The 72,089-nt window shown below is 28.8% G+C and overlaps 1 protein-coding gene across 1 annotated transcript; it reads right to left on the reverse strand.

Moving 5' to 3' along the window:
• Positions 1 to 33,737: 33,737 nt before the first annotated feature.
• Positions 33,738 to 53,433, reverse strand: LOC129907509 (metabotropic glutamate receptor-like protein P). The gene is made up of 3 exons (XM_055983787.1): positions 52,662 to 53,433; positions 37,049 to 37,190; positions 33,738 to 35,267 (listed from the first exon to the last, which is right to left on the reverse strand). The coding sequence occupies exons 1-3, from the start codon at positions 52,700 to 52,702 to the stop codon at positions 34,623 to 34,625; spliced, it is 828 nt and encodes a 275-aa protein (XP_055839762.1). The 5' UTR covers positions 52,703 to 53,433; the 3' UTR covers positions 33,738 to 34,622.
• Positions 53,434 to 72,089: the final 18,656 nt, after the last annotated feature.

The following is a 72,089-nucleotide window of genomic DNA, read 5'->3' on the forward strand; positions in this document are numbered from 1 at the left end:
AAACAATAGATTTTTAAAATCACATTAATATCAAAGCTAAGACTTCACAAAGTTTGTTAAATCTTGCCTGGAGAAACATATTTTCATCAAAATATGAATCATGCTAAAGAGGTTTTATACAGAATCATACAAAGCTATGAACATTTGGAACGCGATGCTTTTGTGGAGGAAGCTCGAATATCACAAAGCCGGATTCTTTACTCGCAACTGACCCTGAATCTTATGGAATCAAACTACTTCAATGATTCACTGAATTACAGTCAAATATCCTTAATATTTAAAACAAGATGTGAAAAAAAAGCCTAAACGGATCACCATATAACGGCAGCTTTAACCAGTTTTGCACGTGATTTGAAGGCAAAAGAAGATTGCTTCCACTTCGTCAGTATAGGTCCCGTTTTTTGTGAGTACAGAAATGCAACCTTTGGCAAGAAAACTCTGACGCTATAAGAAACAGTAGAAGTGTAAAACAATTTTAAATGGAAAGAACTCTATTCCTTTTTGAAAATCATTTATACATATAGGAATTTGTTTAAATTAATTAGACTTTTATGGGATGCTTTTGTCTGTTAAATGCTCACCATTTACGAGCAAAAAATTAAAAGTGTTTATTTTTATCTATTGACCAATTTTTAAAAAGTATGATATTTTTGAAATAAAAGTTCTTAGAAAAAAAATATTGTTGACGAGCTCAGAACGTCTGATAACGTCTTATAAATCGATGAACCATGGCATTGTTTATAACTCATTTGAAAGATAATAATTTAAAGTTGAATACAAATGAAGGATTTTTAAAAATTCCGTCATTTAATAGGGTAAATAGGGGTAAAACAAAATTGCAAAAAATTGGCTATTTTCTAAACGCGACAATGTAATGAGTTGAATTTTGTTTTAAAATTGATCGAGTTCAAAAAATCCTAACTCTTTTTGTAGATGTCTAATTTCTAGCTGAAGCAATAACCTTTCAGGTGGTATACAATTTATTATAGGTTGTTATATAAAAAAAAATGGATTTTTGGGTGATGGAAGTGATTTTTTCACTTTTTTCATTAGAAATTATTGTTTTTAATAAATTATTTTAAAATTTTTTTCGCATTGTAAAAATTTAAAAATGGTTTTATTCCTTAGAAGAAATTTTTGGCTTTTTTTTTGTAAGCTTTTAAAATAAAAAATTAATATAATGAGAAAAGAAAAAAAGGTAATTTTTTGTAGCTTCTTCTTGTAAATTATATGATTGTTTGAAATAAATAAACGCTTCAATTGATTCATTTCAAACAAAAGCACACAACCTGTTTTCTTACGACACGTTATCACGTAAAATCATCGTCCGTAAACCGGCTTTACAGGCAAACCTCTTTTTTTTCAAAATTTCGAGTTGAAAAATCAATTTTTGTAAAAAACATTTCCTTTGGCCTTAAAATAGTTCAATGACAAAATACATATTTAAAAAAAAAAACGGTATTTGGAGTTTTTAGAGCCACTGGCCTTAAATGTTTTATTTTAATGTTTTCTAAACTTTTTCTTTTAAATTTATGATCTGTTTTTATTTAAAATGCTTAAAAATTCTATGATTTGTGAATTAAGTTAGCTCATTGATTTCTGTTTAATTTTTCTATGAAAAGAATATCATAACTTTCAAAACGAGACAAACAAAAATCATAGAGATCGTGCAAAGCAAGAGTCAGTAATATAATAATTCTTCTTCAGGATAAAATTTGCCTCCAAAATAGCTTCGGTCTTATGATTTTTTTATTCAAATTTACTGGTTTCTGAATTTCTGAACTGTAGGTATGAATAACAAGAAAAATATTTATAAAATAACAAACAAAAAAAATGATTGAACGAAATTCAAGGTCATTCGCATATGTTTCAAAATCGATAAACTTTATTTTTTTTATTTTTTTTTTTTCAAATAAAGCGCGAAGGTTCACACATTCATTTACACTTTAGCTTTAATAGTTGCGTCATTGTTGTCTGTTAACAAAAAAGTTACAGGTGATTTTCAAAATCCCAATCGACTGACTCAAATCATATAGACACAATATTAATTCCTTAGGTCCTATTATACCTTTACGAGACTTGAAATCCCTTCTCATAATAAATTATAACTTACAGACTTACCATTTCTGGATGATGGTAATTGAACGGTCATTCATCTCGACGTGTCGGTTAGTGGAGTTAAAAAATAAAATTACTGCCTTTAAAGCCAGGCCACAAATTACAGTTTATTTACAAACGCGATGTGTGTGCTTTGTTTGTGTGTGATGACTTAGGTAGTATTTAATGCAAAAGCACGTCTTTGACAAACAAGACTCGTTAGTTTGTGACTTCAAGGTCGTTGAATTAGTTTAAACTCACAAAAAAAATACAAAAACAACAAAATATTCCAACCTAACAAGTTAGAGTGAAAATAGATTTGTTTGCAAAGATTACATCGTGGGTAATAGCATATTGGCCAACAACAATGTCAACCTAAGATGACAGTTTCGGCGATGTCTTTTGTCGTGAAAACAAAACTTTTATTGTTTGGTTACACAATATTTCGAAACTCGCACCTAATTATAAGAGAACGAACCAACTTTTGCAAACAAAAAAAAGTAACATAAATACCCTTTGAGCTAATGACAATTATGACAGAAAACAATTAACCTCCAAAGATCGACAAAAATGTCAAACAAACAGAACTTATAATTTGACGTTTGTGATTTTATTGTTTGACTTACCTATTTCTTGTGACGTATGATAGTTTCTATATTTTCTAATGCAAATTTAAAAAAAAAAATAAAAATAATATTAATAAAACTATATAATCTACGCAGTTTCTAATTTAATCTTTCAACATACATACTCTTTAAATGGCAGCGAACTCATTTAGCATTTTTTTTGTTTGTATCTTAATTTGGCAATGAGGAAGTTCCCCAATATAATGACTAGGCTGTTATTTTTTTAGTGACAACTTCAACAACTGACGTCACAAATCTGGTGATTGTTAAACTAGAAATCTTTTAAAATGGGACTAGATTGTTTGTGATTTGAATTAGTTTGCGAAATAAATTAGTTGATAATACTCTTATAATGGAAACACAAAGGAAATTTACTTGCAATTTGTTGATTGTGAATGACCTAAATTTATTTAAATTTAATTCACAATAGATTCAATTGAAAGCATTTTAAAAATGATTAAAGCCACCGTTAAATGAAGAAGTTTGGATAAACAAATTTGTTTAAAAAATGAAACCAGAATAGATTTTAAGAAAGTAATAGATTTTAATTTATAAACTTAAGTTTAGAGGATTATTAACATACTAGACATAAATATGTAACTTTTTTAATTATCTATTTTAACGAGTTTTTAAACTTAGCAATTAATATTTTTTTTTATAATTAATTAAGAAGTTCAATTAAAAGTTATAACTTGATTAACTATACAAACAATGTGGTACCTAATAAAGTGACAAAAAAATAAATAATATTGTTTTAACAGGTTGATATATTAATCATTTTATGTCCATGTGATAGCAATTAGAATTTTCTTTGCTATCGGAACTTGGAACGAAGAGTGAACGCAGTAATTAGTACAATGAAAACTGACTCCATAGAATATTTTTTTAATAATACAAATTATGCTTATTTTAAGTATGCTTAAAACATAAAATTCGAATTGATTCTCTCATAAAATTTGGCATTGCCAAGCTAAGCCGAATTTTGAAAGACAGTAGGAGATTGGACTTTCCATTAAAATTAATTACCTACTTAGAAAAAAAAAGGAATACACATTTTTATAACAACGAATTAAAAAAAAAATCGAAAGCTTGATGGATTTTAAATTTTTTTACTAATTTCGCTTATTTTTTTATTATCAAAGCTAATCGAAAAAAAAAAAAAATATTTAAATGCTAAAAACCCAAAGTACCGAAAATAAAAAAAAGAGGTTGTCTGTAAAGCCGGTTTACGGACGATGATTTTACGTGATAACGTCATCAGAAAACAGTTTGTGTACTTTTGTCTAAAATGAGTCAATTGAAGCATTTACTTTTTTCAAGGAATCATAATTTACAAGAAAAAGCTAAAAAAAATACCTTTTTTATTTTCTCATTATATTAATTTTTTTATTTTAAAAGCTTACAAAAAAAAAATAATGCAATTTAAAAGCCAAGTATTTCTTCCTAAGAATAAAACCATTTTTAAATTTTTACAATGCGCAAAAAGTATACAAATAATTTATTGAAAACAATCATTTTCATCAAAAAAAGCAAAAAAAAACATGAATTTTTATCTTCTCATGTCATTAATTCCATTTTTTTAACTAACAATCTATAAAAAATTGTATACCATCTGAAAGCTTATTGTCTTAGCTCAAAATATATATATGGATCAGGTCTATGAGACATCTACGAAAAGAGCTAAAATTTTTTGAACTCGATCAAATTTCATTAAAAAAAGCAAAAAAAAAACATTTATTTTTTTTATGTTCTCAGGCCATGGAATCAATTTTTTCGTTTAAAAACCTATAAAAAATATATACTATGTTAAAGCTTATTATTTCACCTTTCATATGAAGTTTCAATCTCATTTCAACGTTGCCTACAGGAGAAGTTAGAATTTTTTAAAGTCAACCAAGTCGAATTTCCAGACTGAGATTACGGTACTTCCCACACTGGTGGCTGTTCGGGGGGCAACAGATCTCCACTGGTGTTTTGAGGTTTTTCGCAAGTTTCTTATTTTAACATTGTGCATGTTAACATGTTATGTGTGATATATCAAATGAAAGGTAATTGTATCAGGATGCTCATAAAAGTTTAATAAAATTTCTATCTGCTCTTGGTCAAAAGTTATAATCTGTTGAATTCTAAAATTTTATTTTACCGTTATCTCAAAATTGTGTTTACGAAAATGATTGAAACTTCACACACATATAGTCGTACTCATGGTCTATCATTACCCCATATACTTTATTCCTGTATCTATTAAAGAAAAAAAGATAAAAATAAAAAATGATGATAATCGGTTAAAAACGGTAAAAAAACGTGTTTTTTTTAAAACTTGTTTATTCCGTTATTCAGTCAAAACTAACTAAACGATTCCAATTTTTTATGTACTTTTCATGTATGCATAAGGTCAAAACCTATATGTCCTATAAGTGTGAACTATAAGAAGTCCTATAAGAAGTTGAACGCTCCAAAAAAAAGCTAAAAATCAAAAATTGCCCAAAAATACCCCTAAAAAACAAGGTGTTTTTCAAAAATTCATATTTCGAAACGCAGAGTGTTGGAACAAAATCCGTAGCAGACCTGGCATCTTTAGAATTGTCAAAAAAAATTTCCTTTACCCAAAATCATCATTTTTTCATAACCATAACACGTGTACAACTTTCAAACAAAACGTTATAGCTTAGTTTCAAAATTTTTTAGAATTTTTTCTTAAATGCAGTTATTCTTAAATTAATCTCATCTATCTATAGCAAAAAAAAAAATCAATTCTCTACTGCTTCGCGTTTAGATTTTAGCCCAAATTTCATCTTTCCGTTTTACCCCAGTTGACCCTATTAAATGACGGAATTTTTAAAAATCCTTCATTTGGATTAAGCTTTTATTATCTTGTAAATAAGCTATAGAAGATTTTTGTATCTCTAATAGTTTATTTTTAATTTTGAATTGAAATTTATAAAAGTCAATTACGAAAAAGAATTGAATTACCTGTTACATACCTACACAAATCTTAATATAAGCTTCAAAAAAACATAAGAAGAATCTAGATTTCAATTTTATTCAGGATTGCATAACTTTGTCATACACAAATTGGTAGATATACAGGTTTCGATACACATTTAAATTACATAAATACTTGAACTTGTGATTCACCAAAACTAGAAAACCTGTCCCAGTTAGAAGAATATGAAAAATTGAATGAATCTAAATAATCCTTGAAGACAAAAAAACTTCTCAGACAAAAGAATATTAAAAAAAGAAAGAATTTTATGTAAATTAATTCAATCATAATCAGTCCGCCAAAAATTTACCTTTCTTCGAGTTCTATTGGCGCGTGTGACCTGTACAAAAAAAAAATTCTTGCTGCTTGCATAATCGATAGAAATTCTTTTTATAAAATAAAATTTTATTTAAAATTTTTATTAGGTACATTTAAATTTATCTTTCTTATAGAAACCGCTTTTTGTCTATATTTTTGGATCTCCACGTGATTTTTATTCTACCAACCATGTGTGTTAAGCGTGTCTTGCGGCTATGCTATGACTTTTTATTTAATTAATATATTTAAACATCCGTGTTGGCTTATGGTCATAATAATAGAAAACTGATTTCGTTAACTTAAATTAATTGAAATTGATTTAAACGGGTTCGGTTAAAATTTTATTCTATTTTTATATTCTCTTTATTTTTTTTTTTTTTGTTAATTTTAAGTTGAATATTCTGATATATCAGGATGATTATAATCGTCATTTTATACATAATTTTTGTTTAAATATATTTTTTTTTAACCACGTGTAAATGATTTTATTGATTAAATTAGAATTTCTGCATAGTAACAGTTCTAATAGGTTTATTGACTCTTAAAAAAGCATGCACATGTGTTATTTTTCTTTTATTACTTAAATAATTCAATGAAGCACAGGATAAGGTGACTATAATCCATATTTAATTGATAGTGACTGGTGAATGTTGTTTCAGTAAAAATATAGTTCCCTCTAAATATTTGGACTCTGCTTGAGAGCTATCATCTATTCAATTTTATTTCTAAAATACCTTAACGTCTTCATCAGATAAAATGCTATGAATGACATTCCAAAAACACAATCATGCGATTAATTTAGGTACAATGAATTATGCATTTTAATCACGAAAAATTGACACCTATCATTGAAGGTACGTTACAGGGTAGGTAAAGCTCTTTGTACCTTTTACAATATCCCGCTAATTTTTTTGCAGTCAATCATTGATCTTAGCGCTTTAGGCCGACAAAAAATTAAAAAAAACCTGAATAAAAATAATTCAAATCACGTCTTGAAGTGTCATTGGGTATTGTCTTCACTTTTATGTTTTTATAATTAGATAAATAGCAAATCAAGAGTCCTTGTTGTATAGTAAAAATAGATAGAAATTCCGAGGTACAGTACATCGGTAAATTTAATATTCGTACTTTCTTTGTTATTGTTTCGTCCTGTTTACGAAAATTCGTTGTAGCCTTTTTTTGAGAAAATTAAACTTTTAATACAGTAAAATAAGAAGAAAAAAGGGGTAAATCTCGGAATGAATGTTAGTAGAAATTTTTTTTGCTCAATATCTTCCTTTTGCCATTCTATAACATATCTCAAAAGTCTAGAAAAATCTCATGTCCGCTTGTCGATAATGATAATGGATATGAAAACCCTCATGCAAAAAATGATTCCGCTACCATTACTTTTAAGGGTTTTTCGGTAGTAAGTTAGCAACTGTTATAATAATATGGGTTGAAAGATGAAAAACAGGTATAACTTTTTTCAGAGACGTCATATTGCCTTGATTTTAGATTTTTTGGAATCAGCATTAAAAAATACCTTGAAATCATGTATCATATGTGTATATAATACCATAGCCTATTTTTGCTAATTTTGAAAATCTCCATTTCGCGATTTGACCTTGAAATCGTGACAAGCGGACATGAGATTTTTCTAGACTTTTGAGATATGTTATAGAATGGCAAAAGGAAGATATTGAGCAAAAAAAATGTCTACTGACATTCATTCCGAGGTTAAACCCTTATTTGACTGGATTATTTTCCGAAATTGGTATATTGAACAGTTATTTTTGGTTCAAGAAAAAAAAATCATGTGTGCAATTAACACGTGGTAGAAGTGAAATCTTAAAAAATCATTTTTCTTGCAAAAAAATAAAAAAAATCTACCTTGAAATCCATGTTTTTTATATGACAACCTATATAAATTTTAAATCATCTGAAAGCTTGTTATCTTAGCTCAAAATATATATATCGATCAAGTCTATGAGATATCTACAAAAAGAGCTAGAATTTTTTGAACTCGATCAACTTCCATCAAAAAAAAGCGAAAAAACACGTATTTTTATCTTCTCACGCTATTAAATGCAATTTTTACCTAACAACCTATACAAATTTTTACACCATCTGAAAGCTTATTGTCTTAGCTCAATATATATATATCGATCAAGTCTATGAGACATCTACAAAAAGTGCTAGAATTTTTTAAACTCGATGAAATTTCATCCAAAAAGCAAAAAAAAAAAACATTTATTTTTATGTTCTCATGCTATTAAATCAATTTTTTTGTTTGATAACCTATAACAAATTTTATACCATGTGAAAGCTTATTGTTTCACCTTGTATAATGATGTATAAATCTTATTTCACAGATGTCTACAAGAGAAGTTAGAATTTTTTAAAGTCAACCATGTCGATATTTCAAACTGAGATAACGGTACTTCCTACACTGGTTACTGGTCATCGCCAACAGATCTCCACAGGTGTTTTGAGGTATTTTTCAATTTTTTTCAATTTAAGATTGTGTAACTTGTAGAGCACGTAACGTTATGTGTGATATATCAAATAAAAGGTTATGTTATCAGCATGCGTATTAAAGTTAAATCAAATTTGTATGTGCACTAGATCAAAAGATATAACGTGTGTTGGAAAAGAACATCTTTTTACCGTTATCTCCGAATTTTGAATATGAAATGAATAGAAATTTTGTTTAATTATAATTTATTTAACTTCTCATCTATTAAAACAAAAATGTTATAACAAGTTAAAGTCGTGGCGCGTTTTCGTTTCATCTTGTTTCAAATCACTACGATACTAAAGAGGTTTTCAAAAATTCTACTTCAAAGGAAAGCCTTATAGTATAACCATTTTGTTGGCGATAAAACCTTATTTGACTGCACTCTTACATTTGTTATTGCGCTCCTGAAGAACTTTGGGATTTTCGAAATTCTGTTTGAAGAGTAAAAACATTAAATATAAACACATTTTGATTTTTTCCAATTTTGAAACTATTCAAATTCACTGTAAAAGTACCTCAAGTTAAAAAAAAAAAAAAAACTGCATTGTGCAAAATGTCATCCGATTGCATCATCACTTTTATTTTCTATTTCCCTAAGCATGAAAGAAATTAATTTTTTTATCTGTCCATAACCAAGCCAATTAAACATTACACGCAGAATAATTCATACAATGATCGTATAGAAAAATGCTTACAAATACGTCACGTGTGACGCGTCGCGTCCGCATATAACGCGTTCCGAATGAATAAATTATGCTTACCCAGACGAATCGCAATTAAAAGAGTGCGAATGCACTAAGAAATATGTTTTTGTATATCCAAAGTCTTACTCACAAATACTATCAAAATAATACATTCAAGCTTGATCAACGTTAAAGGTCGTTATGAATTAAAATTTCAAGTCGAAAGTCGTCTATTATCATTCCCAATGCCTTTAAGCTTTGCCTGTCAATCGCAGTAATGACCATTAACTCGTTTATTGTACATATTTCCCACTTTTATTCACTTTTGTGGTGGGTGTGTCAAATTTGGTTAATTTTATGGTGGGGAATAAACTACGACTTTATTGAACCTTTTAAACCAACTCTATTTATGGCTTCAACGATTACCCTGCATATCTAGCTCAAAGACACAATCAAAGGACGCAGATTCAATGCCGGCCGCCAAGTCTGATAAAAAAAATAAAATTATTGGCTAACGCTCATCATTGTGCGGTTCCCTTCAAGTATATAGTCAGTCAGTAGTAGCAAGCGTATGGTCATTGGCCTTCCTTGCCAATGTGGGTGAATATTTGCGCAAGAATACTGTTAAACTTCAAAAAAAAATAAAAATAAAATGATAAAAATGGTGCTGGCTGTGAGCTATGCCAGCTTATTGACATGCATATCGCATAAGGAAGTCGCAAATCGAGGCTTGCATCTTTAAGTGCCAAACACAATAAAAAGTACCGCCATCGCCGACAGAGTTTAGGGTAGGTAGGTACCTTGACTGTGGATTTTGGACTAAAGCTGCAGTTGGAAAAAGAGATGCATGGACGAACTTTTCATTAACATGGTTGAAGGTCTTTTTCTCGTGGTGAGTTTCCAAGAAGAGGCTCCAGTTATCTGATCTTCTTTGTGAAGCTTTTAATGATTCATTGAACAAATATTTCTCTTAAAATGAATGAATGTGATGGGTTTGATCTTTTAAGTCCAAACTTTCAACGTGCGAATATGAAAACAAAATTCACCTCGAGGTATTCGATATCTAAACTCGTATGACACGGTGTCACTTTGCGATGGCATTGACTGACTTTCTTGTAAAAAAAAAAAATAAAAAAAAAAACATACAAACATTCAAAATATGTTTCAAAGCAGAGCCAACAAAAAAAAATTTACAAAAAAAAAATACAAAGTCCAAATCGGTGTAAGTTTTTTTTTTTTTAATCGTGCTTGTGGATCTATACCTACCTACCTTATTGAAGACGGTGGCAATTTTTTTTTTAATTTTAATTAAAATTCCACTCAACGCACGGAATGCAGGTTTTATTAAATTCTTTGTTTTTTTTTTTTAAGTTTTTGGTTTAAGTATCTTGTTTGACGACGCATTTTCTTGGCTTTGAGGTTGTCAATTTTTTTTTATTATAAATTGGTTTATTGTTGTTTTTGGATAACAAAAACAAACAAAAAAAATACATAAAGTAAACCGATGTTATGTGTCTTGTTATTGTTAATAAAATTGGCCTGTGGTCAAGATCAGAAGTGGGATAGAGGTTGTACCTAATTACACAGAAAAGCAATTGCAGATACATGTGTCATTATTTTTCTTTTTCAGCAAAAATATTTTATTGGTTAAGGTACCAGAAAGTTCTTCGTCATGGCTGGATCTTCAGAATATCGGCGCCGTAGTTGTAGTTAGGCTTAAAAATTAAGCTTTAACATCTATGAATTTTTTTTAACTCTAAACCTCCTCATAAATTCAGTTGATCTCTGATAACTTTTGTCATCATCTTTGTCTTCATCTCGCCGCCTACTCAATTTTTTGTCACAAATACTTGTATTGTTCAAATCGGACAGACAATAACGTTTAGTGATGGAAAATTACACCTTCTACGTTTTGAGCTTAAAGAACCGGAACAATAAAAATAAATTAAACCGTTTGCCAAACATTTAAAAGTTGTTGTGCAAAATTTTAAAATTCTATTTCATTAGATTAGTCAGTTTTCCAGACTCTTCTCAAGTTTGTTATGGTATGAAAAAATACAAGTTCTTTGTTATCATTTGACGTAAGAATAAAAATAATGTTAGTAATTTTCCATCTAACAAATTTGAAAATAACTAACAAGTATTAATTAATTTTAAATATTTTATTTTGGTCATTTGAATTGTGTTTATGGAATATGGATTTGGATATGGAGGTGGGGCTTCATTATAAATTTTGTTTTTATTATTTTGGTTATTTTATCAAAACAAAAATATGGTTTTTCCATGACAAGAAATCTAAATTTAATATAGTGTAGGGGAGATATGGATAGAATCACATAATGGAGAAATAATGGCTTTTTGATTATGTTATTGGGTTTCAGTTATAATTTTTATAAATTAATTTTAAAACTTTAAGAGCCAGATAAACCCCAGTTAAGACTTATTACTACGAATAAAAGTTTTTTGAATATTGACATTTACTCTTCTGATGTCTTACTGACGATCGAAAAATCAGGGCTAAATTTCGTTTTTGTTACGTATACGCCATAGTGAACACATTATATTAGATATTTGAAAACAAATCTTCTTTAAAGTGAAATTAATTCGTAATTCATGATCTTCATTGATATAAATTTAATATTCGGACTAAATTATCTTTCAGAAACGAATGCAATCAATAAAAAAAATTAATTCATAATTTTCCCGACGTTCATTTAAGTTAAATTAGCCACTGGTTCCCCTACATTTTTGATTCTTTAATTATTTTGTAATTTTTGGAAATTTAATCTGCCAGTTTGTAGAAAAATATCCAAATCTTACAAATTTGTACGTAGGCAGTACAATAAATTTGACAACACCATTGTTGTGTCAGTTTTTGCAGATTAACTAATTGTGTCAGTCCATATAATATTTTGTTCTTTTCTAGAATTTTCTATTTAAGTTTGCGTAATAGAACGTACCTTAAATGGACACAATAAACAATATTTTTGCTAAGCAAAAATAGCCAAGCTGTTTTGTCTCAAGGTTAATACAAACTCATTAATATGTATTTGTTTATTATTTTTTTTTTTTATTTTGTACCAATATAAAGTAAAAGTTTTTTGATCCCTTTTTTGTTATTGTTTTTTTTTTTTATTTTTGTTAAAGTAAATTAAATCATTTTCATTTTTTTTTTGGGACAAAAGTCCAAACATTAATCAATTAGAGAATAAACTTAACCAAATTATAAGTTAATTGATTGCTGAGAAAATGTAGTTAATGAAATGTACAAAGAATATAAGGATGTAAGAAATCAAATAATTTATTTACATTTTATTGTATAAAACAATTAATTTGTATCTAAGCTTAAAGTAGAAGTACTTTGAACTTATTTATTTCGTTATTTCCTTAATACGACAGTTATTTGAATAAATCAAATACCTCATTGCATATGCTTATTAAGGTAAAAACTAGGTTTTTAGTTTAATTTATTCAGGAATTTTTCGGAAATCTAGAACAATTCCCTGTTCCATAAACATTTCTGTTATGTAGGTATATTAAAAAAAAAAAGCTTTAGTTTAATTTTTTTAAGTTCGATTTAATTCTCTTAATACTATTCATAAAGTAAAAAATCATGTGTGCAATTCACACGTGGTAGAAGTGAAACCTTAAAAATCATTTTTCTTGCAAAAAAAAAAAATAGAAAAAATCTACCTATTTTTATTCTATCACCTTCAAATCCATGTTTTTTATATGACAACCTATATTTTATATCATCTGAAAGCTTATTGTCTAAGCTCAAAATATGTATATATATCGATCAGGTCTATGAGACATCTACAAAAAGAGATAGAATTTTTTAAACTCGATGAAATTTCGTCCAAAAAGCATAAAAAAAAACATTTATTTTTATGTTCTCATGCAATTAAATCCATTTCTTTGTTTGACAACCAACACAAAATTTTATACCATGTGAAAGCTTATTGTTTCACCTTGTATAATGATGCATAAATCTTATTTCAAAGACGTCTACAAGAGAAGTTAGAATTTTTTAAAGTCAACCATGTCGAATTTCCAGACTGAGATTACGGTACTTCCTACACTGGTAGCTGGTCATCGCCAACAGATTTCCACAGGTGTTTTGAGGTATTTTTAATTTTTTTTTTTCAATTTAAGATTGTGTAACTTGTAGAGCACGTAACGTTATGTGTGATATATCAAATAAAAGGTTATGTTATCAGCATGCGTATTAAAGTTAAATGAAATGTGTATGTGCACTAGATCAAAAGATATAACGTGTGCTGGAAAAGATAATCTTTTTACCGTTATCTCCGAATTTTGAATATGAAATTAATTGAAATTTTGTACAATTATAATTTATTTAATTACCTATCTACAGTACAAATTTCATTTATCTACCTATTAAAACAAAAAAGTTATAACAAGTTGAAGTCGTGTCGCGTTTTCGTTTCATCTTGTTTCAAATCACTACGATACTAAAGAAGTTTTCACTTCAAAAAAATATCTACCTAATTTAATTTATGTATTTAAAGAAACCGTAGACATAAACAAACCATAGTCTTCCAAACTGTTTTATTTTTGAAGAAACAAAACTCAAAATATTAGTGGATCTTCATACTTTTTTGAAGGAATATTACAGTTTAGAGTTTGTGTATACAAAATTTCAAAATACAAATTGTCTTAGAAAATAATGTGACCAGAAATTTGATGATCTTAAAATAGTTTAAATTACCCATCCTTAAAATCATACAGGTTAAAAAAGAATTATTAAGAACTTTGTAAGTAAAATAAGTATACAGTGGAAATGAGTAAATAAATAAAAAAAAAAGTCAGAAAAAGGTTAATATTTTGTTGTTTTTTATGAAACTATCAAAACAAAATATTTTGTATTTTAAAGTTGTTTTATAAGACACTATAAACACTATTTAAGTTTTAAAGGTTTAAAAAAATTTTCAATGGAAACTAAAGAATTTCAGAAATAAATTGCACGACTGGGGTCGCACGTACTTGCTCTTATGCTTAAAGTAACTCTAATTTTAAAGCTTTTTGTTTTTATTCAAGAAATTTAAAATTTGATATTTTGAAAAAATTTCAAAAATAGTATAAAAAAAATAAAACTGTTTTTATAATTAATTAAACACCGTTTTAAATGATCTTTTACAAAAAAAAAAAAACAAGTATGCCATTTTATTTCTTGTATAAAAAGGTATTATTAGAAAAAAAATTTCGAAAATCGTAGGAGCCGTTTTTTTAAAAAAATAATTTTTTATAAATAAAAATTTTCTAACATTTTTCAACAAAATAGTTGGTATGCCATTTTGAAGAAATAATTAATTTACACATAAAAAAAAATCCAAAAGTGTGTTTTTTGAAAATTTTCTAAAATTTTAATATTACCGTTACTTAAACTATCTTGTATAAAAATTTTCGTTGAAAGCGGATTAGTCTTGTACCGTTAAAAACGGTACAAAAAATATTTTTTTTATTCAAAAAGTTGGCTCTTATGTGTAATACTTCACACAAAAATTTTAATCAATATCGTTAGAGCCGTTTTTGAAAAAAATTAACTTTTCTATTTCCGTTATATGGCAGGTACCGTTATTTTTGGTCATAAAAATAAAATTACAATTTCCCCTCTAGGGAATCACCCAATCACATCACTCGTTTAGGCTGCAGCTCCAGATAGAGACATACACACAGACAGACAGACAGACAGACAGACAGACAGACAGACAGACAGACAGACAGACAGACAGACAGACAGACGGACAGACAGAATTGCCGGACCCACTTTTTTGGCATTCTCCATCATCGTAATGTCACGTAAAATTGTTATCTCGAGTTCGATTTTTTTTTACGAATCCTAAACTTGCCCTATAGTACCTATATCGCAAGTAAAAATTTTACCAAATAAAATAAAAAGTGACCAAATGACCAAGTGAATATAAAATAACCAATTTAGGTAATAAATGATCATTGAAACAATCGTGTTTATAATTTAAAATAATTGATTTTAAGCTCATAAAATTAGAGGTTGAAATTGAAGTCAAATGAAAGATAAGTTAACGAAAAAATAAGATTGCCACTTTTAAAATGGAAACGTCTATGTGAAAACCTGATTTTAAAAGAAAAAAAAATTCACCTTACTAAATGTGTATGTCATATCTTTGCAGTTTGGTCAAATAAAACAAAAAAGTATATGAGCAAGTATTCGGCAACCCTGCATAAACACTAAAAAGTATTTCGTTTTAGTTGACATACATATATCGAAGTCTTAGTTTCCTTCTCCTGGTCCGATTTTAAACTATGAGCTACGATGCAACTCAAATCAAACTAATTCGGGGATATTTCCAATATTTTGCTGGCGTTAAATCGAAAAAAAGCCAAATGGGTCTTATTTCGTTTTGAGAAACTAAATAAGGCCAAATAGAAAAATAATAATAATAATAAAGTTGATTATTTTAGTTCGTTGAACTTTTTAACAAATACAATTTTCAAATTGTCAACAATTTTTCTGTTACGTATTTTAACGTTATTGCAAATTAGCAACATTTTTTAATCTATATTCGACAGCATTTTTAAATCTAAATTTGTGAAATTTAATATTAATTTTAATTAGTTTTTAACTTTAAGTAGTTCTTGCTTCGTTTTGAAGGCTTCTTGAGGAGATTCTTACAGATATGCAAATCTTTTTTAATTAGGAAAATTAGCTTTTATCTCTCGGCAGTACTAAAGTTTTCACTAAGAACTACAAATTTGTTATAAATATCATTTCTATTATTGAAATAACTTTATATTTGAATCCCATGTCCCATGTGGCAACTCTCACATTGATATTTTTCGCAAGTTACTTGCTATTGGTTAACTTTGATCGTATGATTTCGTTTGGTGTATTACACATTCGTGAGAAATGATTATTATGAATGAAGTAATCTTCACAAAAGAAAAAGAAGAAAGAAAAGAAAAAACTTAATACTCATTCTCATTTCTCTTCATTCATTAAATTTTCTAAAAATATATTTCAAAAGATGCTCAGAGGTCTCTATACTCTATCTCCAACGATAAGATCTTTCATTTAGTTACTCACATCGTCATAATTTATATAGAAACTACCAGAGTAACTGGCATTCCAAAGAAATCACGCCATTTCTCTTTTCAAGTACAAATAATTGAAGCAGTGGTTTTTTAATGGATCGTTCATTAAGACTAATTCGGATATGCTAAGTGGTGTGCGGGTTGTCGGTTGCTGACTGACGACGGACATACACGAAAGGGACTTTGAAACGTTTTACAAAATTGAATAGAGTATATCAAGTCAGAGTTCCCCATAGGTTCAATTGGGAACAAACAATGGAAAAAACGAAATGATGATAAAGGGGATTGGGGGATCGCATGACGCGAGATCAAGTTGCAAATTGAATAAGTGATGATGAATGTAGGTAGATTGTGATGGGTACCTCTCAGCTCTCAGTTTAGAGGTAGACAATTGGTGGAAGGAGGCCTGACCGACATGGATTAAGTGACAGACATTCTGAATGATAAATTTTTATATTTCCATCGAAGTTTCTAGATAGTCACGTTTTAATTTTTTTTTGTTCAGAGACTACTGATGGGAATATAATTTTGCGCTTTGGATTTTATTATTAGAAATTGACGAACTAGATGAGTGATAGAGAAATGTAACATGCAACAAGCAAATGAGTGTTTGTTTTTATAATTAGCAAATACTTGTGGCGAATTAGCCATTACCACATCAAGATGAAATGGCATAATTTTTTTTTGTGTTGCGGGTGATAAGGCAAATTAGATTGAATCTATAATAAGAGGGAGTAGCCACTCAGTTCAAGAAATACAGATCAGAGTTATGAAATTGTAAACTGTAATCGATTGTTCCATAGAAATGGATCAGGTGCTTAAAGAAATTTGTCATGAAATTATTTGAAAATTTGTGAAGAAAGGTTAAAAACCCAAGAAACTAGTTAGGAAAATTTTTGATAACACGTTTTGAAACTGAAAAGACTAAAATTTGTTAGAACAGAGAAACACGTAGGTACCTATCCAAATTCTCCAACCCTCTACAAGTTACCAATTTTTTAATAATAAAGTTAATATCTATTGTGAATTGTTATATTGAGGTAGTAACCCTTAAATAAATCAAATATTATTTATTTCGTTGTTCAGTGAACAATTTCAGTCAAAAATTGCATTTTATGTATATCCGAAATATAGGCAATTTTTATTTAAGTTTTTTGGTAATTTTTTTATAAAAGTTTATATTACAGCCATACTTGGATAGGAATTTGAATAAAAATACCAAAAAAAAAAAAAGCCCAAGTTTGTCGATCCAACATTATCTATTAACCCTTTCGAACCCAAGCTATGAAAATCAATATTAAAAAATGTTTTTTAGGTATTATCGGGTCAAAAACATCACAACTAAGAAATATGAATAGCAAAAAGTTATTTTCCAAAATAATAAATAGCAAAACTAATGTTACATGTAAATAACATGCGCTGCCTATGACCACCAAAAATAATCGGAGAACTGAGAAAATAACTTTTTATGAAACTATGATGTATGCTACTTCTTCTAAGCAAAAAAACAAAACACTTTCTGCATTAACATTTTTTATATCTTTTTTTCAAAATTTTGTAGGATTTATTCAAAATTTTTGCTCTTTTGCTGTTCTTTTAAATGTCTCTCCTAAAACTACAATATTCTTATTATTCTTGTTATTCAGTTTTCTTAGAAAAAATAACTTTTTGTGAAGTGATCCAATCGTTTATGGTTTTTTTGTAATTTTACTGCCGAAACCCGCTATCGTAATTTGTGTTTTGTGGAAACAATTTTCGAGCTAATGCTATGAAATGTTGTTTTTCTTATTAAATATATATTATTCTTCAAATAAAATTGGTTTGAAACAGGAAAAAGATGCGAATTTTTGTAATTTTAAGGGGGGCCGGAGATAGAACACAAAAAAAAAGCTTTGAAATTAAAGAGTTTCCTGTATTCGGCCCCTTTTATTGATAAAAGTTTAAAAAATGGGAAAAATAGATACATTTTTTAATCATTTAATGTTATAACTTATTAACAATCAAAATTGTTTCTACATTCTTAAAACACAAAGATTTAAATAGAAAACATTCAATTTATTTAAGCTTGACCTAAGAAAGTCAGTGGCGGAAATAGGAAACAAAGGCCGGATTTAGGAGAATCGGACTTTTTTTTAGATAAAAACTTAAATAAAATATTTTTGGGAAATATTATTAACTTTTTTTTTAACCATACCGAAAAATTAATAAATAAAGTACATTTTATTTCAAGAATTATTCGAAAATGTTGATATTTGACGTTTCTGTGCTTTATTTTTTGAGACAAAATCCTTAAGGGGCCGGCTACAAGCAACTCTACCCTATTTACCATAAAAATAGGTTTCAACTTTTAAAGTGGAATAAATATGGAGGTGCTCATCAATAGCACTGCTCAACTTTTTTTGATCCAAATGCAACCCAATTGAAATAGGTAAGGTTCAAGAATGTTGCGTTGAGTACGAATTTGTTTTCAAGTTTTTACAGCAAAATGGCAGTTGAGTTCAAAAATGACATTAAACGAGAACAACAAGTCTACACTTAACTGAGAGTGTGGACGATCAACATAATGTGGACGCAGCTTGGAAGTTCTCACCATCTAGCAACCATATTAGCTTTTCGTTGTAATCATGAAAAACAATCAAAAAGTGATCATCTGTTTGACGGTACATCATTTATTAACATTGTTGGCTAATTTTATTACACTTGCGTTATACTTTATCTACCATATGGTAAGTTTTGTATTCGCAAAAAAAAATATTTGCAAACACAACTAAAGTATACCTACCTATTTTTTCTTTCAAACAGCGAAAATTCTTAAAGCGTGATTCTATTCCAGTAATGACAAAAGATTAGAAACCTTATCTTGAACGATAACTTTAAAAGCAGAAACACAATCACGCTTTGCCGTCGATTTTGACAACTGCCAAAAGTTCAACCATACGAAATCTGTGTAACCTCACACCAACATCAACACCAACATCAACAGCAACATCAACACCAACATCCACACCAACACCAACACCGACATCAACACCAACACCAACACCAACACCAACATCAACACCAACACCAACACAACACCAACACCCACACCAACATCAACACCTACACCTACACCAACATCAACAACAACACCAACACCAACACCGACATCAACACCAACACCAACACCAACACCGATATCAACACCAACACCAACATCAACACCAACATCAACACCAACATCCACACCAACACCAACACCGACATCAACACCAACACCAACACCAACATCAACACCAACACCAACACAACACCAACACCCACACCAACATCAACACCTACACCTACACCAACATCAACAACAACACCAACACCAACACCGATATCAACACCAACACCAACATCAACACCAACATCAACACCAACATCAACACCAACATCCACACCAACACCAACACCGACATCCACACCAACTCCAACACCAACACCCACACCAACATCAACACCTACAACATCAACACCAACACCAACATCCACACCAACCCCAACACAACACCCACACCAACATCAACACCTACACCTACACCAACATCAACAACAACACCAACACCGACATCAACACCAACACCAACACCGATATCAACACCAACACCAACATCAACACCAACATCAACACCAAAACCAACATCCACACCAACCCCAACACCCACATCAACACCTACACCTACACCAACATCAACATCAACATCAACATCAACATCAACATCAACATCAACATCAACATCAACATCAACATCAACATCAACATCAACATCAACAACAACATCAACATCAACATCAACATCAACATCAACATCAACATCAACATCAACATCAACATCAACATCAACATCAACATCAACATCAACAACAACACCAACACCAACACCAACAACAACATCAACATCAACACCAACACCAACACCAACACCAACACCAACACCAACACCAACACCAACACCGACATCAACACCAACACCAACACCCACACCAACATCAACACCTACACCTACACCTACACCAACATCAACATCAACATCAACATCAACATCAACATCAACATCAACATCAACATCAACATCAACATCAACATCAACATCAACATCAACATCAACATCAACATCAACAACAACATCAACATCAACATCAACATCAACATCAACAACAACACCAACACCAACACCAACAACAACATCAACATCAACATCAACACCAACACCAACACCAACACCAACACCGACATCAACACCAACACCCACACCAACATCAACACCTACACCTACACCTACACCAACATCAACAACACCAACATCAACAACAACATCAACACCAACACCAACAACAACACCAACATCACCACTAAAACTAACACCAACTTCAACAATAACAACACCAACAGTAATACAAAAAAACAACAACAACACCTGCAAAAACAACATCAGCAGCAGCAATCATACCCCCTAACATAAAGAACTATCTAATGGATATTTAATCGCAACAGACGACTCAACCGAGTCATTGATGCAAAATAAATGTTTTATGTTAAACTACTTTAATTAATTAATATATATATATTTTCAAATAAGATAAGATAACCTTATATTCAAATATTTTTAATCAAAAATTGTTACTCATGAATTTCAATAAAACAATTACTTACTTACTTACTTACTTACTTACTTACTTACTTACACACAATGACGCTGTTTCTACGTACGCTTTTTTTGACAAACGTAAGGAAACGTAAGAAAGCGAGTAAAAGTTCAACCAGAACTTTTGCTCGCTTTCCGACATTTATCAGACATAGTTACAGTCACCCACATATAATTATTGGGCCAAATGTGAATAAAAAAAAATAAATTATTACAAAACGGGGTGTGTTTTTTTGTTTCTCTATATAGATTTTGCACAAAAAAACGACATCGAGATATTTTAAATCAAAACAATTTACGTATTAAAAGCAACAATAATTTAATGATGTTGTAGACTGAGTTTTATTGTTTGTTCTGTTTAAAAAACAATTTATTTTGATTGGTTTTGTTTTTATAATTATAGGATTAAAGAATTAACAAATTTCTATGCATTTTCGGACGCATTAATATCCCTCTTCATTTTCCCACATTTTAAATCAAAATAAAAACTTGGACCAATATTTTTGTGGGTGACTGTGTTTTTTTTTTTATTTGATTTTATGATTTTATGTTAAAATCAGCTGTTCAAAGTCAAAGTGACAGAAGCGCGCTTTGAGGATTTCTCAACGTAACGCAACGACGCGTCTGGCAAAGAGTGATTGTGTTTCTGCTTTAACTGCTTTATGAATTATGATTTATCTATGATACTTTCTTTCACCAAGTTGATATCTACATTTGATTACTCTGTTCTGTTTTTTATTTGTCTACAAGTTTAACAAACCCCTAAGTCCACTTTAATAAAATCATACATTTTTACTTTTATGGACTGAGATTATACCAGTTTAAATAAGTAAGCAAAGCAATCTCGCAGCCACACAACGTTCCATATTCATGATTCAACAGTCTGATTTTTCTCTCAGTATCCCCACACTGTCATCAAATCAAACTTATTCGAAGAATCGAGACAAAAATTAAGCTCGTTTATGTATTTATAAAGAGTTATGCAAATTATAAAACACATCAGACTCGAAGCTAAAGTCCAATTGTAGAAATGCACTCTTGAATGCCATTTTGAGTTATAAGCTCTGTGGGATTGGGATGTCAATAAAAATTGTGGATCGTATTTAAATCAGTCAAATCATATTATAAGCATGTGCTGTGCATGTGCATCATGCCTAATTGGCTTCCTAAGATTTTTGTATTTGTCTTCCTTTTGCAAATAAAAACGCTGATTGACTTTAGAAAAGCAGGAAATGCGATGCATCCCCATAATATTTTACGTTGCAATTCTGTCGCCAATTTGTCTATATGAACATAACGAGAGGTAAGAGAACATGTTATCGCGCTAAGCTGCACTGAGCTGAACGGAATATGGAAACCCTGTTTTGTTTTTTAATAATAAATTGGCTCGTGCAACAATGATAGCGGATTTTATTTGTCACGCGCAACAACGATGCGTCTACAGCAGCTAGCTAGCTAGCGAAATTAAAAGTGATCAAGTTCAACTGAACAAAAAAAAGGATCGTGGTTTGATTTAAATCTAATCAATAAATGAGAACTCTCACCTTTTGACGATTTAATAAATTTTATTGATCTATCTACACGAACAAGTTTGAATCTTGTGCAATCAAAATTAAAAATTTCAACATTTTTTTTGTGATTTTTGTCGCTCTTTTTTGAATTAGTATTTGATTATACTTAATTAGAATTATTATTAGTGGGATTATATAAATTTGTTTGTATTCTATAATGCTTGCTCGTGTCTATTACTGATAAGCGTGTAATATTCATGACTTTATGTCGAACGATGTTTAAGTGCGATTGATCTATTCGAACGACGACACTTGAATGGCGATTTTTAATTCTTGGACTTATTAATGTGGATTTCTATAAATGGGGCTTTCCATAAGAATGTCTCGACACCATAAATTGATTATAAAATTTTAATGATTCATATTTCGTGTTATATATCGATCGCGTGATTTAACAATAATAATAATTACTATTTTTTTTTATTCTTATAAAAAATATCAGATCATATAAAATCAAAATTCTGTGTAATTATTGGTTGGCATAATGTTTTTTTTTGCATAAGAAATGAAAATCCTCACAGCGAAATTAATTGAAGAAGTCTCTACCTATTTTTCACACAAAAATAAAAATTGCTGGGAATAAGTGTGTGGAAAAATGACATTTGATCCTCTTAACCGAAATCTCAAATAGTTTGGTATAGCATAAATAACAAATGTTTCTTAGAACAATATATATGTACATAAAACCGCATAATTGCACTAAATATCTTTTTGGTTACGTATACGCCATAGTGAACCTATTTTGTTTTTAGTTATTTGAAGTAAAACAAAACTTCTTTAATAAGGTAAAAAATGAGAAACGTTTAAGTGTAACTGCAAATGAAAGAATTTGTTTGCAGAAACAACTGTTTTTTTAAATTTTTTTTATACACATATATAGAATTCTGACTTTAATTAAGACAAATGATGAATTTTACAAATTGCTTGGAAATGTCAATATAAAATTTCGATGTTTTTTGGACAGTGAATATACACAACAAACATAGGATCAACAAAATGGACTTTGTGCAGACATGATTGTGATGAACATTTTTAACTGAAATAATAAGGTTTCAGATAATATAAAATAAATAGTAGACTGTTATGTAAAAATATTTACAAAATGTTAAGCGAAGCAAAAAAGTTATTTTTTTATTGCTTTTTCCAAGAAAAATTAGTGATTGCAAGAAACCAGTATTATACTTCTTGCGCAATCTATAGACTTGAAAAAGTTTTTAACTTAAGAATAAAAACCTACTAGGCTTTAATATGTATAATTTTTCTTGAATTTTTGTTCACCATTTACCGTGCGCTTAGAAGACTGATACAAAATGTGCTGTTCGAAACAAAAATGTGATTTTTTATCTGGAACAACAGGGCTGAAATTCTTGAATAAATTTTAGCACAGCTAAATTTTGGAGAGAATTTTTTAAGGGACCAAAAATTTAGCTCAATTTGCAAACTAGTCTTAAAAGCAAAATCATTTTTGATGAAAAACACGCTCTCTTTAAATACTAAATTTAAAGCATGATCGTTTCTATCTCCAAAGTTAACCTTAATAAAAAGAAGCTCGCATCTTAATGTACTAATTTGCTATTCTACATATTTCTAAAGCCTTTTGTGTGCTATAGAAGAATTTTTATCAACATTTAATGTTATAATCCCATCTTTATTAGCTCCAATCAACCCAACAAAGTTTTTACTAGATTCAACCAGAAAGTTGTTAAGCAAGTCCCAATAAAATTCGATGACATTTTTCATTATATTAAATTGAAAAGAATTGAATTGAATCTCTAATGGGGCGTTCCTCTCATTAAAAACACACCCACCACAAACGTGCCATCACATTTATAATTAATAACTTTTGGTATAACACGAGTTTTACTGTATATAGGAACATCAGAACAGAACATCACTGCAATTATTCTAAATTGAACTTGATGAACTTCGCTAGCAGTATTTTTTATATTTTTATATTTGGACATTTTTATTCTAATATTAACTTTCAAATTTTTTTAAAACAACAAGTTTGTTTTTGGTTTTCCGACTTTAGAGTGAATCAGATGATGCATTATTTATCTAAAAGAACAAGTCAGATTCAATGCCATTTGCGGTCGGTCTCCCAGCCACAGAATTCATTAATTTTAACTTAATTTATTTCCTCAATAAAATCGTTTATCAGACTGGTAGAAGTTTAGAGATATTAAAAAAATAAAAACGACTTATAAGCTTTTTTTAATTTTTTCATATTCAAAAACCTGTAACAAAATGCTCTTGATTTTCATCATTTTAACTCGATTTAAATTTCCTTTACAGATGCATTTAATAAAAACATTCTTGAGAGTTCAATGATATTTTAATATAAAATAATTGTCTCTCCTCAAACAAAAGTACCGGTTGCACCGGTTAGAAAAAAAGAGTAATTTTTGAATCTTAAGACGAGACAAAAGATTCAAAACACAAGTTGTTCTTAATTAGACTCGATTAAATATAAATCAAGTAACGTCTAAATTAAGAATGTCCTTAGAAATTAGCAATATTTCGCCAAGCTAATTTGTCTTCAATAATAAACCACTAAAAACAAAAAAAAAAAACCAGACCTAAAAATAAAAAGTTGAAAAAAAAAAACATAAATTGCCAAATCATAATTTAGTTTCAAGGTTGACATTTGAATTAATTTGCTATTTTTTTCTCTTCAAGCTCATCGTGCATTGAATACCACAAAGTGATAATCAGATAATGATGACCAAGCTGAATCAGAAGAAAAAGAGATAAAATAAAGAAACCTTATGAATAAGAAAAAACAAATCTAAAAACGAAATATTTACACCAGCAGCGCCATTATTACAGAAGTGACCAACACGCTTTTGACAGATAAGTGGCATCTGTCAAAGATACGCACATGGAGTTTCTCTAATTCGAATTCATTTATACAATACATTTTTTGTAAATAAATTAAGATAAATCTAACTGACCAAAAAAAAAAAAAAAATTCTCAAAAAGTATTTCCCCCATTTATATTTGCGGTTTGGAAAGTCGATCTAAGCTTGATCAGAATTTTAATAGAGAACAACAAGACCGACGCTCAACTGGTTATCAAAAAGGCGCGAATGAGGTTTAATATGACAACTAGATATAATAGATTTTTGGTGGTACGAGTAGGTAAGTAGTTTTGTTTTTTTTGGATTCGATTAGACGTGATTGGGATTTCCCATCAATGTCATGACGCAAATAGACAAAGAAGTTTCCATCCCTAAATAGCAAGTATTTCAATAATGTCACTATCAGAAGTCTAGATTTGGAACTTTTTCATTTATTAACAACAGTTTAAATGCGAATTAACTGTTTAAGCTTTGTATATGTAGGTATAGATATGTATTTATGAAGTGTCAATGTGACAATAGGTTATATTTTATTAATTTGGACGGTGTTCATACATATTAGACTACTCCAAGACTCAAACCCATTTTGACGTCTCTATGTTGCTTTCTCACTCGCACTTTATTGTGAGAATAAGATAATTTGCTTCTCAGAGTCGCAGGACTGAGTCTAATTTGAACAACATCTTTAGATTTAAAATTGTATGTTAAAACGTGTCATTCTGACACGAGTGGCGATTTCATACATCAAAATTTAGTTTGTAAAAGATCAAGTGGATCTGCTTGTTCATAATAACGGGCTATTCCGGGATGTTTCGAAAAAACGAAAAGTAACTTCACAAAGAACGATTTATCTGAATCCCTCCCTTACCATTTTGAAAATATAGATTTGTTGAAATATAAATGTTGTACTTTAGGCTCGTTCAAAGCATTAAAGACTTTTGATAACACTGGTCTGCAAGGAATTCCTCCTTTAAATAAAACTATACTTTTCTATGCTGTATGCTGATTCCGAATTGACCTAGCACGTCACGTTTTTTAAATATTCCCGTTAGAAAATCTCAAAAACCCATTTTTTTGTTGTTTTAGAAGAAATATTTTGGCATAATGTAATCTTTTTTAATTAAAATTGATACGGTTTATGAAAGAACTTATTTTTTTTTTTTTTTTCAAATTCAATTTCAATCTTCTCAATATCTCTTTTCTTCTCCGAGATATCTTAATTTAAGTAAGTTTAGTAGGTTTGGCATATCTTACCATAAAGAAACTGATCTCTAAAAATTAATATATCTTTCTCCTTAGAACAAAAGTATACTTTTCTAATGGACTTTAGTGTGCTGATTTTGAATCCGAACTCAAAAAATTTCGGTCAGCTCTGGTTTTTGAGATATAGTAGTTTTTTTGAGTTTTCTTAAATAAAACTTGATTTTGTGATACTTTAATGCGAATATCTTGAAATCCTGACATGATAGAATTTTTTTGACTTCGGATTCTAACTCAGCACATCAAAAACTATAAGAAAAGTGTACTATTATTTCTAGAAGAAACAAATCTGAAGCTTTACAAGGCAGTTTATCGAATGGTGGTTAATTACAAATAAGATATTTCTTAATAGAAAAAAGTATATAAAATTACAAAATACGTAAAAATTTTGTTTAATGTATTTAATTTTGGTTTTCTTTACATATTTATATAATGGGCATTGATATTTTACATTTTCCTTAATTAAGGTGCTTTTGTTTATGTAGGATTTAATAAAAAGTGAAGGATTTCGAAATGTCTGCTTTTTTTTGTCAATCAGTATTTTAAAAAATGAGTAAACATGAATGTAAAAGAACATAATTGGTCAATCGATAGGTCATATTATGAAGAATAAGTCCTCAAAATTTGAGCGCAATGCGACAAATAGTTTTAATTATATACAAGTTCAAATGAATCTAAAAGGGTGATTTTTTAGAAACTACTCACATTTTTCAAAAATCATTTTTACAAAAATGGTACCTGATAGAATTTTTCTGAAACCAGATTTAGATCCAAGAAAGTATAATCCAGGGATGGCGAACCTTTTTAGAGGCCCGTGCCATGTTCATCAAATTATTTATTTCTAGTACCTTTGCCGTGCCATACAGTTTCGATCTAGTTTTTTAGTGACTACTAGAAAAAAAAATAAATAATTTTAAACTACGCAGCATTTTATTGGTAAACGTAAAAATTCATTTATTTGAAATGCAAGCTGAACTGGATTTATTTGACAACATGTTTCTAAGAGGATCCTTAATGTTATTAATTTCGAAAAATAAGGACTCACACGCTCACACTGTAGGAAAAAAAAATATTGTCAAGATAGCAAACGCCAACACTTTCAAGCAGCTATATGTATGTATCGGGAAATGATTTTCATGTTTCCATAGAAGTGATTGCATTCTTCGTCGTTTTGAAGAATTTTTGAGTCCATATCGAGCTAGATTGCAATTCGTTCAGCTGCATTTCAATGTCTTCAATTTTCACCAATCAAATTTTGACAAGCTAAATTTATCAAAGGATTTCATATAAGACGTGCGGTTTACTATGGTCGTTCCTTTTATACAAAATAGTTACAATTTGTAACTATTTGAGAGCTGAACATCGTTCCTAAACTCTTTTTGAATATAGGAACTATGAGTTGATCCCTCATGAGATCGTTGATGTGTCAAAATGGACATTTTGTTTACAAAACAAACGAAAATTCTTCGATTGCTGATCTAATTACCGATACAAACTCTTTAGTTAATTTTATTTCTTTTGATTGGTAAATTCAATCCGTTGTTAAATTTTTTCAAGTTTCAAAATTACTAACAGTTTTCAACATGATAAATTTGAAGCATTTTCATTCACCTATTTTTCTAGTAACGATTTTTTTTATTGTTGTAATTAAAGCCTGGTACGCTGTTCGAGCTAAATTTTAGCCGAGATAAAATTCGCATACAAGTTATCGATAATTTGTATGGGACTCATTTTATCTCGGCTAAAAATTTTCGATAATTTGTATGGGAGCTAAAATTTAGCGCGAGCAGCGTACCAGTGGAACAATCTCAAGAAAAATCTTCACTGGAAAAATGGTGGAATGTCGTTGGTGGCGTGCCGGAAATATTTCATGGCGTGCCACCCGCCATCCCTGGTCTAATCTTTCATAATATCAAAAAATTATTTGAATTAGAAAAAAAAAAATAATAACCAGCCAAATTCACTACAAAGCAAATGAAAATGCGAAGTAAGTATAAAAAGGTACACTATGCCATTTTACCCGAATGCTAAGTATGCCATTTTACCCGTTTAGCGTTCTTTTATTTTAGTTTTAATACCGAAAAAACTTAAGTAATGTAGTGCCAAATTATTTCAATAAATAAATAAGAAATACTTCATACTTAAACATTAATTGTTTTTCAATGATTTTTATAGATTTTTTATCAATGGTTTTTGAGATTTTTAGAGTTAGTTTAATCTGCGAAATTTCAGATAATGGCTTGAAGCTGCTAAAATTTCATTTATGTCGGTGCTGCCACATAAACTAAGGACTTGTATTCACACAACCTTCTAATTCTGTTCGATTCTACGATTTCTAGCAAGGGGGGGGGGAGCATTTTGGGTCACTTTCCTACGTTGCGTTTTGATTGTTAAATACCTGTCTTAAATGTTGGTACTAGTACAGGAAGATACTTTTTATTATTTTTTGACCAAGGCTTCCGACTTTTATCTAGAATAATGCGGAATTTTCATGATTTGCAAATGATAACGGCAAGTAGGTACATAGTGATCTACAATTTTTTAATTATAACATGAAATTGAATTACTTCAGCAGTAAACTTTTATCATTAAGTCGATTTTTTTTTTAAGATTTCATTCATTTGTTAAAACAACGAAAATAAATCTTATCTTTTAAAGCCAGTTGCGTTTTGTATTTTTCTTTATGTTTTCATTTTCTTTTGTGCTAAAATCAGACGCCTAAACTCAAACGTCATTGTGACATGACTTGCATACAAATTTCCATCACAAAGGCAGAACACCTATACAAAAATAAGTGCGTGTCTTCCATTTGTCTGTGTCATTTGGCTTTAAAAAACGACCTACGACGACGGCGATGACAGCGACGTCACGCAGTCTCCACTGTGTAACAGGTGCGTGCACCAATGGAAAATTGATTGTGAATGCGTCTTAAACTATGTGACATACCAAACCTATCCAATCGTTTGCTTAAAATCACGTTATTCACGTCTAACGAAAGTAAAAAGAAATTAATAAAGAAAAACCTGCTTTAAAAAAGACAAACAAAAAAATAAAGAAAACAGAAACATGAAAAATCGTCGCTCAAAATTTGTTCCATGAAGACACATTAATGCGTCATTTTATATATTTTCCATTGGCTCTAAGAGAGGTGGAAAAAAGCTTAGATACCTACTATTTGGTTGTATTTGCTGTTAAAAAATCCTCTTTCCCCCTCTTTAACTATTAGGAAGAGGGGAGCCAGCGGCCAATTCGTGCCATTCAGAGACAAGAAAACTGCTGACTAAGTTTGTTTTCTGTTGCTGATGACCTACTTATGGCGGCCCCACTGTACTTGGATGGATGAAGGTAGTAGTAGAACAACACAGGGTGGGGTGCAGAAGGACGCAGCTGTGATTGCATTTTTTTTTTCTTCATAATAAATACAAAAGCTATGTATTTTGTGTGGCTGCTTTTATGCTATATATGACTGCTCTAAGTCCAAAGGTGAAATTCGATGGATTTGTAGGTAAGTTGTTGTTGTTGTTGGTGATGTTTGGTTCAGTGAACAAGACAAGCAGGTGAGTTTTGTAGAAAAAAATAGAAAAAAAATGTTTCGTTAGATTGGGTCTTGCATCAAGTATCTATCTAAGCCTATCTCAATAGAGTTTAAATTGGTTGGGTTATGTTGTTATTGATACAGAGTAACTATTTGATTAGCAAACAAAAAAAAAAATATCAGGCAGTGGAACCAGGAAGAGCAAATAGATTTTTTGTTTAATGGTTTTGTTTTAAATGTTGCCAGTAAAAAATATTGAGGTAGGTCTTAAGAAAACTATCTCTTTAGGTGAAGTTTAATTTGCGATTAAGCAATTTACATTACTTGTAGTTTTAATTGGCTGCTGAAACCAAAAAAAACTCGATTATGTACATGGGTACTGAAATGGAATTCTGAATGAAAAGATTACCAAAAAATAGTTGTACATAACGAAGAGTTTTGGAGAAATGTAAAAGAAAGCTTTTTGGAATATATGAGCATATAGAAAGTCATAAATAATAAACCTAAACTTGAACCCGTTTCCAAGAAAACAGAAATTTTTTCGCTTTGAGTTTGGACAAAAATCTGGCAAATGTTGTTGAAACTTCATTACCAATATAATTTCTTTCGTATAAGGTATTTGAGAAATTGGAGTGTGATCCAATTTCTATTTGGTTTAGTTCTGGCTCCATCCATCCATCCATGAGGAAGAAGTCTGTTTTTTTGTTAAAATTATGTAGGTACTTATATTTATGGAAATAATCATTCATGGTGCCATAACCTACGTGAATGAAACAATGGCTTTTTGAGACCAATTACAGATTTACTGTCTCTTCGAAAAAAACACCCTTTCACCTAATTTTTTTTATACTTGCTTTCTATGTCCATTTCAAAGTTTTTACCAAATTTCATTAGAGTGACCCATTATTTTTGTTTTCACTCAAATAACACCCTTTTAACCATGATATTCGTATAGAAACTTTAGATTTTTGTTCTTTATCTCAAAAGTAACATACTTAATTGCTGAATTTCAATAGGGTACCATCCACTAGTATTACTCTTACACACTTTTTTAAATATACCTACTCATATTTTATCTAGACCTAAAAAAACACCCTTTCACATGAAAAAAATTTATAGATTTATTTAATTCTTAATTCCCTAAAAAAAACAACATTTTTAATACATTTCGTGAGGGTAACTTTTATACCATTGATTTTATCGGACTTATCGCGGATTTTCCTTGTTTCCAAAAAAAAAAACACCCTTTCACCTAAAATACTTATAAAAACTGCTTACATTCTTGGTGTCTCTTATAAATGAACCATACATAAGTACCTATGTACCGATTTTCTTTTGTGTAACACTCTTGTCCCAGTTTTTGTGGTAGGTACTAATTCCTAATTTCATCACATCTTAAATAAAATACACAATTTCACTCAAGATAATTTTGTAGACTTTTTAGATTCTCAACTCTTATAGGAGACGAAATTTTTTCACCAAGTTTAAAAAATTAATAAAATGTATGTCAGAAGTTACGATACCTCTCTCAAACATTACTCAACATAGCAAAAAAAACACCCTTTCACCAAAAATATTTTTAGAAATTTTATGAATCCTTTGTGCCTACTTAATCTTAAACTATCATCCCGAATTTCATCAATGTATCTTGTTTTTCATATAGGTTTTGCTATTATTTACCTGTTGAAATCAGAAAACAAGCACTCTTGTTTTTAATCGACAATAACTTTTCTTAGAGCAATCGTATTGACTTTATTTTTATGTCATAAGAATCAGCATCAAAAAACATCTTAAAAACATGTGTCATATGACGATATTCCACAAACAATATTTGACCTTCACCCCCTCCCTCTTGTCCTCGGAAAAACACCCTTCCATCCAATTTTTTCTTATAGACTTTTTTTCATCCTTGTTTCTTATCCCAAAATCAAACTTTTTGCCAAGTTTCATTAGTGTAACAATCTTTTTTTTAATGCCTATTTTACCTGTACTATAAATCTTAGCATGCTGCTGAAGCGAAATCAAAATTATCATATATGAACATGTTCATGCTTTCGTTTCACAGCACGCACTTTTGACAAACGAAATTCTTATCTGTACTCATTTATTTGTAGAGTTTTCAATCATTTCCTCGTATTGGTCACATTTTATTGTCGTAGTAGTTTTTAGTTATTGTAATTTTTTTTTTATAGAAAATTATTTTCTTTTTTATTATTTCATTTGAGTTTGACTAAATGAAGATGATTTATTTTGTAAGCATTTTCGCTTTATTTGTTTTTCTTTTCGCTTCAGCTTTGAAAAAGAAATATATAAAAAAAAAAATTTCCACAAAAATCAAGTTTGTCATTTTTATTTTTAGTTCGGCATCATTCGCAATCGCAATTTCTGACCTTAAAAGTCCAAATTAACTGAGCTCAAGATAGTTTGTTGTCTTTTGATGTTATTTAATAAAAAAAAAAAATGAATTTTTGCGCTTATAAGAAGTTTATAGATCTCATGTAAAACAGTATCTGATACTTTGTTCCTTGTCGGCACCACTGTGAATCCAAAAATTTTCCAAAGAAAAAGAAAAGACATTTTTATGTATTTTTTTAATTAATTTTTCTTAATATTTATTATATCGATTTTCTTTTTTAATATACTCGTAACCTATGTTTTTTTTTTACAATGTTTTTTTGATTTTAACAATTTGTGTGTTTCTTTTTTCAGTGTTAATTTGTTCATTTCTAAATTTCTTGTTTAACTATTTTTAACTGTTTTGGTTGGTTTTAATTTAATGTTTTCTTTTTGCTATTAACTTACATATTATGTAAGTTTTAAAAATTATATTTTTTACTTGTTTTACTATACATAAAAGTTTTGTTGGTTTGGTGTACAAAATATATCTTTTATTTTCATATTTATTTGTATTTAACTGTTTTAATTAAATCAAAAATATACAATTTTTATTTTTTTTTATCTCTAAGAGAGAAAAGATGTCTTTTTTTAAATTGGTGTTTAAATGTATATCTTTCTCTCTTACCCGGCTTGATTCCAAACAAAAATATTTATACAAAATGTTGAAAAGTAGTAATAGGTACATTTTAGTTTTGATTTGATGTGATACAAGATGAATTTCCATATATTAATTTTGAATTTGAATTATTTATGAGAAAACTTTACAAGAAGAGAAAGAAATTTGATTTCTCTCTCTTCTTGTTTAAAATTTAAATCAAATAAACAAGTAATGCACAATATTTGTAAAAAAAAAAATCACCATCACACGCCTTTTTCCAAGAAATAATTAAACATTTTTTTTTTTAATTTTTTTGTTTTTTAAACTAAATATAAAACTAAAAACTATCGATTAAACATTTAAACAAAATGTTAAAGTGTGTGTGTGTTTAATTTTTAATTAATTTTAATTTATATTTTAAATTAACAGCAATCACAATATTTGTTTTTACATTTTAATTTTATGTTTTTTGTTATTTTACTTCGCCATATTTAATATAACCACCCCCTTTATCAACCCTTAAGAGAATTTCTTTTCTTCTTTTAGATTTTTTTGGTAAGAATTTTGCCGATTTAATTAATTTTTTTTTTATTTATTAAATCATAATCTCACAATGTGAGATAGGAATGCTATGTTTATATATAATTTCCCAGAGCCACCCTTTACCCAAATATAAAAAAATAAAATATAAATCAATAAAAATTATCCGCACACAGAATTAATTATTCGGTTTAAACAAATAAAAAACTATTTAATTTATTAAAATTAAAATATTTTTTTATTTATTTATTTTCTATTCTAAGCATTAAAATTATAAACAAACGCATTCAGTCTTTTTCTTCACTCACGATTGAAAGAGAAAATCACCCAAAAAATAATATTTCACTTAAAACATTCCCCAACCATAAGTTTACTATAAGATTCTTTTATTCTTTTTTTTTTTTAATTATTTTGTTTAATCTTTTTTTGTGCAAAGAATCTAAACAATTTTTTTTTACTTTTTAGAGATTTATCTTTATCTGTCATAGCTGTGTAGGTAAATGTGGCTCTAGTATTTGTTTTTTTTTTTTTACAAAAAAAAATTTGTATCGGTTAGAAAGAGAAAGAAAATCTCAAAAGAGAACGAGAGAGAGGACAATAGCGAATAAGAGAAACAGAAGAATAATATTTGGCAGAAGAGCGAGAGAGAGAAAGAGAGATAGTATTGGTCTCTCACTCTTAATTCATATTTATATATTTTTTTAATGTTTTTGAAATATGAAATATTTCAAAACACAGCGTTTTTAACCTGTGTTTTCATATTATTTTCCAATTTTTTTGTTTCTTTCTTTAATTTTGTTGTCTTTTTTTTTGTAATTAGACAAAAATATTTATGCTAGTTGACTCCATTTTGGTTATTTTTAAAATATTTTTATTTATATATTTTTAAACGGGTCCAATATCATTTTGGTATCTAGCCGTCAGGTAGTTTGAAGCTTCTGTCATTTGTTCCAGACAATGGTATAGCCCAGCCAAATGTCTTCTACATTGCCTTGCCAATTCGGTAGCTTTATCAGTACTGGCAGTTTTTGATGAAACACCCTTCTGACTATTTCCACAATTACCCTCCGATTCAACACCGGAATCATTTTCATTTGAGATTTCACTTTCTGAATCACTCAAATTGCTCACAGATGTCGTTGAGGTCATTGAAGCTGTTGACGGCCGACGTACATGCCCTTTAATTGTTGTTGATGTATTACTTGATGACGATGTTGATGAAGCTGGTGATGATAATGAATTTGTTGATCCAGAATTACTACTCAATTCATTATTGATGGAATTTTCTTCTGATCGATTGATACCTTCATCTTCTTCATTATCATCGGTACGATTCCAGAGTAAATCATTTTTCAGTGAATTTAAGGTAGTGTACAAGTTAAATAATTCAGCTGAATTGAGGAACTCATGGATATTCTTGGAACGTTTTTTGTGCGCTTTGCCATTGCAATCGAATGTATTATTTAATGTGAGTTGATTTGAGGTGGAATTTTTTGATGGTGCTTGGACAATATCTGTTGAGTCGCCAACCTGGAAAATAGAAGAAAAGAAAAATGGTATAAGAATAAGAAGTAAAAGAGAGTAATTTTTTTATATGGTGGTAAGAAAAAATCATTTTTGTTGGGTTTTTTAATAATTTTAGATTGTAATATCTCTTGAACTGTAAGTCATAGAACTAAACGGGCAATAAATTTGAGTTCAGCATCAGGAAATACATAAAACGCACACTTTAAATTTGTTGGTATAGTGAAAAAAAAAAAAAAAATTGCGTTTTTTTTTAAACTTTGAATTTAAATATCTTTTAAACAACAAATGTTAGCAAAAATTGGGCAACGGATTTCAGTTCAAGAGCAGGAAATACATCAAACACACACTTCGGCATGTCTGTAATATATCCCGTTAGACTCATTTGCTTTAACTTTCTATAAAATCGGTTTAAAAAAAACACCCTGTTATGAATTTGCAGTTTTATAGCTTTATTAACATGTGCTGACGCTTTGTTATATTTTCTGACCTTTGAAATCGAAAAGTCGTTCCAAAATGTTATCAAACATAAATTGATCATTATTTGCCAAAAATTGATTTGTCATTAAAAATTATTCATTAAAAGTAACTAGGTAATCAATTAAAAATAAATTTTAGGTGGTATCGAACTTTGGAAAGATATTTAATGACTTTGAAAGCTTAATATAGAACTTTGGACTAAAAGACTTCTTCTTTTGGAAATTAGAACACTAAATTATTGGAATTAAGTATAATTCCATATTAGTACCGTTGAGGTCGTTAAAGAATTTTAACTTCCATTTCCAACCAATTAAGAGAAAATAAAAACCTCAATTGAATTAAAATAAACTTAAAAACTTAATGCTAATTAATGTCTACCCACCGAAAAACGTGAATCAAAATAGCAGTAAACTCAATTTGATGATGGTTTTAGAGTTCATATTGGCTGCTATGTACTCAAAAACAGCAAATTTTTTTCAAAAGTTAACCAATCACCAAAATTTATACAAAATTGTGATAATGTTGTAGAAATATGTCATTCCAATAATTTTTTGAAACACATTTTTTTTGTCACGCTGATTTTTGGAGGCTTTTTGACTTAAATTATGTATTTTTGATCAATTTCTGAGTACAAAAAAATGGAACTGAAGGCCAATACACAAATGGAAAACCTTAAGCAGGTCATTTTTTCATGGAAATATCTTAAAAAAATTGCTAATTGGTTTTGAATTGACTCCAAATTAATGGTTTCATAATGGGTTAAATTGATCAATCGACCTCAACACATATCATCACAAAACAACTCATCACGAGCAGTCCATCATGAGAAAAGTCTTCTCATGCTTCGAATCGAACAAATTTATTTGTGTTCATTTTTTTTATGCCATTCTTTTATCAAGGGACACTTTTTGGTGAAATTTTTCTTCTGAGTTGAATTGTCTTATGATGAGCTGTCCTGTGATGACTTGTCCTATAATTCATTGAGTTGAAACACAGGTAAAAGTTTATTTGAATTGAATCAATTTCATCATAAGATAATGATGTTTCTAAAGCTTTTGGAAACTGTAGGTACCTAATTTTAAAGATTTTTAAAAATATCTAAAACTTATGAATGAATAAAGTTGCTGGATATAACATTAAAAATATGTTAATAAATCGAAGACATTTTTATTTCTTTTTTATTCAAATTTGAACCCGTTTATGGTTTTTTTTTTTAGAATTAGACTTTGACTTTAGAAATTAAAACAAAATAATCTTAAAACATTTTTAATTGAATTTTAAAAAACAAGTTTGAATCTATTCTTTACCTGTCTATCCATGAGCCTGCATGGCACCAAAATTGTCTCATCCATTTGATTTACAGTTTTAACAAACTTCTCCATCACATTAACAATACTGTCTTTTGAAAATTGTTGCTCATCATGGCGGGCAATACGTCGAAGGCAGCTTCTAAAATAAAAATACAAAAAAATAACGAATTAGTTATAAAATTAAATGAGTTTTTAAATAGTTAAACAAAAAAAGAATATAATTCTAATAAATCATAAATCACTTTGGCAAACAAAGAACTTTAGCACATCATTCTTTTTTCAAAAAACCAAAACCAGTCTTGTTGACCCCCAAAACAACTTAAACTTTAAATAAATACTGTTCCTGATTTTATAATAGAAAAAAAGAGCCTTTTAGAAACGGGAAGTTATAGTCGTCTTCGAGTCTATCGGTTAAAGGTTTTTTATTTTATTTTGTTGCTAATTTATTTCTGATTGTCTTATTAGAAATTCAAATTAATAGAAGTTTTTTTTGTTTGATTATGGCGGCACACGACCAAAAAAAATAAGAAATTAAATAAAAAATAAAAAAACTGGACAAATGAACCTCCCAAGCAACAGTCAGTGTGACTTTGTGAACATTCTAAAATTAGTTCCATATCGGTTTGCTTTTTTTTTTTTCTTTTTTTTTTTTTGTTAATAAAGTGTGAAGGAGCGGCCATTCATAGAAAGCTGAAAGTTATATCATTTTTTGTAAGAATTTTCGACTATACATGCGTGTGCTTAAATCATCAAGCTAACAACAACGTGTTGCCACAGACGGGATGTGACGCAAATCACACCTCTTTTTTTTTGTGAGTCAAAAGTTACAATAAAAAGACTGACAAGAATTATTATTATTTGCACGAAACTTTAGCATTAGTCGGGTACAAATTGGGGTTTAATAATTTTGCGGTTGAAAAAATGAGGAGCAAATTCCACATTGGATAGCACATGGCTTCCTTAATTATCATAGTCATGAATAAACTCAAAAATAGTTGAAAGTATTAGCTTTTTTTAAACGAAAATGGTTGTGGAACTTATCAACTTGTTAAATTAATGCCTTCTTTGTAAATTCAAATCGATACTCTGGTATAACGAATTGTGGAACCTATTAATTTCCTATGAATTGCAACGCTTTCTTCAAATAAGAGCCCTCAATGTGAAGAACAATGGAATCAAACAAATAATTTGGCACATGTTTTCTGAGATTTTCCAGTGTAGACAATTTAAACAAATCAAACACACGCTTTCTTAAGAAATGTGGAATGTATTCATTGCTTTTGTTGCACGAGAAGTAAATAAACGTGAAATGAAAGTATTAATGCTATGAATAAAATATGGGTTCTCGAATTAAAACAAATATTATAGAAGAAAAGTCATGTGGAACCTAAAAAATAAATACGTTCCACAAAATTTCTTAGAAAAAAAAAAGGAATTGTTTTTTGTAAAAATATACAACATTTGATGCCTTGTTAGTTTTGCAAAAGAAGGATTTTTATATATTAAAAACTTTTCGCAGGAAAATGTGGATCTTGGAAAAAATTGTGGAGGAAAAAATTAGCACGTTCCACATTCCAAATTTAAAAGCATTTCATTACTAAGTAAAAAAAAAAAGTTGTGGAACGTATTTTTTTTTCATAACTGTTTATTGTCATTCTAAATATGGAACTTTTATGGACATACAAAAATTTGTTGGTACTAATTGTCTCGTGTTCAGAATAATTGTTGTTGATGAAATCCACTTAAAATATTGAATCATCTTGAGTACTCAGCATCACTTTATATTTTATTGTTCTTTTCTTATGAAAATAATCATTAATTTTAAGTGACATTTAACCTAACACGCGTGTCAATATACCTAAATAAAAAAAAACATCACGAAATAAAGAATAAAAATAATTAATTTTATTCTGACAACACGTGATTCTTTGATCTCTTCTTCTTTATTATTAACGCATTAAAAACATCAGTCTTCTCTCAGACATTAACAAAAAAAATAAACCATAAAACAAAATACGGCAACACTTTTGCACTTTCACGCGCCCTTTGCGTGATTTACTGATGCTATCACACACTCTCATGTGAGAAAGTATTTTCAATAAATTAAACAAAACATAAAGAAAAAAAAAAACTGTCCTAGAATATTTTTTTTGTTTGTATATTGAATTAAAAATAGATTTTTTTTTTAAACCCAAAACACAAAAAAATACAAGATACATGAACCAATTCAAACAGAGACGCACGCTTTTGTTTCAAAATTGCGTGTGGGTATAATTTTTAAGTAAATAAAATTGAAAAAACTTGTAATTAAAAAAAAATTATATTAATAATCACCTGATGTCATTGTCAGTGGTCGGAATTGATCATTAAATTAGTTTTTATATCTTTCACTTGTACTAGGGGTTTTATTTTACATCAAAGTGAAACTATACATATCAGATCGGATCGATTCCATTAAGTGAGCACGTGACGTAGGTTTTTTTATTCAATTCGATTCATAAATACATTTTTGATGGGAAAGTTCGTGCCTTCGGAAATTTGAGTACCTACGAGTGTTTACTCAAGAACAGGACCGGATTTAAAAAATCGAAAAAATACTTTCAATAAATAAAAAACATGAACAAAACTGAAGCGACTGCACTGAAATAGTAGTCAAAAGGTAGTTTTAGGTAATTATGAATTTTCTTCCACAGTTTCACCTTTCTTTAATTACACAATCACTTACACAAATAAAAAATAATAATAGTAAGGAAGAAAGAAATAATTCACACGAAATTTGAAAAGCTTAGGTACTTTTTCACTGAACTGAAATAGGCCACCAGTGCTGCCAGTTATATTTAGAGTATTGTTAATTTTTAGAAAAATAAAAATACTTAAATAATTTATAAGAATTTCTGAAACACGGGAGGAATAACAGAATATACTACATTTAAAAACATTTATAAAACTAGGAAATGACAGCGCCCTCTACCTTCGAAATTGCCAAATCCACTCCCAAAAAAATACCTTTACAGAAAAAAAAAATTAACTTGAAACCTAAATTTAGCTCAAAAGCTATAGCTCATATTGATTTTGAGTTTTTCATCTTTTATATAGATTGCGTGGCGGAACCTTTGTGAACGTCATGCTGAATGGCCTACTTCCAAGAAGGTCAAACATTTTTGTTTTACTTTATTGATTGTTTGTATTTTTTTTTTTTTTCATTTTGTTTAAATTATGTATAGTTTTTTGTTTAAATATTTTATTTCAGTGTCAAACAATGATATAACTAAAAAACAATTATAACTACAGACATCAGACTATCTTCTATTTCTACCCAGCGACCACCTGAAAAATTTCTGAATTGATACTATTTTAAGATCGAAAACAGCTTTATTCTGCTTTAAATTGGTTTAAATGACAGACAAGAGTTTTTTTTTCTTCAAGATAAGACAACTATTATAAAATGAAGTGAAATGAAATGTGTTTTAAAAATTTAAATGTAAATATTTGCATGTTTAGTTTTTTTTTTTCATTTTTTTCCAGACAAGTAAATATAAAATCTTGTCTACCCCGTGGAGTAAATATTGATAGAGTTCAGGGTGAAAATTTCTCATAGATTTTGCAAACTTTCCTGACATTATAGAATTAAAGATCAGTCATTGCCCTTCAAAACATGATATTAAAAGTTTTTAACTTTTTTCTCAATTTTATAATTATTTAACAAATCAACCTTTGGAAAAAGTTCATAAATTGTGTTAATTATTAGGTATGTTACAAGAAAGATGAAAAAAAAAAACTTGGTATCATTGACTTTGTTGCAAAAAAAAAAAACAAAATGTAAGTACCTACGTCATGTCGTTATCGTATGATCGCACATTGTTAAAACAAAAAAAAAACTGGTTAACAATTATTTTGCAATAATTTATTGAGATATATAATTAATGTTAAATAGTAATATAATCATCTGAAATCAATAGAAGAATAAGAAGAGAAGAAAAAAAAAGTTAAGTGGCGGTAATAAGTTACAATGTATGTTGTAACCTTCAGACATTCTTACATCAGATTGAATTCTTGAATGAAAATTTATAATAGGTGGAGATTTTTTTATTGATTGAAATTTTTACTAGAAGTTTCTATAAGTGGTGTTAGAAATGCAAATTAGAGAAAAAAAAAAGTTTCCAGCGAATGGAAAAAAAACTGCAGTTCACTTGCACTTTATAATATAACCAGTTTTCAACTGAAACTAAAAAACAATAATTCATTTGACTTTATATTACATTTTCTTTCCTATGCACCGTTCTTTAACTTTCTATGTTTTTTTTAACTTTCTATCTATTTTTTTTATTTCTTTAGATTCAGCTTTTACTTTTAGCCTGTAACCATCCATATTTTTCCTTTAGATCTTTACATTACTATTATTCTATGTTTTTCTACATTTTTATATTGGCTTTCTATGTTATTGTACATTCTAATTTTAGTTTTTTGTGTATAGTATATAATTTGCGTTGTACAACCTTATTTCCTCAATTTCTAATATTCTATGTTCTACGTTGTAATTCTACCATTTTTGCGTTTTTTCTATTTAATTTAGAATGTGTCACCCATTCTACATTCTAAATTATATGTTCTACGTTATTCTCACTTTTTATTTCCTCTATATTCCAAGCATCTACTACTTTCCCCCAATTTACATAATTCACGTTCTACAGCCCCAATTCTACATTCTATATTCTATGTTTTTAAAAATTAATTTTCTATATTTTACTAAATTTTCCTTTTCTACCTTAATTTTTATGCTGGTTACTTGAAATTTTTCTTTCTATGAACTTTCTATTCGATTCTATGTTTTGCATTGTTACTAGTTCGATGTTATCTAATTCCTGTTATTTGATTTACTTGTCATCGCTGTTTCCAAAAAGCAAATTTAACATCTGTCTTTTTTTTTTAAACATGACCAAAATAAATAATTGTAAACTCATAGAATCAACTACAATTGAGTGTTTCAAAATGTATAAAAAGACATAGAATTTTCACAAATCTAAATGTCACCAAAACACACAAATTCTAATTAGCAAATTAAGACGTCAATTGTACTCTATAGTAATCTAAAAATAGATCAAAATTTACTACGTCTCAATCTCTGATCCATTTCCGTTTCTGCTAACTCAAATAAGTAAGTAAGACAATATATAAAAAAGTGTCTCATTTCCCAGAGAGAAGTCACCTCATTTTTATTGTGTGTGTGTACGACACAATATTATTTCCGACTTGCATCACTTTTTCTTTTACCCATTTCAATGTATCATATAAAATTTATTAGTTGAAGCCAAAAAATATATATATTTTTTTACACTTCCTAGACATTTATTGGGCGCCAAATTTTTATATAGATCAACGACCCTTTCTTGTAGTAAATGGACTAATTCTTTCACAAAAAAAAGCAAGACAAAATTCAATCACTTTAAATAGCCTTTTTGCAAAAGATATTGGCTTAAAGCCAATATTAGACGCAGAAAATCGGGTGATGTCTGTGAGCGCATTCTCATTACAAATGTCTTTCTTTTATTTTTGTCTACTTTTACAAATTCTAAATTTTGTAGAGTGTAAAATGCATTCCTTAAATTGATATAATTTGTGCCAAAATAATTACGTTGAAAATGGCATTTATACAAAAAAAGAAGAAACAAAAAATAAGGTCAGTACTCAAAAAATAAGGGGCAAAATCATTTGCATCACTTTTTAATGTACATAAATTTAATTGAAAGTAAAGTGGTGGAAATTTTTCTGCTATAATTTGAATTTGATAACAGGTTATACGTTGATGTCAAATACAAAAATTTCTTTGTGTTTTTATGAATAGGAAATTTTTGTTGTGTGTTTTGTACTGAATTCTTGAATGTACTTAAATATTTATTATGTACATTTGACCTGCTCACCTGAGTGTTAATAAAATGAAAGTAGAACGAATAACAAATTTTAGACTTTGAACGTTTGTTTGTTGATTTTTCGTTACTGTTAATTACAATAATAGGCTTGTCCCTAGATATTGATTAATAGTACTTTAACATGCATGCTTACTAAAGTGCAAGGAAAAATGTACATAACAAAATTTGATTTAGTACGATTAAGACAGATTTTTAAAGGTTCTTATTAGGAGATTTTAAGAGTCTCTCAGGAGTTATCTTATTTGGTATTTTCAATAAATCAATTCACGAATCTTAGCAGGTTTATTCTGTACGATACAGTACGATTTAGTACTTTTTAAATTTTTTTTGGAAAGCAACATTATAGATAGTATTTTTTTGTTTCGCAAACAGACAAATAGAAAAATTAATCGGTTTCTGATAATCTTTACGCTTAAAGTTTTCTAGCTAAATTAATTTCCGAAAAAAATTGATAAGTTGATAAGTAAATCCTCATTCAGAAAAAAAAAACTCTCGGACCTTGATTGTCATAAAAATTGTGTCATTTTTTTCCAATTTTTAATTATTTCAAGTAATCATAAAGGCCGGTAAAAATCAATTGAATAACCAGTTAAACACTTGGCTTGATTGATAAGAAAAATAGCTGTGCACAGACTATCAAGGGCTTTTGATAAGATTGTCTGAAGTGAAATTCTTCAGAAAAAACGTGACTAATTTTAGTATACCTTAAACTTGTAGCTAGTTCTTGTGATTTTCAAATCATAACATAAAATAAATCGGAAAAAGTCACAAATTTCTTGGTGACTAAATAGTTATAATATTCCGGTTTTATTTTTTTGCTAAATCTTATCAAAAAGTAATAAATCATGATAAGAAATAATGAACTTTGATTTTATGAAACATTTATATTGCTCACCTCTAATGCATAATTTTGAAAGACATGAGATAAGAAAAAGCCTTGTTTTTTGAATACTAAATTAAAATGTATATGAAATAGGAAAAAAAATAGTTAAATGGCGCCCAACACTTATCACAATTTAAAGACCCTCAAAAGTATGACTTATTAAAAGGAAGATTTTACTTTGGCAATTGGATAAGTGAAAATAAGAAAAAAAAAAGAAATATTTTTAAGTGGCGCCCAACACCGGACACATTATAAAATTTCTCAAAAATTAGTATTTGACATTATGTGAAGCAGAATTGATTTGAGCTGTCTTACACAAAGTAAATTCAAATTCTCTTCTTACAAAAAAAAAAAAAAAAAAAAAAAAAAATGGCGCCCAACGCCGAACACTTTATTGAAAGTGACCAAAAAATGTTTGTCTTAAACATGGTTAAGCCTTATTATAACTGAAATGGATAATTTCACCTGTAAAGGCTTAAAAAATTCTTTGACTGGCGCCCAACACCAAACCTCTAATGAAGAAACAGGCACTTGAACCACAAAACAACAAGGTTTGATGATATTTACTTACTTAATGCTATCAATTGGTACTGAAGATTTATCAACCTTAGGCAAAAATATGGTTGAAATTGGCCAGTGATTTCTAAACCTTAACTCTTAATTTCAGCCATTTTGAGTAGTTTTAGTAAAAAAAAAAAAAAATGTAAAAAAGTTGAATTTCTCCTATTAAATGTTTTCACAAATGAGTTCCAAAGTCTGGTTAATAATAATTTTGCATAAAACCTCAAAATATATATTTATTGTTATTTTTTTTTTGTCGAATGTCAAACTTTATTAACCCCAACTATCTCCAACTTTACAACTAAGAAAGATATAACCGGTTAATAAAAAAAATAAAAAAAAAAAAAAACTAAGAAGCAACAAGACAAAGACTCTGCATCAAGACAATATGTTACCTAACATATAAAATGTTAGCTGATATTTCTTCAGCAACTTGAATCTCAACAACAACAACAATAAACACAATTTTTTTTTTGCTTTGCTGTTTAGGTGACGAGACTTTCTAAATTCATTAAATTGACTGAATGGAGAATACAAAAAAAAAAAGAAGCAAAAAAACAAAAAAGTAAAAGTAAATTATGAAGGAAGCTTGTACAATACTTGACTTTCTATGAAATTTGAGTAAGTAGACATTACTTCCCTTTAGAAATTGTCATTTTTAATGAAATTCAAAAAAAAAAAATATTTTTTTTTTTTTGTTAACCTTGAATTTATAATTTTTTTTTAACTTATCCGCAAATTTCAGCAAAATACACCAAATTAAGACACTTCTTTTGCACCTGAAAGAGTAAGCGAGAGCCGGTAATCAATAATATCTACAACAACAAAAAAAAAAGATACAAAAGATCTTGCAAACACAAAAATCACCATGGTCATCAAGTTGAGTTTTTTTTTTTTTTTTTTTTTAATTTTCAATGCGAAAAAATTCCCCCCTATTTTAAATCATTGAGTAAATAAAAGCATTCAAAATATGTGGTAAAATTGCCAAACTATATTGGTTGTTTTTTTTTATAGTAAATAGAGTTGGTTAGTCTAGATAGGGCCATAACACAATGCGTTCACTCGCTGAGGGATACGATTCATATTTTTTTTTTTTTTTTGCTTGAAGGTTTCTTCTTCACGTTTGTGAGTTCTTTCAAACACAATTAACACTTCTGGTTGGTGTTTTTTTTTTTTTATTAAATCAAAAAATTTACATAAAGAATTATTTTTAAATAGGAATATAGCAAAAAGAAGAAGTAAAAATGCAAAACATATTTGCATATAAGAAGATAAAAACCATGATTCGATAGTTGTTACGTGAGGTTTCTTCTTGAAATTAAGACACACAGATATTATTTTTACAGCCAATTTTTGTATTCGTTTTAGACTAATTCTGTCAAATGAACAAGTCATACATGTTTCAATTTAGATGCAAAATAAATTTTAAAGGCGGAAACATAAATTATAATTATTCAAGATCATTTTTGGAATGAAAACGATAAAACAAAAAATTTGGAAATTACAAAACTGGAATTTATTCAAGCTGTTTAGTTATAATTGAAGTAAAAAATTTTGCAAATCAAATCGAGTTTTGGAGATATTAGAAAAAAAAATTATTAATTGGCGCCCAACAGAGAACTTAATTTAAAGTGCCCTCAAAACTATTTGTCTTTGAAGGAAGGTTGTGAACTCGAATTGATTTTACTATCTTAAAAGTAAAAACAAATTCGAGCAACAATTTGCTGGATTACTAAAAAAGTTAAGTGGCGCCCAACACCAAACCCAAAATTAAGTTACTAAAAAATGTGGCTCTTTAAAGGGAGTTTTTGATTTGGAATTTCTTAAGTGCTAAGATAAGCGAATAGTGAACATAAAAACAAGAAAATTGGAGCTCTTTAGCCTAAAAAAAAATAAAACAAGTTCTTAAGTGGCGTCCAACAGGGAACACCATTAAGGAAGTTCTCAAAAAAATGGTTGTGAAAGAGCCATATAACTGGAATGCAAGAAATCTAAAAGCAAATTCAAGTTTGGCACGTTAAAGAAAAAAAAAAAAAATGGCGCCCAACACCAAGCTCTAATTAATGCACTCCATAACTCATATTTTGAAGAAATGTCAACTTGGAATTGATATAACTTGTTTTATAGGGCTCAAAATATACAAATTTCATAGTAAAAAGACAAGTTCTGTACATTTCGAAAAAAAAAATGGCGCCCAACACCAAACTCAATATTTTTTTTAATGAACGTAAATGAAACTTGTAAACCAAAATTGAATTTGGCTGCTTGAAAATTAATATAAGAAATTAGTTAGAATTTTCAAGTCCTCTACAGAATTGATAAAGTGATTATTAATGGTAAAATGGCGCCCAATATGGAACTCATTACCACAAATTGTCTCAAATAGCATTCTTATGAAAAGATTATCAGACCTTGAATATTATTTGGCTATTGGAGAGTGATTAGCATTATAATATCAAAAATTTAAATCGATTTCAGAAAAAAAAAAATTAATTAAGTGGCGCCCAACACCAATTCAATAATGACATTTACCCATCAAAATCTAGGTTTTTCTACCTACACCTTGAATTTTAGTCCTTAAAACTAGTTTAAGATAATTCCTTCTCATGTCAACACACATTAGAAAGGTTGATCCAAATGCAATTAACATTCACCCTTAACCTAATCGAGGTTGCCTTTTCCAAAAGAAACTTACAAGGTAGATAGATATCTATACCCAAACAAATTCGTTGACGTAAAATCACTTTATTAACAACTCCCGGTACAACACAAGACGTCAGAAAAAGTGCCTATATACACAGCACAAAATCAGCTGATATTCGGTTTATCGATTATTTTTCTTTCCAGAAGGAAAAAAGAAGAGAGAAAACAAGCAAAAAAAAGAAAAACCGGGTTACCAATATCAAACCAAACTACCTTTCTATATCAACCTCGTATGGATGGTTGGTTTCCGAAACATACACACAATAAAGCATGCAAGTTCCATAAACATAAAGCAGAGAACGGAAACTCGAAAGCGAAATATGAAAAAGCAAAAAAATCATACAAAATCGTTTGAAGAAATGCAAGAACCACGCCACTTTTTTCAACCAATCACAGTTGAATCATCATGCCACTTCTCTACCTTCTTTTGAATTTTTGTTGAAATTCTTCCACCCGAGCGTTCTCTTTGTCCATCAAATTACAAAAAAAAAAAAAAAAAAACCAAGGCGCATTGTAGTGGAAACACTGTACTACCGGTAATCCAAGAAGGAGCATTATTAGATAGCTGATGATGAAGTTACCAAACAAAGAGATTTACCGGGAGAGATTCTTCAAATCACCAGATACAGTACAGAAAAATCTAAAGAGAAAAAATGATAGTATACTTGAAAAAGAGTCATGCGCGTGGCAAATAACCGTTACAAATTGAGGAAGAAAGAGGAAAAATTTGTATCGGTGCGCGGTGTAAAATGAAGGCACATGGCGTGATATTTCCATGACGTCATTCATTCTTTTCTATGCACCATTTTTTTCAACCAGCTGGCAAGAAGGGTGGACATAAAAGGGAAGAGAAAGGTGTGAAGATAAGTATGGCATAATTTTTTGTCTATAAGTTGTATAGAACAAAAAATTGGGGTGTAGTTTGTTTGTTAACCGAGCCGGTCGCATCATTGTTCTTATAGAAATTGTGGAGACAGTTTATTCTTTATGAATAACACGTCAGTCATCAGACATGGAGGGTTTTTAAAGTCATGGTAGGTATAGATATTGTTGTAAAGCAAAAATGATGGCCATTGAAGAAGAATGGATGCGCTATTTTAAGAACTATGAACTATTGGCATTGAAATTTTTTGCCTATAAGTTATCTATTGGAAAATGTTCAAGTGTATAGATATCTACTGAAGCTGATGTGTACTTAACACTTTTAACAAAACAATTTTATGAATCAGCTGGGGGGAGGGTGGTTGTTTCAGTGAATCACTTGATATTGGTTTAGTGGGTGGATTTTGGAAAGACTATACAAAGTGATTACGTTGGTGTTCTGTGTTGTCAGGTAGCTAGAATTTGCTAGAAATTTTGTTATCTTGTGACAAATAGTTTATTTAGTTACAACGCATGAGTTCTTAAGTTATGATAGGAAAACTATTCATGGTTAAACGTAATGTAATCATTAATTCTAAGCAAATTCTTAAATGGCGCCCAACAGCAAACACTTAAACAAGTGTAACAAATATTGTTTGATTGTGGGAGTCTTAACTTTTAATTATGTCAGTGGAACTATCACATTAAATAAGGTTTAAATCATTTTCTAAGTGGCGCCCAATGCGAAACATACAATATTTATATACGCTTGAGTAAAAGCAACTCTGAAGATAAATTTTTTTGCAACTGATTATTTTGTTAGACCTGATTCAACTTTATAAGAATTTTATAAGAATTATTTATGATTTTTCGGAATTTATAAAAAAATTTTAAGTGGCGCCCAACGCCGAACAAAGATCAAAGTTTAAAAAAAAAAAATATTCTTTTTTGAGACTTCAACATTTATAAATATTGAAATCACATATAAATCCAAATTTCGTAGACTACTTGATCTAGAAGTATAAAAAAAAAAACTTTAAATGGCGCCCAACGCCGGACTGATAGATATAATAATTTGTTTTCCTGTTAAATATTAAAAAAAAAACACACTAGGCGGGATCTATCGTTTTAAAAAATCAAGGTAGTTGATGTATTCCCTCCATTATGGGTTGGAAATAAAAATTTGCTCTTAAATGGCGCCCAACGCCAGACACAAGATCGTTTTTTTATTCTTGTTTAATATTTTTTTAGAAAACATATTTGACAAGATCTCTGGACAAGAAATAAGAACTTAATTTATGTATTTTATCCAATAGGTAGGCTTTAGATTAAAATTTCCCCTTAAATAGCGCCCAACGTGAAACACCAAATTAAAATCAAATGTATTACCCTTAATAGAAAGAAAGTACTTGGAAGTTTTTGATTCATAAAATAGTCTACAAATATTGTAGAGAAGGTAGACTACATGACTTTGAGTTAAAAAATCAAGAAGACTAAGGAAAGTCTTCTTTTGTTCTATAAAAAATTAGTTCTAATTTTTGAAGCGATTTATATGCGAAAAAATGTTCACATAATAATTTCTTATCTTTTGAATTTTATATCTTCATTTACTATGCCTTACACATTCTTTACACTCTATAAACACTATTTTACTTAAAAATCCAAAAATAACTCTGGTGACGTCCAAGAAATACCCAAAAAATTGGATTTTTCGTGTGATGATTGAAATAGTATTTGCGTGTTCGTCTGGTTAGTTTTTTTTTTTTATTTTCTTTATTGAATTTTACAATAAATCATTGCGCCAAAGAGAAAAGATGAAATATATGAGAAGAAATAAAAAAAATATTGTTCAAATAAGAAAAATATTTTTTTTTGATTTTTCAAGCTCATTTTTTTTTTCTTCATTTACATATATGAATTCATTTGCACTCAATTTTTAGTTCGAAGAAGCTTTTTTTATGTAAGAGCTTGCACTCAAAAGTTGGTGTAATGTATCTACTTGCTATGACGCTGATACATAAATCATCGATCGTCAGGGTCAATTAAAGTGTATGTATGAGAAAAAAAAAAAATTGTTTGCAATCGACTATCATGCCGACAAATGATGATGAACAATTTGTTTTGATATGAGTAAAAGAAGAAGAAATAAAAAAAAAATAAATTATAAAAATAATAAACTCTCAACAAAGATACACCTTCGCTATGTTGTGGTGGTTTTTGGTTTGCCAATCTTTGCCGTCATCATCATCATGCGATTGTGTAATATTAAAAAAAAAATTGTTTTTAGACTATTTTTTTTTTCATTAGATTTACGCACAGTTTTTAAAAAAATTGGCAAAAATTGAACACCTCTATGACGTCAGAAAATATTGTTGTCATTATGTTTGTTAAAGATAAGAAAAGATGTAAACGTTATGCAAAACCAATTTAATTTTAAACAAAACAAAAATATTGATTGTTTTTCTTAAAACCAAATTGTTTATTAAAAAAAAAAAAAACAAATGACACGATGGGTCAGTAATCTTAAAAAAACCAAAAGATCATGTCAACATAGAATGGCCTGATGGAAGTGGTGACGCATTTGCTTTGTTTTTTTAGAAAAAATATTTTTTTGTGTCAATTGTTTTCATTTTAAAATTTATTCACAACAAAAAATTATATTATAAACAATTATTATTTTAATTTTTTTCTAAATTTCATCGTTTTTTGTTTTTCGTAAATCAGTAAGAAAAATAAATAAAACTCATCATCTGTCGAGGTTTAATGTTGCACAAAATAATAATGTACACAAAATAAGGTATAATATCTTTCAGAAGATATTATCTTATTATGTACTGTGATTTGTGTACAAATTTTACCCGAAATTTAAGAGAAAATAAACACAAAACAGCTGTTTTTTATTTTTTTCAAATTCTGCGGTTTTTACGATTTGTTAAGCAATTCACTGAATTTCATTTATTTAACAAAAATTTCGTTTGATTAAGTTTGTTTCACAAAATGCGTTCCAAGAAATACTACCTTTTGTGATTTAAGCGTGCGTGCAACCTTAGCCTTCTAAGAAAAAGAGTATTTTTTTAGTAATATCATCTCAAAGGTAACAGCAAATTTTAAGTGGCGCCCAAATTTGAGCCTCATTTAGGGTTTCATTGATAATGTTATTTCATAAAATAGTTCTCATAAATCGCAATACAACACCTCTTCTAATAAAGTATGCTAAAGAGTCTAATTTGATTGCAAAAATTTAGACTTTAATGCAGATTCTTTAATTTACATAAATGGCGCCCAATGCGGAGCAAATTTATACAAATCTTAAACGTATTTACTGTTTCAATCTGAAATCTGAGGCTAACATTAGATTTGTTTAGTTTGTGGTAATAAGAATGAATTAAAATGAATTTGGAAAATTCTTAAATGGCGCCCAACGCTAAGTATACAATTCCTCAAGATCTAATTTACATATATAAAAGGAGTTTCTATTAAAAAATAATCTTATTCAAATACAATTCCCTTAAGGTTGATTTAAATTTCAAGATGCAACTTTACTTTTTTAAGTTCAAACATTGAGTTTTCTTAAGTGGCGCCCAACGCGGAAGATATCTTAAAAAATACATCTAGAAATTTTATTTAAAGCTCAAATCTGACCTAGGCAGTAGATTTTCAAAGTATTTCCTGAAAATTAGAGCACATAATAAATAAAACTAAATTAGGGAAATTCTTAAGTGGCGCCCAACGCTCAATATAAAATTTATTTAGAACTATTAAAGGAAGATTATGTTAAGGAAAAATCTAACTGAAAAGCAATTTCATTAAGCTAAATTTTATTTTAAAGATGTAAGTTTGCTATTTTACGACAAGAAGTTAAGTTTTCTTAAATGGCGCCCAATGGAGATTATATTTTAGAAACACGCCGCAAAATGTATGCCTACATGAGTTAACTATTTAGTTTTTTCCTACCGACAACCTGCATTCTTTCAAGCTTGTTTTACTCATTTATAAACACTTCTATACGATCTCATAGGCATTCAATATAACAGCTCATTTAATTCGCCAACAACTCTTCGCTTCGTCTCATTCCCAAGCAATCAAATGTATCTATGGGAGTTGTTCTCTCTCAAATTATCTAACAATTATAGCTAAACCTCAATTTTTCTACTTAAAATTTTGTTTAATTATCCAAAATTCCAAATTTGTTCCAAATTTTCCCCGACTTTTGTGTGAAATTTTTGTCTGAACATACAAAATATAAACTGTTGACGTGCCAGGTCACCAATTATTATTATTTTGGATTCATTTTTGGGGTCAATATCAAAGAAATTAAATTTTATCAAAACCCTCATCTCATCATCTCGCGGGTAACAAAAAAAAAAAAAAAAAAACAGGGTTGTGGCTATTTTCGTGTCGATTTTTTTTTTTTTTTTTTTTTTTTTGTATCATGAAGTAAGTGAATAACAAACACAGAAGAGAGAAGATAAAAATCATTAATCACATCTTCACTTGCACTTTGCAAAGAGAGATAAAAGATAAAAAGATATTAAAACGACACATTCTGTTGCGCTATACAAGTGATTTTTTTGACTTTAGATACAAATTAAAGAAATAATTAATTTTCATGAAAAATAATTTGAAAAAAAAAAAAAAAATTGAAAAAAAAAATTTTTTTTTCACTTTCACTTACCGACTATTTTCGATTTTATCTAAATCCGTGTATCCACTCATTTTTCCTGTGTGTTTTGATATTTTTTTTGTTGATTTCAATTCCTTTTAGATGGAATTTTTATTTATTTTTGAAGTAAATAAATTACTTTGTGCAATTTGGATATTTTTTTTTTCAAATTCACTTGAAAAAAAAAAAATATTTTTTTTTTTTTTGTTAGAAATTTTATTGAGCGCGCGTGTTGTTTCTTTTGCTATGAAACTCAACTCAATATACAATTCACGGTCACTTGAGAGGAATTTTTGGTTTTTTTTTTTGTAGATATTCACACAACTTGACGAGAAGACGAACACACAAGACACATACAAAAAATGGAAACCAAAAAAACTGGATTAAGACAGAAAATCAAATAAAAGATTGAATTTTTAGTTTATAACAAAACAAAATAAAATTTTGTGTTTGCTGACAAGATTGATTGCTGACTGTGCCTTAATTTTTCACAAACACTTGAGTGAATTGTCAAAAATACAATTTTTTTTTTGTATTTTTTGGTAGTGGGTAATTATTTTGGTTTTTTGTTAATTTCTTATGAATTTTATTGATTATTTCAGATCAAACAATCAAAAAAAAACATTAAATTTTTGATATTTCTCGAATAATGTAGGGTAGAAAAAATATATAATTCAATTCAAGAACACAGAGAGAAAAAAAGCGCACCAACCACGACCGAGAGTAGGTTATTGAATGACATACGTTGACAGTTGGTGGTTTGGTTTTATTTGAAAGTGCGTATTGCCAGATGTAAATATAAACAATTTATTTGTTGTGTTTTTTTTTATCAATATTATTATGGTGAATTTCAATTCGATGCCGGTGGCATCATACAATCACGTGAAAGTACGTAGGTACAATTACAAAAAAAATTCTCCCGAAAAGCGGATTTGTTTACAGAAAATTTTTTTAATTTATTTATAGGAAACTTAGTCGTGTTGTGGTTGTTTTCTGATTAATTTTTGTTTTAATTTTTCTGATGTTATTGTATGGGGTGATTTGTTTTTATGTAGGAATTTCTTAGGTAGACATTTCTCTCTTATCTGGCAGTACTGATAGGTGAGTGAATTTGTGGGTATTTAACTAAAGTCATGCCACTATTTTACGAATTCTGATTGGTTGATTTGAGTGGAATTTACTCTTTAGTGTGTTAAAGAGTATTTGATAGGGACTCTTTTGTGTTTTTATTGAATGAAATTTTTATTCACCATCGTGTGAATGTGGTGTTTGGTGTGGTAGATACTTGGATAAGTTCGGATTAAGGGGCAATGATGTGCATTTTCATAAAATTTCACATTTTAACTTTTTTTTTGTCAACAAGGCATTTTTTTGTCTCGTAAGTATCTAAGAATTGCATTAACTTTGTCAAAGTTTGAAAAAATAGATAAACGAAACTTGAATATTGGTTTTTCCATCCATAAGAACTAGCGTAATACTTTTTATTACCTTTTCATTATTCATTCAGTCATTATTCAATAACAATATAATTTACCTTAAACGCTGAGTAATATGCATGGAGTTCTTTACATTTACATGTTTAGTTGTGTACCTTCTTGATTTAGTTTTCTATTTCAATATTCAATATAATATCAATTATAAAATACAAAATATTGCATTCAGTTGCACATTCAATTGCAGTGGGTACCATTGAAAACTTTATAAAGAATTGGTTTACACTGCTCAGGTTTCGCAGGACAGGTCTTATGCAAATCATTTTGGCGCATAGGACTTTCCTTCACAGGTAATCCACAAGCTAATAGCTTGTGACAAACAGCTTAAAATGGCCTTACGGAGGTCTTCCTGCAGAGGGTTTATCTAATGCACAAACCGGATTACTTGCGTAGGATGTTGTAATAAGGCCTTATAGAAGTTGTTGTAGAAAATGTTGAATTTATTCATAAAAAAAAAGAATTAATTGAATTTTATTTATTTTTTTTTTTTATTTTATTTTGACTTTTTCTGTTTTGCATTTTCTACATATTATTTTATTTATTTTAATTTTTTCCTATTTTGTTTCTTTTCCTTTTTTTTAAATTCCACTGCTTTTTCTGTTGTTGTTGAGAATATTATTTTAATTGAAAAAGAACTCATTTTTTTTATTTTCATCACATGGCCTGGCCAGGAATCGATCCCACGTATCTCTGCATACCAAGCCAGCACCTTACCATGCCATGCCACTAGACCATGCTCGAATATTAAAGATGAGTGGAAAATCGGGAGCTGATTGAAACCTCACATTGAAATATAATGTTTTTTTCTAATGCGTTACAAACATATTGCATATCTGCAGGATAAAAACTTTGCATACTTACAGGTGAAAACATTGCGTACTTACAAGAACGTCTTGGAACAGGTCTTTTAGAGGCCTTCTGTCACTTGAAAATACAAGACTTCTTTAGAACGGTTCAAACAGGTCTTATAAAGGTCTTCTTTAAATGATATTTACAAGGCTTCTCCTTAACACTTCTAGATAGCCTTAAGGAGACCTCCTTTCTTTCCAAAATAGATGACTTGCGTAAGTAAGCCTTAAACTGTATACAAACTATAGCTTATCGAATCGAACAAAATGGACCTTATGCAAGTAAAATTGTTACTTGGGTTGATCAGTACAAAAACACTATTCTAATGAATAGTGAAATGAAAACTGCTTGTTGTATATCCTCTTGATTCCAATGCTGAATTATATAAAAATAGCCTTCTTTATGATTTTGATTTTGAAATACAAGAAACAGGTTTTAAGACACTCTTAAATTATGTACAATATTTTCATATAGGCAAAGTAATTTTCACAGGGTCTTTCTATACTATTTCTAAATCTTCTTTTTGTTTTCTAAAATAGGTAAAATGCGGTATAATTAAAAATTATTATGGAGTTTTTTTTTTAATGAATTAATCTTATGGTTTATGAAACTTGAATGCAAAGTTTTTTTTTTTACAAATTTTCGCTTATATTTTTTATTGCTGGTACTCAAAAAAACATAACACAATTTATGGTCCTTGAACGAATGAGAAAAAAAAAACTGTTTTCTTGTTTCAAATGTTGAAAAATATACAAATAAAATTTTTTGTAGTTCTAGAAGTTAATTTTTTTTTTCATTATTTTGCATTTTAAGGTACAATCTCATCATTCAAACCTAATTGCTCTTACAACTTAACACTTTTAATTATTTTAACTTTTTCGGTTATATTTCCTTAAGCCACCCTGGATTAAAAAAAAACACTAACGATTACCTAAAAAATAATTTTGTATCTTCGATATTTCGGATTGTTTTCAAATTTTAACGGAATGCTCTTAGATACATTATTATCTAACTTAATTACATTTTTTTACTGATGAAAAATGTAGGTAAATAATTTAATTTTTTTCGGTTTACCATTATTATTCGTATGTTAAAAAGGCTTAGTTACATTCATCCACAGTCACACTTCGTAACCCTTTCGGTACCAGCGTTACTCTCATGTAACATATATTTGAAAATTCTTAAAAAATATTCCATTAAATAATTTTTTAGGTTTCGATGGCTTAGTTGAAAGATAATAATGCATAGAGTAACGGGTACAATGGTTGGCACCCCTAAGAATTTTTTCGCTTTGAATTGCGAATTACTCTCGCATTTAAAGAGTTAGGAATATGTTTTATATGTCTAATTAAAGTTTAAAGAATTTCTGACTTGAATGTTATTAGAAAAAAATGTTAAAAAAAAAACAAAGAGTATTTTTAAAATATTAAAATAGGAAAAGCTACCCAAAAGGTACAATCATTGGCACCCAGGTACAATTGTTGGCACCCGAGGGTACAATTATTGTCACCCTCAAAATTGAAAGAAATACTGTGTTTTTCATGATAGTTTTTATCAAAGTTTAGTTAAAAACAGTTTAATATAACAAAAAATCTTCATTTAACGTACATAATAAAAATAAAAAAGTAAATAAAATGTACGACTGTGTCGTATGTACTGGCTCTTGCATTTCAAATTACATACCTTTATCTTAGATAATTTCTGGAATTTAAATCTTTTTTTAAGTTTAAATTTAACTTAAAATTATGTCATTTTCGCAAAAAAGAGAAACGTCATATATCTGCTGTACAATTTTTTTGAGCAAAACTAAACACGATTTTTTGTTAGAATTTTTTTAGAACATTACGTTCGCCAAATTTAATAGAAATCGTTGGAGCCGTTTTCGAGAACATTGCAATACCTCGAAAACTTTATATAGGAGATATCCGTTAGGAACGAGATATTAAAATAAAATAAAAACGAGTCTGGGAAATCACGTACAAATCGTCTGTAACGAGCTTTTGGCAAATCTATCAATCCTTTTGAGCTGTTTTTTCAACATTTTTCAAACAAAAACTTATAACGGATACACGGTGTATCTAATTATTGACAGTCTTAAAGGTACAATTATTGGCAGTGTCAACGATTGATGTCCCAAAGCACGCATTATTGGCACCCCCCTGCCAATAATAAAACCACTACTTTATATGGGACCAATTATTGACACCCCTTTTTAATTAATTTTAACATATTTTTTATATAAAAAACAATTAAAAACATTTATTTATTCATTTATTTATTTATTTATTTATTTAGTACAGCTAAATACTAGCTTCAACATATAATTTATTATATTGTTAAGCTAAAAAAAATAAATCTTCGTCCAAAAACTCAAAAAATAATCAAAACCGAACAGTTACCAAATTCAGTGTCCTTAGCGGAAACACTGTATTTTTTGCACTTTTTTCATGAACTTAGAACGGCTTTACTTTTTTACTAATGAAAAGAAACTGAGAATGAAATAGACCTAAATAAAAATGCAGAATTGTAGAGAATTAATACAGTTTATGAAAAAAACATGATAGTAGTTTTCGTGAAATGCTTTATTGCATGAAGGGTGCCAATAATTGGTACAAAAATCGGGGGTGCCAACCATTGTACCCCTTACGCTAGCTACTGAATTAGTACAAAAAGTTAGTCAAATATCATACCAACACCATGGCGCCATTTTTTAATATTTTCAAATTATATTTTACAATGTTTTGATATTGATAGTTTCGAATTCATCAACTAAAGCAACAAAAATTGCATTTTTCGGTCCGTCAGGGTGGCCAGACCTCCTTAGAACCATTTAAAAACTTTTGATATTTTTTAAACATTTCTTTTAAAATTATGATCAAATTAAAAAAAAAAATATGGACTAAATATTGTTTCTCTTAAATTATTATAATAATCAATGGATTAGGTATAACTTTTGTAACCCGCTGCACGAATTTTAATATTTTACAGACTTAAAAAAATACCATTGCTATTTTGTACGCGCCTTGATATAATCCGAGAAGTATAAGTTCTAAGATCTTTTCGGAACTTACAATTTCACAGCACTGCAGATAAGAAATCCATAACTTTTAAAGTTTATGAGAATTTACTAACAAAAAACATAGGTAAAAAATTAAAAATTTAAAATTAAAAAATTTAAGGAAATTTCGTATATAATTAAGAATTATCTCAATAACAAGAAAAATAGCCTCGGGATAAGTTTGGTGTATGTGTAGATCATGACGTTATTTGGAACTTCCGATTATTAAGTTACTCATCAAAAATAATTACATTTAAAATAATGCAACATCACATAAGTTATTTAACAAGATTAAATAGCTCATCAGATACAAGGGCACAATGCAGTTTATACTATATCAAAAAAAGTTTACTATATAATTAAAGATATCAACTTACCTCAGGAATTGATTGAAGTTAAAGTTTCGTTTAAGAACAACGCACAATAACGAGTTCTTTTAATGAGCTCACCTCTATCACTTACAACGTCTTTTTGCCTTACAAAAAAAAAAAAAAAAAAAAAAAAAAACATGTGGAAACCCCTCATTATTCAAAATAATTTTAATACATTTTTAACTTTAACATCTTAAAAAATGTTTCCTTATTAAACTTACTTCGAGGCCATCTTCTCTCCCATAGCCATTATCCTTCTATATCGATATCTTACTTAATCTTGTAAAATGATTCAATAAAAATTAAATATTACTTCAGAAATTGTATAATATTTTAATGAATATAAACGACAATAATTCACACGATGTCGTTAAGCTCATTTTGATAAAAATCATCATCAATTTTTATTCCAATTTTTCACATTTAAATGAAAATTTCCATTAAATTAAACGTCGACGTCGATATCCACTGTCCGTAACAGTTGAAATGTCACGATAAATAAAAATGTAAATTACTCATTTCACAGTTTTAAATTATTGACATGTTTCTTATGAATGAATAATACCTTTTCCTACCTGTGTTCTTATGATGATTTCGAACTTTCGGTACTTAATAAATTGAAAGTAATGTAAACCACCGTAAGAACTAGTTGGTGACATGACATGGTAGCAAATTTAATTGATGATTGTTGCAAACAAAGACGAACATCAGAAAGTGACAACCAGTTTTCAAATTAAGGTTCAAGATGCAACTTTAGCAGACTCTGAGACAGTAAAAACAGCACTTTGTGTGGCCTTGTTTCCTGCGATCTTCTCGTAGAGTCTATAAACCATAAAAGAACCTCTTCAAAGTTGACATAAAACCTACTGCAAAGTATCTGCTGCTGAATGTCAGAACCCCTTAAAGCATTTTTTATGAGTCCAAAATGCCAGTATGAGACACTTTAATAATATTAATCGGAAGTTCCACTCCAATCAAGTTGTAATTCCATCAAAATTAAAATCAAGTCTGAATAAAAGTAGTGATCTTGCACACTTTCAAGGCCGTTCACTTCTTCGAACGAATCTTTTTGCTACATTTTCTGATGGAAAAATCTCGACAAAAGCCCTGAAGGTTGTTCCGGTTTTAATGCATGTCTGCATTCCATCATCATCGTCGATTGTTGCATTTGGTTTCTGCGCATACAAATGGCATCAGGCAGGGCTTCAAGTTGAAGCCGACTTTGTAACTTGATTTAATTGCGTCTAGCTTCTAAATTGCAAAACTGGTTATGGTGGTGTGCACAAGATAGATACAATAAGCAAAGGTACTGGATAGATATCATCTTTTGAATATAATGAGCATACAAACCTTGTTTGCAATTCCCTGAAAAAGTGAAATTAACGGTTAGGTATGTCTAGATATAAATACTATAAGCCTATAGCAATTGTAGGCTTCAATTAAACAATTTTTTTTCTTTCTAAGAAGACGTATACGACTGAGGTAGGTACTAGTGATGTTTTGATGGATGCGAAAATTCAACAAGAATTTAAACAACACGTCCACCAATTTAACCTTCTTTAGATACAATTTGTTTTTTAAACTTTCAACTGTGAAGACTGGTTATAATATTTCACATTATAAATTGTAATTGAAATATTTATTGAACGTGTGCCATATGAAACGATTTCTCACACCTAATGAAACATATTGACCTAGGTGATTGATCTTATCTAAATGAGTTTAATGGTCAACCATGATCGAGAACTCATAAAGTTCTTGGGTTATTTTGTTAACGTAATAGCTATAAATGCAACTAATAAATATTTATTAGTTTATGGAGAGCTAGGGACAGAATTTTACATCAAAGAACTCGAGGACCTGCCTGCTTATATATATTACATAGACTTAGAAACAACTTTCTTATCTTGCTTAAACAAGTTTAAATAACTTAGATTTAAAAGGTTTACAGAACCTAAAACTCACTCAATGTAAAATGGTGAGGCAACAACAAACTCGTATGAGTCTAAAATTCAATTTGAATCTCAGAATTAAAGGTTAACAAAATATTTACATGACATGTCACGTAAACCTGATAAAAGATTTAAGAGAAATGAATAAGTTGATTCAATAAATTTATTTAAAAGACGATAAGACGTCAATTTTATTTATAGGTATTGTATTTGGAGAGGGAAGAAGGGCTCCATGACGAAATTTGGAAATTAAAAAAAGCTATGTAAATGTCAAAATGTTCATGTTTGCTAGGACAGGGACACAACTAATGTCAAAAAATGACTAAATATTTGAAGTTCCAGAAAATAAAAGCATGCAAACTGTAAAACTTCGCATATCCCAGTATTGCAGAGTCATGGGTCACGGTCATAGCCGTATTTATGGGAGGGGTTACAGGGTTTAACCCCCCCCCTCCCGAAATTTTTTTTAGAAATCATATGATGAGAATTTGAACAAATACGACCCACATATCTACTTGTACAATGTACTGTACAATATACGCTATAAATGTATACAGAACTCGATTAGTTTATTTTATATTTTAGTGATAAATCGAAAATCTACATTTAATGATGTTCCAATTTTGCCGCGGTTAACTTTCAAAAGGCTTTGAGAAAAATAAAGTATCTGAAAAAGGCATTTTTTTTTTTTTTTTTTTAAGTATCGATTTGTATGGAATTTTCAACCTTCTTATAAGTAGGTAACTTATAAGTCGTATACACCAAAGCGGATTAAAATAAATTGAGTGTCTCTTCCTTTTAAACAATTTGTTTTTGCTTAAAGAGTTCACGCCATAAACACAAAAAATATGCATTTTTTGTTTTTTCTTGGGAATGTCATTCTTATAGTTGTATACTGAATAATTTGTTTGGTCAAATTCAGATTATTGCCCCAGCACCTGTTAAGGCTTGCGTCAACACAGCAAACTAAGCTGAATATGAACAAGAAAAGAAGTGGAAAAAAAAATTGTTCCTTCAGCCTAAATATTTGAAACTTTCATTTTTAAACGTTATAATATTGACGAAAATAAGAAAGGTATAATAAGAAAGGTAGGCCTAAAAACTCCTGGTACAAGCAAATGCAAAAACACCAGCATTCAGTTGGCCTTAGAAATGGAACAATACAAAACCGGGAGGCTTGCCGCCGATTTCTGAGGGCAACCCGGCGAACCCCACAAGCGGATCACTAGTGTGAAGCAGTAACGTGGGATAGTTATGATCCCCTCGACATCGAGATCATAACAGCGCCGAGAAAAAAGGAAGAAGAAGATAATATTGACGAAAACAGATTATTTTTGTACTTTCTATAAATTTGAATCTTAAACTGGACCGAAAAAAAATTTGATAATAACAGCTATCAAATTAACATTTTTCAGTGACAAAAGTCATCCAACAATTAAAATATCAATTTTGATATTTTATCATATCATTTTGACATTTTTTAATTTCAGGTGGGACAGTGAAAATTTCACTTTGACAATTAAAATATCATTTTGACATTTTTTTAAGTTAAAGTGGATAGTGAAAATTTCACTTTGACAATTAAAATATCAATGTTGACCAGATTTTACGTTTTAGTTTATTATAATATGAAACCTATTTCTTTCCTTTTCATTTTTATTATTTTTATTATTTTAAGAATTTTCTTTCTTTTTTCAAAACATTACTGAAAGGGAATATTCTTTACAAAATAATGGTGATATTATTTTTTCTATTATAGGTGATATAATTGTTTTGTTATTTTCTCCCAAACTATGTGAAGTAAAATCTTAGTGCCGATCAAATCTTCTCAGTAAATCATACATTTTACTTCGAAAAAACACAAAGCTCCTTTAAATTAGTACACTTTACGAATTTTTTATTTAATATTTTTCAATAATTTGGAATGAGAAATTGATATGAAAAAATGATAATAAAATATCAAAAAAAATTTCCAAAATGTGACATTTAAATATCATCCTGATAATAAAAATGTTGTTTTAACATTTTAAATATCATAAAACACATTTTATAGAGCATTTTTGGCTGATATTTTTTAGGTTTCTTTTATTCTTTCGGAATCCGCAATTCTCAACAGATTTTTTAAACAGGCACACCGAAATTATGACTTGCAACAGAAGATGCACTAATTTCAATGTTAAGTTCCGCCGTTTTGCCCAATTTTTTTACAAATCGGGGCCTTAACAAGTCTGTCAGTTTTGTACGTGCTTAAAACACGTAAAATGCATTACCTTACCTTACCAACGTTGAAAAAGAACGTTTGTCAAAATATTTTTTTCCCTCAAAAATTAGTACTTTTTATACAAAAAATGCAGCCTCGAAGCATAATACCAACTATATGACTGACATTCACCATCATGCGATTCACCATAATATACTGAATAAATACCCGTCAACTTCCTTATTTTATGTTTAACCGTTACAGATTTTTCTCATCAGTTAGAAAAATGTTCATTTTGTCAAAATACTTTTTCCGACCATTGCACATAGGGGTATTTTCCAATTTTACGCGGACAAAATTATTTTTCCGGTTTATCTTCATCAACAAGGTAAAATCTTGTATTTAGTACTGGAATAAAGTGTTTTAAGTGTTGATTTCAATGAAAACATTTTTCTTCCTAAACCACTTTTTGATCAAACAAAAAAGTGTCAAGAATGGATCCCAGTGGTTTGTTAAAACGCTTATAAATGGAGTTCTATTAATGGTATCGCCAAGATAAAGGTCTTAAAATTTAGGAAAAATCATAAGGATTCAGGTTCTGCAATTCAAGAAGTTGAATCTTTAAAAAAAACTTAAAATATGGATGCTGAATACAAGGTAACCATTTTTCAAAACCTAAAAACCTTAAGAAGGGCAAATGTGTCGAAGTTGCACTTAGTTGCACTTTTTTTTTACAGATTCAATTAGATAAGAGTTTAACCTTTAGAAAACATTAAATTTTAACACACAATAATGTGAAATTGTATAACTTATCTCCTTACCAACACAGAAATTTACTTTTTTTACGATTAATTTATATTAAGATTCAACATATCACTTTTTTATTTATAAAGTAATGCAACATTTAGATACAACATCTAGTAGACAGTTTCGGATCTCCTTATCAATATTCCATAAAAACTTTTTTCTACATCCACTTAAAAAAAAAGTATTTAATTAAGCACAGTCGCTAAATTACAAAAAAAAATTAATTTTATCTTTTGGCTGAAAACTTTAAACTCTAGACCGCTGCTGTTAGTCACCTGAAGTGATAATCAGTTTTTAAACTATAAGAAAATGCTAAGCAAGTTATCTACTTTTAGTAGGATGTTGATTTTTTACGTTTGGATTAGTTTAAAATTTCGTGTTTTGTCCGCCTAAATTGACTAAATACCCCTATGTGCATTGTAGGTATTTCATATTACATAATTTTTTACTAAATATTTTGTATCTCAAGCTGGAAGATGTGTTAATTTGACTTTATTGACGTCAGTATCTAAACAAAATTAAGTTAAACGTCAGACTATACGCAACTAACCGTAAGAATGACTAATATCCGGAAATATTTATCAGCCTACAAGTTAACGTAAGTTAACTAAAAAAAACCCTCATATTAATAAAAAAGCTCTAAGGGTTTAGGGCGTAGACTCTTTCATAACAGAATGATTGGTAAATCCGTAACGTAAGTATGGCTATGCTGATTAACAGGTTTTACTTAGCTCTTCATCGCGGATTATTCCACCTTATCTAATGTTACATATTTTACTTTAATAAAAAGTTCTAATAAATGGTTTGTAAGAATTTAAATTACCTTTTTTTTTGTGATTTATTTAACAGAGGAACCTGTTTAAATGCTAATTCTCAGTTCCATGACCGATTTTCTGCTCTAGAATCATCATAATTTTCTATAAACTCGTTTAAATACGTCACTTTGATAGCGGAATAGACTTGATTTGGTGCGTATGATAAAGGATTAAAGAATTCTAAATAATTAAGCAACATCATAAAATAAAAGAGAATCCTACACAAAATTGTATAAAGAATTTTAAGGAATATCACTAACAACTTGCCCTCCATAGTCTCACAAAATTTCTGACTTAAAAATTAAATTAAATTTTAATTTAGTCATATTTCAATATCTCACTACTTCTGATTTATGTAAATTGAATTCAAAATGACAACTTCTTCAACCAGTTATTTAAAAATTATCGCAATTCAAAAATATTTCCTATATCTAAACCACATACCTAACTTGTAAATTTTTTAAAAAGAATCTTATAAATTTTATTAAAAATTAAGAACCATTAAAGCATAACACAATAAATAAATGTATTTTAATTAATAAATAAAATTCATTCACGTGAATAGAAAAACTGTATAATCAAAAACATAAATAACTTTGGAAGACAAAAAAAAAAAAACTTATCCCGTTATAAGGTCATTTTGTATTGAAAATATGTTCTATAGTTGAAGTTTAAGGCTTTGGCAAAAAGACTTCCTCATTCTTATAGTTGTGGTTCTGTGGTCGACAAAATAAAAATGAAAAAACTAAAAAAAACAACAATAAAGGTCCAACGACCTATGAAAAATTTGCAAATTCTAAATTAAAGAATTTGAATAGTTAATTTTATTATAATGAAGCTGTACTTATGCTAAAAGTGGCGGACTGTTTTTAAGCTTCCGTCAACAGCTTGCTATCATGATTTCTTATGTAAAAAATTCAAGAGACTAGTCTTTTTTATTTTAATTTTTTTTTTCTTTTATTTAATGATAAAAAGAATGACATTTTAATGAGATTTGATTCCCTTGAAGATTGAGTCTTCCTCAAAAGAAGTTTGTTCTACCTACTCTTCCTCTTCTATGGAATACAGGCTGCACACAGCAGCGATCGCAATATACGGAATCCGCAATAGTGCGCGTCAACAAATTTAATTATTATTAAGTAGCTTGTGGTTATATGGATTTGATATACTTATTGTAGCTTCACAACGGACTGGACAATAAGACGCGACAATATATAATGGTTACTACAACAATGTTAATTTATTTGCAAAGGAAAAATAAGAAAAAAAAAAAACAAATTAAACGAGGACAAGACAAAACATTAAAATGCAAATACATGGACATTTTAGTATATTCTTGATAAACAAAAATTAATTAAACATTCAATTAATTACATAGGTTACTGGCACTGCCCGTTCGAGAAAACACCTTTATAAAATATTGTAAAATTTTTGGATTCATGTGACTGTCGCACTTATGGTAGTCCATTTGCATGAATAATGAAACATTTTTTTTTTCGAATTAATCTGATCAGATGGTAATCGAAATCAAAATCAAGGAAGTATTTAAAAACAAGAACTTTGGACTCAAACTTAATTAACATACGTACCCACTATTTTTTTTTTTTTTTTGTTGTTTAAGAACAATTTTGTTTTGTTTTCTTAAATTTTACTGTTGTTTACAATTTATGTATTTTAACAACAAAAAGCCTTCATTCAACTACATATTAATTGTTTTTTATATTATTTTATTTTGACCTTGCAACTGATTGCTGTTGTAGGTATGTGTAAGGATTTTCTTTCATACTAAGGGCCCATATTGTTGATACGTATACCTAAGAATAAAATTGTTTGAATGCAGAATTATGGATTTAAAACATTTTTAAAAACAGATTTTCGGATTCATAAAATATTAAAATTTTGAATTTTCTTGCAAAACTTTTGAAAACCTGAATTTTATAACTTTTATAACGAGAAAATCATCGCTTTTGCAGCTCATGGCTTCCTTCTGTGGTGGTAATTTGTCAAAAAAATAAATTTTCATCCAAAATCATTGTATGGCTTCATGGAGAACTACACCATGACAATTGGAGCACAATGTGAACTAAAGTTCTTAAACGTACTATATTGGTTTTTTTTTAGACTTATTACAGAAAAAGACTCATTCTTCGAAAAAAAAAACACCCTTTCTCAACCAAAACAACTTTACTAAGTCTGTTAATTCTTGGTTCTTTAACTAGTCCATGTTATATATTAAGCACTAAAGAGTAAAGACTTTAAAAGTCATAGTTCCAATGTCAAATGTAACAATATTGCCGAATTTCAATAGATTTCTTACCATTATTCTTATCTAGTTTTTTTTTTCAATAAGCTCACATTTTTTTCTACCTCGAAAATAAAACAGTTTTCAATTTACAAAGATGTAAGGACTTGTTTTATTCCTAAATCAAATGGCATATTTATATCATTGATTTTTTTTTAGATATATCTCAGATTTTTTCCAAAAAAACACTCTTTCATATTAAAAATTTTTATTGACTGATTAGACTATTAGTTTCTGTAGCAAATAAAAGTGCTGATTTTCACTGGGGTAATATTTTGTCAAATTTTGTTGGTACTTCTTCTAAATTTTAACTTTTCTTAAAAAAAGATACTTATAACAAACGAAAGAAGAAAAAAAAAATCATGTGTGCAATTCACACGTGGTAGAAGTGAAACCTTAAAAAATCATATTTCTTTCAAAAAAAAAGAGAAAAAATCTACCTATTTTTATAGGATCTAGAGGTAGAATTTTTTGAACTCGATCAATTTCCATCAAGAAAAGCGAAAAAACACGTATTTTTATCTTCTCACGCTATTAAATCCATTTTCTTCCCTAACAACCTATAACAACCTACACTATCTGAAAGCTTATTGTCTTAGCTCAAAATATATATATCGATCAAGTCTATGAGACATCTACAAAAATTTCATCCAAAAAGCAAAAAAAAAACATTTATTTTTATGTTCTCATGCTATTAAATCAATTTTTTTGTTTGACAACCTATAAAAATTTTTATACCATGTGAAAGCTTATTGTTTCACCTTGTATAATGATGCATAAATCTTATTTCAAAGATGTCTACAAGAGAAGTTAGAATTTTTTAAAGTCAACCATGTCGAATTTCCAGACTGAGATTACGGTACTTCCTACACTGGTAGCTGGTCATCGCCAACAGATCTCCACAGGTGTTTTGAGGTATGTTTCAATTTTTTCATTTTAAGATTGTCTAACTTGTAGAGAACGTATGAACGTATGTGTCATATATCAAATAAAAGGTTATGTTATCAGCATGCGTATTATAATCCAGTTAAATAAGGGTTTAACCTCGGAATGAATGTTAGTAGAAATTTTTTTTGCTCAATATCTTCCTTTTGCCATTCTATAACATATCTCAAAAGTCTAGAAAAATCTCATGTGCGCTTGTCGCGATTTCAAGGTCATATCGCGAAATGGAGATTTTCAATATTAGCAAAAATAGGCTATGGTAGTATATACACATATGATACATGATTTCAAGGTATTTTTTAATGTTGATTCCAAAAAATCTAAAATCAAGACAATCTGACGTCTCTGGAAAAAGTAATACCTGTTTTTCATCTGTCAACTCATATTATTATAACAGTTGCAAACTTACTGCCGAAAAACCCTTAAAAGTTATGGTAGATGAACCAAATTTTGCATGAAGATTTTAGAATCCATCATTATTAAAAATCAAAACAATCCCTTACAAAAAATATATGTATACCTACGATATAATGGTATTTTTTGATGGAGGGGCAAATTTTAGGATATGCACTAAAGAAGATTCTTGTTCATCTTATGAATAAGTGCAAATAGGCTATTTTTTTCATTTTAATCTTTGTTTGGATATTCTTTAACTACCCTCAAAAATCAAAAAAAATCTCATGTCCGCAAGTCCTAATTTTCTTGGTTTGAAGATAAGGTGCAGATTTTAAAAAATTGAAAAACAACACTTAGATATTTGTGTCAGATCAACATGAATAAGGTGCATTACTTTTCAGGGATGGTCAGGTTGACTTGTTTGTGAGTTTTGTTGGAATTAGTATTAAAAAATACCTTTAAATCATGTCGCTTATGTTGGTATACATATAAAAATTTAAACTTTTCTTATTAATTTTTTAAAATCTGCACCTTATCTTCAAACCAAGAAAATTAGGACTTGCGGACATGAGATTTTTTTTGATTTTTGAGGGTAGTTAAAGAATATCCAAACAAATATTAAAATGAAAAAAATAGCCTATTTGCACTTATTCCTAAGATGAACAAGAATCTTCTTTAGTGCATATCCTAAAATTTGCCCCTCCATCAAAAAATACCATTATATCGTAGGTATACATATATTTTTTGTAAGGGATTGTTTTGATTTTTAATAATGATGGATTCTAAAATCTTCATGCAAAATTTGGTTCATCTACCATAACTTTTAAGGGTTTTTCGGCAGTAAGTTTGCAACTGTTATAATAATATGAGTTGACAGATGAAAAACATGTATAACTTTTTCCAGAGACATCAGATTGTCTTGATTTTAGATTTTTTAGAATCAGCATTAAAAAATACCTTGAAATCATGTATCATATGTGTATATTATACCATAGCCTATTTTTGCTAATTTTGAAAATCTCCATTTCGTGATTTGACCTTGAAATCGCGAAAAGCGGACATGAGATTTTTCTAGACTTTTGAGATATGTTATAGAATGGCAAAAGGAAGATATTGAGCAAAAAAAATTTCTACTCACATTCATTCCGAGATTTACCCCTTTTTTCTCCTTATTTTACTGTATTATTAAAGTTAAATCAAATTTGTATGTGCACTAGATCAAAAGATATAACGTGTGTTGGAAAAGAACATCTTTTTACCGTTATCTCCAAATTTTGAATATGAAATTAATTGAAATTTTGTACAATATTATAACTTATTTAATTACCTATCTACAGTACAAATTTCATTCATCTTTCTATTAAAACAAAAAAGTTATAACAAGTTGAAGTCGTGTCGCGTTTTCGTTTCATCTTGTTTCAAATCACTACGATACTAAAGAAGTTTTCACTTCAAAAAGTAAGAAAATAAACAGAATTTATTTAGGCGGTTATAATACTTTACTCATAGCTCTTACATATTTCGATCCCTTAAATAAAACACCCTTTCTCATGATTCGGTTATAATCGTCAATAACTTTTCTTAGATTAAATGTTTCACTTGATTTCGATTTGGAGGACACTTCGATACAGTTTTACAAAAAAATTAATCTCATAACTTGTAGCTCGCGTGGTTTTAGAGTTGTTGAATTTCCCACAAAAGAAAGTCTTTTTTTCAATATGTTCAATATTGTACCCCTTTTTTAATGCTAGTTTGTTGTCCAAATGCAAACATTAATTTTGTACACTCCACGGATCTTCTTTTTATTTTCTATTTCATGAAAAATAATTTAAAATATATGAGCTTTAAAATAATGTTCTTAAATTTAAAGAAAAAATCCACTTTTTTCCACTTTCAAAAACTACAATTAATGCTTAACTTTTGGACAAAAAATATAATTTTCCTGTTTTCCGCTAATTTCCATTTAATTTTAGTTACATTTTGCGACTTGAAAGCAAACAATTTGGGTGATAGCCAAGCTTACTTTTCTTAGGCCCAATTTATTCACACTAAATTAACACTCGTATTCTGCTATTCGATTCACGTGAAAGTGTAAAATAAGAAGCGTTTAAATGGGGTTTAAAATTAAACTTAAATAATTTTTTTTCTCTAAAAATTTCTAAAACAGACAGTAACAACGTTTTGCTTTCGAAATTAAGCGTTTTTTTTTTCAAAGCCATTTTAACGTGGTAATGGAAGGAAATATTTCGATTCACGTGAATCACATAGAAGAATACGGGTATAAATTTAAAGTCACCATTAAAAAAGGAAAATTTTAAAATTTGTATGCTATTTCCTGAATCTAAATCTGGTTTCTATCAGGTACCATTTTTGTAAAAATGATTTTTGAAAAATGTGAGTAGTTTCTAAAAAAATCACCCTTATAGATTCATTTGAACTTGTATAAAATTAAAACTATTTGTCGCATTGAGCTCAAATTTGGAGAACTTATTCTTCATAATATGACCTATCGATTGACACCAAATATGTTCTTTTACATTCATGTTTACTTATTTTTTAAAATACTGATTGACAAAAAAAGCAGACATTTCGAAATCCTTCACTTTTTAGTAAATCTTACATGAACAAAAGCACCTTAATTAAGGAAAATGTAAAATATCAATGCCCATTATATTTAAAAAGCCAAATATGTAAAGAAAACAAAAATAAAATACATGAAACAAAATTTTTACGTGTTTTGTAATTTTATATACTATTTTTCTATTTAGAAATATTTTATTTGTAATAAACCATTCGATAAACTGCCTTGAAAAGCTTCAGATTTGTTTCTCCTAGAAACTATAGTACACTATTCTTATGGCGTTTTCGATTGGCAGTCCGGAAGCGTCCGGAATCATTCTGAAAGCGTTTTATTCGTACAAAACTGACATTTTGTGTGAATAAAATTTTTTCAGAATGATTCCGGACGCTTCCGGACTGCCAATCGAAAACGCCATTATAGTTTTTGATGTGCTGAGTTAGAATCTGAAGTCAAAAAAATTCTATCACGTCAGGATTTTAAGATATTCGCATTAAAGTATCACAAAATCAAGTTTTTTTTTTAGAAAATGTCAAAAAAACTACTATATCTCCGAAACCAAGAAACTTACAAACCTATTAGCAAAGCAAATATCATTCGTTTCTAACCTTTTAAAAATGAAAAACAGTGTATACTGTGTTCTGGAATCTAATAAGTTTTTTTTTTATTTAATTGCCTAGTAAAGAAAAATCGTACAAATTTGCACTTAGTGTTACAATTTCGTATTTTTTCATAATAACTGTACCCAATCTTCAAACTTCAAATGATAAAAAAAAAACACGAAAACGACTTGCATTTTTCAATATTCGTTTATTATAAGAAATAGCATTTTCACTCAATTATAGTTTGTTTTCATTTATCAATTTGTTTATATTCTTTTTTTTTGTTGTTGTTGTTGGTTGTTGTTATTATTCAAAACTAAAACTCGACCCTTTCGAATGAATTTCTCCGCTATAAGTACATATTTTTTTTGTTTTTCAATTTTTATTTTTAGTTTTTGATGCTGTAGCTATTTATTTTTTTAATAATAATATTTTTTTTTTCAGTTTCACATAAGTTTTCGTTAAAATGCATTTGCAATTATGTATGAAAAAAATGTTGTTTTTTTTTAACAAGCAATAAATTATTTAAAATTTATTTTGTGTAAGTTTTGTTTATTCAAGCATTTAAATAATATAAAATTGTTTTAACTTGGGTAAAAATATTTATGCAATTTTTGTTTGATTTTTTTTAAGAATTTAAAACATTTTTTGTTTTGTTTGAGAAAATTTATAATTTTTGTGTGTAGCTTCTATATTTTTTTGGAAGGGAATTATTTGTATTTTAATTGTTTTTTTATGTAAAAGAGCATTTGAAACCACTGAATTGATTTGGTTGGAAAAAAAAAATAATATTGATTATACATATTCGCAATTTATTTATTTGTTTGTAAAAGTAAAATGAATATTTTATTTAAACATTAAAAGTTGTATTTTTTGTTGACCTAGCTACAAAATTAATTATTTCCATCGAGCAAAAGAATATTATAGAGGATCATTTTTTTTTTAAATTTTATAAAACGAATATACAAATATATTATTGGGGATAAAAATTTTCTTTAAAAAAAAAGTCCAGCTAACATTTACACTTCTGTATATTTTATATAAATTTATAATTAATATTTCCTAGCTTTTT

This window comes from Episyrphus balteatus, chromosome 1 (assembly GCF_945859705.1).
Source record: "Episyrphus balteatus chromosome 1, idEpiBalt1.1, whole genome shotgun sequence".
Classification (NCBI taxonomy): Eukaryota; Metazoa; Arthropoda; class Insecta; order Diptera; family Syrphidae; genus Episyrphus; species Episyrphus balteatus.

Coding starts and splice junctions, on each gene's coding strand:
- LOC129907509 (XM_055983787.1), bottom strand. CDS start 52,702: ATGAGTGGATACACGGATTTAGATAAAATCGAAAATAGTCG. Junction 37,191..52,661: donor GATAAAATCGAAAATAGTCG/GTAAGTGAAAGT, acceptor TTTTTATTTTAG/AAGCTGCCTTCGACGTATTG. Junction 35,268..37,048: donor GCAGGCTCATGGATAGACAG/GTAAAGAATAGA, acceptor TCTATTTTCCAG/GTTGGCGACTCAACAGATAT.